At 45.9% G+C, this 71,520-nt stretch overlaps 4 protein-coding genes across 5 annotated transcripts; 1 reads left to right on the top strand and 3 right to left on the bottom strand.

Moving 5' to 3' along the window:
• Positions 1-17,800: 17,800 nt before the first annotated feature.
• Positions 17,801-19,439, bottom strand: LOC123146966 (F-box protein PP2-B11). Its single transcript, XM_044566223.1, has 3 exons — positions 19,096-19,439; positions 18,874-18,997; positions 17,801-18,446 (listed from the first exon to the last, which is right to left on the bottom strand). Exons 1-3 carry the CDS (start codon positions 19,372-19,374, stop codon positions 18,421-18,423), a joined length of 429 nt encoding a protein of 142 aa, XP_044422158.1. The 5' UTR covers positions 19,375-19,439; the 3' UTR covers positions 17,801-18,420.
• Positions 19,440-21,942: 2,503 nt separating this feature from the next.
• LOC123146965 (basic leucine zipper 23-like) lies at positions 21,943-22,908 on the bottom strand. The gene has a single exon (XM_044566222.1). The coding sequence runs from the start codon at positions 22,768-22,770 to the stop codon at positions 22,204-22,206; it is 567 nt and encodes a 188-aa protein (XP_044422157.1). The 5' UTR covers positions 22,771-22,908; the 3' UTR covers positions 21,943-22,203.
• A 32,373-nt stretch (positions 22,909-55,281) lies between these two features.
• LOC123149628 (basic leucine zipper 19) lies at positions 55,282-58,603 on the bottom strand. Of its 2 annotated transcripts, none has more exons than XM_044569321.1 (3): positions 58,365-58,603; positions 57,244-58,056; positions 55,282-55,774 (listed from the first exon to the last, which is right to left on the bottom strand). In XM_044569321.1, exon 2 carries the CDS (start codon positions 58,013-58,015, stop codon positions 57,254-57,256), a length of 762 nt encoding a protein of 253 aa, XP_044425256.1. In that variant the 5' UTR covers positions 58,016-58,056; positions 58,365-58,603; the 3' UTR covers positions 55,282-55,774; positions 57,244-57,253. The 2 variants fall into 2 exon arrangements, with proteins under 2 accessions (XP_044425256.1, XP_044425257.1); XM_044569322.1 differs by having other exon boundaries at positions 57,244-58,059; positions 58,365-58,579.
• A 1,994-nt stretch (positions 58,604-60,597) lies between these two features.
• Positions 60,598-65,659, top strand: LOC123153843 (uncharacterized). The gene is made up of 6 exons (XM_044572767.1): positions 60,598-60,738; positions 60,848-60,917; positions 61,955-62,540; positions 63,125-63,183; positions 63,342-64,207; positions 65,147-65,659. The coding sequence occupies exons 1-5, from the start codon at positions 60,598-60,600 to the stop codon at positions 63,350-63,352; spliced, it is 867 nt and encodes a 288-aa protein (XP_044428702.1). The 3' UTR covers positions 63,353-64,207; positions 65,147-65,659.
• The last annotated feature ends 5,861 nt before the right edge of the window (positions 65,660-71,520 follow it).

Genomic DNA, 71,520 nt, shown 5'->3' with positions numbered 1-71,520 from the left:
GGAGAAAATTTCCACTGGGTGCAAAAGCAGCTGTTTGGAAAACTCATATTATTTCGGTGACAAAGCTTACTGAGTTGCATTTTTGTTTTTCAAAGGATTTCTGAGTTGTATCTGATAGGGTAGAACTACTCATCTTGATTAATATGGACCCTCATTAATATACCATTTGGACATAAAATCCGGAAAATGCTACATTATTTAGTTGTAATCACTCCTCAAAATACAAGGTCTATTATTTTTTTCGAAAGTCAAACATTTCAATGTTTGACCAAGTTTGTAGAAAAGTTAACATATACAATATAAAATAAAAAAATTATGAAAATATATTCCATGATGAATCTAATGGTACTGATGTGGTATCTTCTATATTGACATTTCTCTATATAAACGCAATCAAACATAGAGAAGTTTGACTTTTCGAAAGCTAATGCACCTTATATTTTGGACTGGCAGGAGTATTTGATAGGGGCGAAACCGTAGGCTCAAACACACATAGAAGCGCCTCCATTACTAGCCCACGAACAACTAGGCTGAGCTGGCTATATGATTTATTATGATAAAATACATCGCATATTATGAGCATATATATATGATATGAGGACATTCTTTTCTAAATTAGTTTAAGTATCAATTAAGTATGGTGTTCTTATTGGAACGATTGAGCCAGCAGTCTAATGAGTTAACCAGCGGCTCAACAAATTCACTCAACACTCCACCATTTCCTAATTTGCATCCAAATATCTTTATATTATGATAGGAAAATGGCAATGTGGCAGGATCTCATGATTTTGAAGTCATTCGTGGCATGTTTAGTAATCTGGGGGCAGAAAATGAGGCTCTAGATGAGTATTGGAAAATTGTCCAGATGACCTTTGAAAGTGAAGAAGACTCCTATAACTTCTATAGTGCATACATAAAAAGAAAGGGTTCAGTGTTAGGAAGGATATCGTGAGGTGTGAAAAAAATATGAGAGATTTTCTATAGGAGATTTGTTTGCTCAAAGGAAGGGATTCGTGATCCAGCCACGAGGGACATCAAGGACCGAAAATGAAGGGAAAGAGCCGAGACTCGAGAGTATTGTGGGGCTGAACTGAGCATTGGACTTGATAACTAGCGTGGAATCTGGTTTGTGGACAATTTTGTAGATGGCCATAACCACATATTAACGACTCCAGATGAAACCCAATTTCTTCGTTCCCACAAGAAAATCAAAGCCATCAGAAATCAGAAATGGATCTCTTTCACATAATGGAATTGATGGGCCTCCGTAAGCATCACATAATGGATGTCTTTCAGTGCACGAGTAGTGACAAAGTGGGCGCTGGATTTATCGATAAGGACCTGTACAATTTCTCATCTAGGTATAAGAGGTCTAGAATTGTGGATGGAGATGCAAATGCTACAATATGGGCATTGAAGGCTAGGAAGGATAAGGATCCGGAATTCTTTTTTGAGTACCAAGTTGACAAACAAGGTCATCTGAAGGACCTGTTTTGGTGTGATGGGCCATCCCGGATGGATTACCGGTCATTTGGTTATGTTGTCATGTTCGACAACACATACCGAATGAACAAGTACAAGATGCCTTTTGTTCCATTTGTGGGACTTAACAACCATCTCCAAACCACCATATTTCGATGTGGTATTGTGTCTGATGAGTGTGTTGACTCGTACATTTGGGTGCTTCGTACTTTTTTGAGGGCGATGTGTCAGGTAAAACCAAAGTCGGTAATAACAGATAGTGCAATGCAATGACCAAAGCAATCCGTCGGGTACTTTCAGGAACAAATCATCGTGTATGCTCTTGGCATATCGAGAAGGGAATCAAGAAGCATCTTCACTTTTCATTCCTCGACTTATTTAGGTCATTCATATACGTGGTTTGCTCACCTGATGTCTTTGAGGACAAGTGGAATGCATTTGTTGAGAAGTACCGAACTAGTAGGAACCCAGACTAGTTGAATAGAATCTATAGAAAGAGGAGGTTGTGGGTTGCGGCTTTTTTGTGCGACAAGTATTTCATGTCCTTGAAAACTAACCAACAGAGCGAGAGTCTGAATTTAGTTTTGCAGCTACATCTCAATGGTTACATGTCCTTGTTTGATAATGCTAGAACACCATGAGGTATGTGTATCCAGCATGCGTCGTAGAGAGGCACAATCTGATTTTGTGGCATCACAATCTTGGCCTGTTGCTGTTACGGATAGTCGTGAACTTGAAGAGGCTGCAGCACGTATTTTCACATTTGCTAATTTTCAGCTAGTTCAAGAGCAGCTACAGAAGGTACACATGTTTGATGTTGGTGAGGTAATTCTTGAGGGAAACTATACGAGATAAAATTTAATTTCTAACATCGTACGTGGACGGGCATTCTTAGTTGAGTACACATGTTTTGGGGCTGATTCGACATCAAATGTAGATGCCGAAAGATAGAGCGTGATGGCTTACCTTGCAAGCATATTTCTGTGTGCTAAAGCATGTTGAGATGCCACATATACCCAAGTGTTGTGTGTTGCAGCGGATGTCCAAAAAGATGAAAGGTGGCTTTCCTTCGCTTAGGCATAGTGATTTGAATATTTGGACACAGAAGCAAGCATGATATAATGAATTGAGATCGCTAGGTCTGAGCTGTTTGATATGGTATCCAACAGTGATGATGACTTATTGAAGGTGAAGGACTATCTTCTTAGTCAGTTGCCGAAGAAGAGAAGTTGTTCCAAACCAGTCAATGATGCCCAAGGACATGGCAATAAGAATATTGGAAGTGGAGCTGTTCCCGAGTCTAGAGGTTCAGTCCTAGATCCCTTATGCGTAGTCACCAAGGGCGCACCTAAAGGAAGATTGAAATCATTTGATGAAGGCCCAAAACCAAGACTATGTGGTCAATGTGGCAAACCTGGTCATGATATCTGTATGTGCCCTGATGCAATGCAGCAATGGTAAGTTGTTGGTGCAGGTCAACAATACGAATTTGTATTTTCATTTTGTAATTTCTTTGTTGCGCTAACATTTGTGTAGCCCGAAGTCTCATAACTTGCATATTTCATTTTTTTTGCCTTCTTGAAGGATCACTTGACAAAAATAATTGAACATGTGGAAGGAAGGCCGTCAATGTTTACCGATACCAGAGAATATGTTCTTCTATCCAAGTGATAATTGGTAATGGCATTAGGGACAGCGTTTTTGTAAGTGTTGGGCTCTGACTATGCTATCATTATCTTATGTTTTTGTTTAGATGTTTTGAACAAACATGAATGCACCTATGACTCGACTTTGCTATCGTTATCTTTCTTGTTTAGATGTTGTAAACATGACTACAAGTGTGACCTGGAAGAAATAGAATGGTGGCTTCCCAACCTGGTCTGTTGCTAGCCTAGTAAGAAAGGTAACATTTTTCAGGGCAGGGTTTGGAAATCTTCTTGACCTGACAGATGAGAGAGCGGAGTTGCGTACCATTAGGCTGTGCAGGTGCGGGCATGTGGTATTCGGCGTGCCACCTGGCTACGCCTAACGCGCATAAGGGCTAAGGAACCAGGATGCAACAAGCTAGCTAATAGGATGAATGCTATTTTTTTCTATTCTGGAAGTTAGGCTTGAGCATGTTCAAGCCCGTCCCCGTCTGGTAGATTCATGTTGCCAACATAATTTTTTAAAGTACCAACGTACCATTCTTTTTTCTGGGAGACAAGCACATTCCTTATCCACCACATCACGCTGCCAGCGGAATTTTTTAAAAGTACCACCGTTTTTTACTGGGAGCATGCACACTCCTTATCCACCATATCCCGTTGTTGTTGCTAACTAACTAAGAAATTGAAGATAAATCCACTATCTGAAAATCTATAACATAATTTAGAGGATGTCATATATTGCTACACCCCACGCCATTATCTCATATTTCAAAGGTACGCATGAGTCCTGCCAAGTTTGTGGTTCGGCGAAATCCTCAGCAGAACCTCGGACACCGAGCAGCTTCCCATATATGCACTGTAAGTTGTCTTGAACTACCCTCCCTTTTATCATTTTAATCTCGTCCATCTCGATTCTATCCGATGGAGTACATGTTTGTGACGGACGATAGTAGGAAACTATATGTTAGCGATCGATGTCTATTTGCTAATAGTTAACGGATCGATATCATACTTCTCTTTCAGTCCAATTTCTGATGATACAGAGTTTGCTTGTTCATCGAAATCTCTATGTGAACTCGTAAAAAATTGACCGATTCTCAAATTGAAGTTGTTAAAAATCTAGGTTTTGGATGCATTTTAAAAATTAGAGAAATTAAACTGTGGCCATGTTTGTTGAAGTTTATTATCACTTCGTACAACTCAACAACTTCAACTTTCAAAATTGGGGATGCGGATTTAGGTATAAACAACAATGGTGTTTACTGTATCCTCGGTCTCCCTTTTAATAGAATGGTATTAAATAATATTAAACCACTACCCGCTGATAGTGCTATGGTCGAGAAGTACATGAATAAAAATAATACAAAATAATTATAAAAGATCATGTGAAAGAAATATCTACTACTCCTATAAAAGCACGAGAGGGCGGAGAACCAATTCATCTCATCCATTCAATCGAAAGATCTAACGATCCAAATCATCTGAATGTTTGGCATCAAACACCATGGTTAGCTCAGCCCACTAATCCCACGATCGACCCTCGTCATCCGTCCCCCAGGCTCGAGGAAAAAAACACGAGAGCCCCACGCTCTCCTGTCGGTTGTTCTATCCTCCTCACGCCGTCCCTGACGCCGCCCTCCCCCCTCCCCCTCCCCTCGCCACCAGCCATGGCCTCCCCCTCCCCAATGCTACCCTCCTGCCCCTCCACCGACCGCCACCAATCCTCCTCACCCCACCTCGGCCAGCTCCACCTCCACCTCCACCCCCGCCTTCATAGCCAGAATCCTCCCTCCCGCCTCTCCCTCCTCCGCTCCCTCCCACTCCGCCCCCGCCTTGCCATTCCCCGCCCCCGCCTCCCCACCCTCCTCCCCCTCACCCTCCCCGGCAACAACGGCGACGACGGCGGCGGTGGCAACAACAGCGGCGGCCGCGGCTGCCGCAAAACAGGGGACGGCGGCGGCCAGTGGGGAGGCGCTGTTCGTGCTGGCGCAGGCAGGGAGGAAGCTCTCCAGCCTGCCGGCGGACATCGCTGCGGCCGTGGAGGGAGGCCGCGTCACGGGCGACATCATGCGGCGCTTCGGGGAGATGGAGCGATCGCCGCTGCTCCGCTGGCTGCTGGGCTTTAGAGGGTTCAGCGAGTGCCTCCTCGCCGACGACCTCTTCCTCGCCAAGCTCGCCATGGAGATGGGCGTCGGCATGATCGCCAAGGTCCGTGGGATCGACATGGATGAATCATGAATGCTTTCCAACTTATTCTTAATGAAATCGTGTTTTAATTTGTCTGACCCTTTTTTGTTGTTGCTCTGTTTGTTTCATACCGCTGTCGAGTACGAGAAGAGACGGGAGAACTTCGTCAAATAAATTGGCATCGTCATCACTGATGTGGTACACCTCTTGTCGTCTGCTACTGAAGACGGGCAATCTGGACGTATGTTGATATATAACCCTGACATTTTAAATCACATACAGATGGGGATAGTGTAAACCTCCAACATCCCTGCACCGGCATCGTGTAAACCTCCAACAGAAGATTCCTTCAGCTGGGGATAGTGTTACCCATGATCCGGTGGCACACATACATGTTTCTTCAGTAGGGTCTGTGCAATGTACTGCTTTTAGCAACATAACCAACACACATACAGATGGTATATTCATCCACTTCATATAAGATTATATTGTTGCACCTATTACTACTTGTCTATAAATTCATCTCCTATTTTATTGTAGGGTGTACATCTACAAGCTCCGCGAGTCATCGTCTCGAAGAAGTAAATGGTGGCTGAAAATTAAGAAGTGGCACCAGTTGGTATGCCGACCTATCCAAAGAACAGAGGGCAGAGTGCTTAAATAAGCAACGGATTGCGCGGCTAAAAGGAAAACATGCCTCAAACAAAGATAATGTCGATGTCACCCATAATTCCTCTTTTCCAATTGGTAAGATGAACTCCAAATAGGAGATACAAATGGACCATCTTCATTCTAAAATATGAGTTGGTCTACTATTCTGATGTACAGGTGCAACCTCCATGGCGTCACCCTCCATGAGGTCATCTTTTTCGGCCATGCACAGGTGTCGAGCTAGACCCCGCAGAAAATTTTAGACCATCTGTTTTACTAATAATAGTAGTAGCAGCAGCATAATAATACAGGATTGGCCACAAGGAAATGATTTTGGTCTCATATTTAACCTTTACTTTCCCTGGTATTTTTTCCCCTCAAGGTCTTAAAGAGGCCTTTTGTTTTCTGCCTTCCAGACTAGCTCCGGTGCATTCTGGATCCATTGTTTAGTAGTATGCTGCATTGATCACACATAAGGCTCTATTTCTAGCCTTTTTATTCATTTTGTTAATTATGAAAACACTAATGCAAGGAGCTGTATGAGTATATTGTATGTCATCGGACGTAAATGATGAAAGATTCAAGCCTCGATTCTCACATGGCAATGAAAAACAAAGTCATCTTTGTGGCTTTTTCTTTATATTCAGAATTGAATTCTACTCATTATGCTCGTACACATATCTTTGCTCTTGTTGCTAGGCATGTAGGAATTGTTCCCAAATTATTAGTTTCATATGAGATGACGCAATACTCTGAAATCTTAGGCCTTTGTATTTCAAACTTATTTTTTCCAGTGCATAGTATCTAACCGTATCTTAGGCAGTTCCATGTTAGTTAGGGAGTTGTCCAGCTTCATGTATTTTTGTGTGTCAGAGACATGAACATTCATCGTTTCATGCCATATTAATTTTTCCTATACATCACAAGAGCCGCAACTGTTTCCCAAATGAGACCGTAACATTTGTCGTTTCATGCCATGCAAAATATTCTTATAAATTTTTTATTTGAATAAGTGCCTCTTAACTATGATGAATGAGGAAATATATCTTCCAAGTGTTTATACGTGCGTTGCACGTGCATTTTACTATTCTGTAGAGAACATGTCTGATTATTATCATTTTCCCTACACATATTCTATGGATGTGAAATAGGATAATAGTAGTTAAATGATAATTGCCTTTTTTTGCTTCGTCGTTGTACTACCAGACAAATATCATCATGCAAAATAGTTCCTTTTGCATGTTGCATTGTGTGTTGCTGATAAATATCTTCTTCACCAGAGAATAATTGTGGAAGTAGTATCAAATGTCATTCTATAATTCACAGGCTTCGTGTTGGCTTGACAGGCCTCTCTCATATTCACGTGTTGTTCTCTCCCCCTTAGGGCCTTGGTCCTGTCTTGCTGCCTACAATCTTACATAGTTTTCATATATTTGAAAAATACGCATTCTGTAAGTACATACCCCCATTAAGTTTCTTTTTAGCCATTACATAAAATCTATCAGTTCTTTCTTATTTTCCATTCTTTTTCTGTTCATTACCTTGAAGATTATTCTCATTTTGTATCTTCTAGGTTCTTTCTTATTTCCCATTTTGTGATTTGTTAGTAGAAATTCCAGTTTATACTTCATTTACATTCTTTGCTCTAAATATTAGTGGTAATATAATATTGATCTTTCACTTCAATCGATATTATCCAGGGTTGTCTGTATGCAATTTGTATACAATTAATTTCTCTTTGAAGTTGTTAATCATGTTGCCTTCCATAGTATTTTAATTGAAATACAAGATGCAAACCAAATTGGTTTTGGGGAAGTGCAAAGAATTGTTATTTTTATTTCTATTGCAATGTTTATTTAGCCTGTTCCATATTTGCTGTCAAGAGATAGACTGATAAAGTGCTTTATAGAAGAAACATTCTATTACCGGAGATGTACAAGGAACTTTGTATAGCGTCTGAGTTTCTTGAGTTACCATGGTATGAGAACCTGCAGATTTGCTTTATATATGAGCTATGCATAATCTGAGAACCTGCCAATTTGTGTTTTCCATGAGCTTTTGCATAATCAGAGAACCTGCAACCTGTTCTCTGGATTATTGCATTAGCACGCACAGTTGTTGCATTTGCATCCGAGCGTGTACATATTTGCGAGCGTTTGGTGGATGTTTTCTTGTGTTCAGTCATGATTGAGATGATGGTTGGCAGATCAAGAAGTTGGATTGGGGGAAACAAGAAAAACACATGAAGGAAGGGATAAACATAGAATAATTTTTGTGTTGCCAATCTGCAGTAGTAGTAGTGCTAGAATAAATATATGTAACATGTTATAGATGCACCAACTGATCAAATATGTAGGCCCTGGGAAAGGGCTATGTATCGATGAGGTTTTCATTAGTTAGTGATAGTTGTGATGGGACAAAAAGTTAATTAGTTTTCCCTATTCTGTTTTTCTATAGGAATGGTACAATAATTACTCCCTCCGTTTCTAAATATAAGACTTTAGAGATTTCAATAGGGACTACATACAGATGTATATAGACATATTCTATAGTGTAGATTCACTCATTCTGCTTCATATGTTGTCCCTATTGAAATTTCTAATAAGTCGTATATTTAGAAACGGAGGGAGTAGAATGGAAAGTATGTCCAACAAATAATAGTTGCAAAAGTTCATTAGTGTTTTCTGTTCTGTTTTAGCTACAGTCGCATCTGGTACAATAATAAGAATAGAAACCATGTACGACAAATAATAGTTGCAGTGAAGTTGTTTTACATCCTCGAGGTTTAAAGGATTCTTGTATTGAATGTATATCACCTCAGTTGTTATTAACTCTTGAACCGGGCTATTGGAAGAGTTGACATTCTGAAACATGAATTTCTTCATTCCCAAAATAATTCTGTCCAGCAAAAGGTTGTAGAAGTACTCTACTTTATTGTACCCATAGGAGGCTGCAGCCTTGGAGGATAGAGCTGAAGACTCGGCTAGCTTGATCTCTACAACATGAAGGTATGTAGATTTTTGCTAAAAGATTCGATGTCCGTTCTATATGTTGTGTTCCAATAAGTACTAAAAAAGGTTGTTTTGACATATTTAGTGCTTCATATTATATCCTTGCACCAAGCCATATGAGTTGCCTTAAGTTTAGAATGGATAGTGTGTCTGTTTGGGCATCAAGAAAGTTTGCATCTGTATTATATAGTTGGGTATGGATTCTGCAGGTTGGCAACATATATACCTGCTATTTTTCTTCCTGCAGGTCCTCGATGACTGTTGCATGTTGGGTTATTTTTTCCTTAGGAAGTTAGGAGTATGCTACTCATAACAGGTGTGTGATTTAATTCATTTAAGCCTTGTTTTTTTTCTGCACCATGAAAATAGTTGCTGTTAAAATCCTCCTCTTCATTTCATTATCAAATCAAATGTAATGTTTTACTAAGGATTGTTTTTTGGCTTGAAGATGTTATGCAACTATGTATTACCAGATAGTGTATGTCTGAACCATAGTTGTACTTAAAGAGAAGCTGTTGTGTGAAACTGGGAATAGGGCAAAATTGTCCGAACTACCCGTGGACTCTTCCAGCTCGCTAGCAGTGCCCTCTGTTATTCCATGGACAACCTCTCGGTCATTGCTGAGCCTAAACTTCTGAAGATAACAAGCATCCCAAACCCAAGAGGGGACGGATTCAGATCTTCCAACGACCGTTATTTCTCTCTCTTTGTTCCAAGTTTGTATCTCTTACATGTTCACTTGGACAATGCTTATGTTTATCATAAGTCATATCAAGTTCATAAAAACATTCTGAAATATTCATGACATATTTAATTCCATTTTTGTTATGCACTAAGTTAAATATAATTGTCCTGGATGTGTGACACATACTGTATGATTGTGATTGGTAAATGGTATGCTCGAACTTCACATGCCATCCCCAAATAGGCAAATCGTGGGACAACAAACCAAACTGACTATTGACTGCCATAAGCTGTATGATTGTGATTTCTTCTTGGACTGCATATCTTCTATTTTCCAAAGTAAAAATGGAATAGAAATTCAAAATTAATACTCATGTGTTTAGTAGAGACATGCGTTGCACGTGCACGCTTACTAGTTACACAATAAATGTGCAAACGAGCACTTCATCAGGATGTTCATGTTAGTATTGCTCGAAATAGTTTTGGCACCTACATCACACGAAGAAGTGTCGACGTTGTATTTGAGTCTCCTAGAGAATACAATGAACATAAAACATTAATTGGAACGAGTTCACACTTAAATTTCTGATGGACAACATCACTAGTCTGGCTATTGGAAATGGGAACCCATACCGAACTAAATTAATGGGTTCCCATGTCCGGTAGCCAATGGGTTCCCATGTCCAGTAGCCAACTATTGATGTTGTCTTCCCATGTCCAGTAGCCAACTATTGATGTTGTCCATCCGAAATCTAAGTGTGAACTCATTCCAGTTAATGTTTTTTATGTTCCTTGTATTTTCTAGGAGACTCAAATACACGTTGGCACTTCTTCGTGGGATGTAGGTGCCAAAACTGTTCCAGCAATACTAACATGAACATCCTGATGAAGTGCTCGTCTGCACATTTATTGTCTAATATTTCTTCCACCAGATCTTTTATCATTATTTTTTATCTTTTTATTCATGTACTTCTCGACCATAGCACTATCAGCGGGTAGTGGTTTAATATTGTTTACTACCGTTCCAACAAAAGGGAGACCTAGGATACAGTAAACATCATTGTTGTTTATTTCGAAACTCGCATCCTCAATTTTGAAAGTTCAAGTTGCTGGGTTGTACGAAGTGATAATAAGCTTCAACAAACATGGTCGTAGTTTAATTTCTCTAATTTTTAAAATGCATCCAAAACCTAAATTTTTAACAACTTTAATTTGAGAATCGGTCAATTTTTTGATGAGTTCATAGAGAGATTTCGATGAACAAACAAACTCCGTATCATCAGAAATTGGACTGAAAGAGAAGCATGACATCAATCCATTAACTATTAGCAAAGACACATCGATCGCTAACATACTTTCCTACTCTCGTCCGTCACAAACATGTACTCCATCGGATAGAAGGAGATGGACGAGGTGAAAATGATAAAAGGGAGGGAAGTTCAAGACAACTTACAGTGCATATATGGGAAGCTGCTCCGTGTCCGAGGTTCTGCTGAGGGTTTCACCGAACCACAAAGTTGATAGGACTCATAAATGCCCTGAAACATGAGATAATGGCATGGGGTGTAGCAATATATAACAGCCTCCAAATTCTGTTATAGATTTTCGGATAGTGGATTTATCTTGAATTTGTTGGTTAGTCAACAACGGGATGTGGTGGATAAGGACCGTTCTTGCTCGTAGTAAAAAATGGTGGTACGATGGTACTTTAAAAAATTCTCTTGGCAATGTGATGTGGTGGATATGGACGGTGATTTGCTCACAGAAAATAAAGGGTTGTACGTTTGTACTTTAAAAATTTATGTTGTGGTACGGTGGTACTTTAAATTTTTTTACTAGCAACGTGAATCTACTGGATGGGGACATGCTTGAACAGGCTCAAACCTACCTCCCAGAATTGAAAAAAATAGTGTTCATTAGGTGTATCCAGCCGTTCCAGCCGGCACGCCGAATGCCGCGCGTCCGCACCTGCACAACACATTGCCATGTTTGTTTGCACAGCCTAATGGTACGCAACTCTGTTGTCTCATCCGCCAGGTCAAGCAAACCTTGTCCTAAAAAAAACCAAATTGCGAGGCCCACATCTGCATTATTACCAAAGATCAAAAGGGAGACATCTTGCTACAAAAGTACATTTCTTACTAGTCTATCAAGAGCCCAGATTGGGAAGCCACCATTCTGTTTCTTCCAGGTCACACATGCAGTCATGTTTACAACATCTAAACAAGACAGATAACGATAGCAAAGTCAAAGTCACAGGTGCATTCATGTTCAAAACATCTAAAGAAAAACAGAAGATAATGATAGCATAGTCAGAGCCCAGCACTTACAGAAACGTTGTTCCTAATGCCATTACCAATTACCGCTTGGACAGAATGAACATATTCTGCGGTATTGGTAAATAATGATGGCCTTTCTCCCACATGTTTAGTAATTTTTATCAAGTGATCCTTCAAGAAGGCATAAAAATGAAATATGCAAGTTATGAGACTTCAGGCTACACAATGTTTGCGCAACAAATAAATTTAAAAAATGCAAATACAAATTTGTACCTGATATAACTCAATCTGCAGCAACAACTTACCGTTGCTACATTGCATCAGGGCACGTACGGATATCATGCTAGGTTTGCGACATCGACTGCATAGTCTTGGTTTTGGGCCTTCATCAAATCATTTTATTCTTCCTTTAGGTGTGCCCTTGGTGACTACACATAAGGGATCTAGGACCAAACCTTCAGGCTCGGGACAACCCCACTTCCAGTATTCTTATTGCCATGTGCTCGGGCATCATTGACTGGTTTGGAACAGCTTTTCTTCTTCGGCAACTGACTAAGATACTCCTTCACCTCCACAAAGTCATCATCACTGTTGGATACCATGTCAAACAACTCAGACCCTAGTGATCTCATCAACTCATTATACCGTACTTGCTTCTGTGTCCAAATATGCAAATCACTATGCTTAAGCCAAGGAAGGCCACCTTTCCCCTTTTTGGACATCCGCTCCAACACACAACACTTAGGTATATGTGGCATCCCAACATGCTTTAGCACATGGAAAATATGCTTGCAAGGTAAGTCATCATGATCTATCCTTCAGCAGCTGCATTTGATGTCGGAATCATCCCCAAGACATGTGTACTCAACTGAGAATGTCCATCCATGTACGATGTTAGAAATAAATTTATATCTCGTATAGTTTCCCTCAAGAATTACCTCACCAACATCAAACATGTGTACCATCCGTAGTTGTTCCTGAAATAGCTAAAAATTAGCAAATGTGAAAATACGTGATGCAGCCTCTTCAAGTGCACAACTATCCGTAACAGCAACAGGCCAAGATTGTGATGCAACAAAATCAGATTGTGCCTCTGTATGACGCATGTTCGAAACACATGCCTTATAGAGTTCTGGCATATAATAAGGACATGTAACCATTGAGATGTAGATGCAAACCGAATTCAGACTCTCGCTCTGTTGGTTAGTTTTCATGGACATGACATACTTGTCGCACAAAAGGTCGCAGCCCACAACCTCGTCTTTCTATACATTCTATTCAACCAGTATTTGTTCCTCGAAGTACCTGACGGATCGCTTTGATCATTGCATTGTCACTGTTTGTTATTATCGACTTTGGTTTTACCCGACATATCGCCCTCAAAAAAGTACGATGCTCCCAAATGTACGAGTCAGGACACTCATCAGACACAAATATCCAAATATGGTGGTTTGGCGATGGTGGTTAAGTCCCACAAATGTAACAAAAGGCATCTTGTACCTATTCATCCGGTATGTACTGTCGAACACAACAACATCAACAAATGACCGGTAATCCACTCGGGACTGCCCGTCACACCAAAACAGGTCCTTCAGACGGCCTTCTTTGTCAACTCGGAACTCAAGAAAGAACTCTGGATCCTTATCCTTCCTAGCCTTCAATGCTCGTATTGTAGCATTTGCATCTCCATCCACAATACCCAACCTCTTGCACCTAGATGAGAAATTTTACAGGTCCTTATCGATAAATCCAGCGCCCGCTCTGTCACTACTCATGCACTGAAAGACATCCATTATGTGATGCTTACGAAGGCCCATCGATTCCATCATTACTATTTATGATTTCTGATGGTCTTTGATTTTCCCATGGGAACGAAGAAATCGGGTTTCATCTGGACTTGTTAATATGTGGTTGTGGTCATCTACAAAATTGTCCACAAACTAGATTCCACGCTGCTTATCAAGTCTAATGCTCAGCACAATACTCTCGAGTCTCAGCTCTTTACCTTCTTTTTCGGTCCTTGATGTCCCTCATGGCTGGATCACGAATCCCTTTCTTTGAGCAAACAAATCTCGTATAGAAAACCTCTCCTATTTTTTCCTCATGCCTCATGATATCATTCCTAATGTTGAACCGTTTGTTTTTAGCGTATGCATTATAGAAGTTATAGGAGTCTTCTTCACTTTCAAAGGTCATCTTGACAATTTTCCAATACTCATCTAGAGCCTCATTTTCTGCCCCCAAATTACAAAACATACCATGAATGGCTTCAGACTCATGAGATCCTATCACATTGTTATTTTCCTATCATAAAATATAAGCAGGTTACCTATCAGTTCAGTTCATAATGATTTCTATCCCTATCACACATAAACTTCAACATAAGTAAACCAATTATAACATAACAATCTGACCTCCAAATCAGTTTACCTATCAGTTCAGTTCATAATGTTGCGGTTGTCAGACGTATTGTATCCAAATAAATCACCACGCAAATCACCCATCCCATCTTCACTGCTAGTAGCAAAAATGAAAATATGAAAAAACAACAAAGAACTACATATTGCAAAGGATGTATAGCTCATAGAAAGGGTACACTCAAATCTGATGTGCAATGACATCAAGGTTTCGAAAGTTCGTTCATTTCCCAACATGAAATTTTATTTCCATTAGTTGTTTCCATCAGCTTTTATAATTGTCAAATTTTGCACCTGATGTAATTGTAAAGTTGTAACAATCCCTACCAAGTGTTATTTTATGATTTGCAAAACGCTTGTATACAGAGGAAAGATTAAGCCTTCAGTGTGCAAATTATTAACAACTTTTCACCGGAATTCTTATCAAGAGAGCCTGATGTGTAACTTATTCAAGCTCTTGTAAACCCAGTACCACACACCTTCTGGTGGCCGAGCATCAATCTAGGCTATTTAATTTCAAGTCTTAACCACTTGCTGATTTTGTGAGCCATACAAAATTGCTCATGGAAAAAATACAGTAATAGTCAGAGAATAGACTGATGGAAACAACTAATGTTGCTGTTTATTCTGGTGAACGAATTCTAATCAAGTAGCTACATCTACTTTCACTACAGGGTTGTTTATCCTACAAGAGAGGAAAACACTCTTTCTCTATTACAGAGTATCTCTGGAAGCTCTTACCAAATGCAGAAATTCTAAATGAGAGAAGAAACGCACCTGCCAGAGTCCATGGAAGACCGGCGACGGGGCCAGCAGCTCGAAAGTCGAAGGCGCACCAGCAGCGGCCTCCGAGGAAGAGAACGTCCGGCAGCGTCAGATGAGGAGGCTGCAGGAGGACCCCGGGCTGCCGGCGAGGAGAGACCGGCCGGAGGCGTGCGAGCTGGAGACCACGGAAGGGGCTGCAGTAGGATCCGGGGCTGCCGGCAAGGAAGCGACGTGGAGGGGGGTCGCGGTGAGGAAACTTGGTTACGGTTGCGTCGGCGGCGGAGGTCTGCGGCTCCAGGGAGTAACAAGGAGGCGCGAGCGGAAGGAAGAGGATGGGAGGCGCGAGCGGAAGGAGGGGGTTGTGGGAGTACCCTGGGCTGCCGGAGACGCGGAGGGGATCGCGGCGAGGAACATGAGGGGTCGAGGAGAGATCGTGGCTTCGCTTTTTTTCTCTCTCTCCCTTTTAGGTCGTGGCTTCGCTGGAAACTGAAGGGGACACTGATTCTTCAACGCAAAGGATTCGATCCCCCCCTCCCTCGCGTCGCCCCTCTCGGGCGGCTCGAGGGCGACAACCCTAGATCTCGCCGCCTCCCCCCTTCCTCCCCTCCCTCCTCGCCGCCACCAGAGGCATCCGCCGGGCAATCCTGGGACGTCGCCAAGGAAGGTGGCGGCGGGGCCTCTGCTGCTCCGTTTCTCCAGGGGGGGGGGGGCGTCGGAATCCGGGGCGGCGGCCTCGTTCGGTGAGGTGCCACCGTCTCCTCGGCTGGTGGTGGCGCGGGTGTGGTCCGGTGGGCTTGGCTGCGCGGGCAGCAAGCTCCCCGGCGGACGAGATCCGCGGCGCCGGCGGTGGGGCTTCTGGCCTCTTCGGCTCCGGATCTGGCCGCCCCTTCCCCCTTCTACTGCCCTGCGTGCTCCACCCCTTCAGATCTGGTCCGGGTCGACTTGGTTCTCCGGTGCCTGGAGCTGGATGTGGTGTTGGTGGTGTGGACCCTTGACCGGGAGAAATCCATGGCGGCGACGTCCATGGACGCCGCTCCCCTTCTTGGAGGCGCCATTCAGGTCTTTTGCTCCACCCTCCCCTTCCCCTAGCCTCCCGGGTGAAAGCTCGAACTTTGTTGGGCGGCGACGGTGCTCTTGGCTCCGTTTGCTTCTTGAAGTCGTCGCCTTGGATGCTTTTTGGATTGTGGGCACTACGGTGTGGTGGTTGTCGGGCGGCGGCGACTGTGTGCCCCAAGTGGCGGCGGCGGCAGCTTGGCAGGTCCGGCAGTGTTCGGGTTTCTTCTGGTGCTCTCTGTGCAACTGGTGACAGCTTGGTCCGGCGGCCTCTGGCCAGGAGGGGATCGGGTTCCCCTCCTCCGGCGGTTACAGTAGTGCAAGTTGTGAGTGCCGGAGCGTCATTCCTCGGCCTTGGCCCTGCCTCCTAGTTGCTCCGTCCTCCCTGGACACCCTGTTGTTGTCTGACCGACATCTTTCTCCTCTCCAAAGGATCGTCAGTGGGCAGCGATGATGCGGTGTTTCTGGTGAAGTTTCTTAGTCATGTAGGGTGTGCTATGTTCCTACTCCTTCTAGTTGCATCCTTCCATCCATGTTCTTGGGTGAGCAATCCATATGTCGACGGTTCGGCACCTTTCGAGCCAGGCGAGGAGGCAGGGGCCTCTTTCGACAGTGGGAATGGATGGTGATGTTGTTCTAGGGCTTTGGTGTTTGGTGCCGTCATAGCCTATCCTCGACAGCGGGCGCTTCCCGGAGCCCCATTTCTCCTTCCCTGGTGAGCCTTGGGTGGACGAGGGCCGCTGCGTGCTTCAGCTCATGCTTATCATGTGCTATCTCCTAGCTGTAGTGTGTGAGGTTTTGAGAGTTGCCTTCCAGCACCCTTGTATCTTGCCGTGTTTTGTTTTTTTGTTTGTTCGAGTTTGTATTGCAGTGGTTGTAATCCTGGCTGGTTGATGGCTTTGTTAATTCAAAGCCGGGCTCTCCTTGAGCCTTCGTTCTAAAAAACTGAAGGGGACACTTTTTGGAACTAAATATTGATTGATAGGGACAAAAGGACGAAACTACCCTTTGCTAGCACTAAGCTGGTTGTTTAAAACCTCTAGTAATCAGAGCCATTGATACGCTTTAATCTTCCTGGAAAAAACTTCCCGAAAGCATAGAAGCAGACCTCGTGTTTCATTTCTAGATAAATTAATTAATTAGGAATGTATCACAAAATTAACACAACACCATAGTTGCAAATTGCAATATCCCCGTAAACAGACCTAACCATACGGTGAATTTGTATCTAAATAATACATTTAGACATGGTTTCAACTTTCCATTCCTCTCGGCCTTATCTCGATCCTTTGCTGGGTGTAATCGGTATCTTCGCGATATTAATATATTCCCTTTTTTGAAAAGAAAATCTCGATCTCTTCTATGTTAATCTGGCATACCTACATGGCCTTCTGAACCCTCTAAACACAACATTTTTTCTCCTTCCTCTCCAGACAATTCTCGTCCAGCTCTATGTTAATATCTTGCTCTATCCATCATCCATCGCTCCTCACGCTCGCCCCATCAGGTTTCAGCTGCTGCTTCAAACTTTGATTCTTCTCCAATGTGTCCACGAACATAGATGATCATTATCATCCATCAAGTTCCCAACCCAGTCACATAACAGAGATCACAAGTGCTTATGAGGCATGAGATGGTTGCAATCATGTTGCAAATGGCAGCGAAGCAGGACCCCTACAGCTTTTTGGTTTTGGTTCTGAGATGTGTCTGTACAAATGTATACCACCAATGCACCCTATATACAAGATAGGCTACATAGCCTCTATCGAAGCTGAGAGGTTCTTGGTGTTCATGATGACGTCCACGTCACCCACAACATCTATGAGTGAGCCGCCACCTCGCGGAATCTACAGGACGAAATAGTAAGGCTCAATGTCTAGAAAAGAGGATGGCGCCCGGCTTTAAAAAATGAAGCCCTTACAAGCAACGATACAATTCAACACAACACTGAAAGACACAAGAAAAACAAAGAGAAAACTCTAGCATTATATAATGGAGCTCAGGAGCAGCAACAATGTCCAAAAAGCAAAGACAACTAGACACTGCAGCCCTCAAACATCATTGAAGGACCAACACCGCGAAGGAGGCCACCTCGCAAGGGATGCCAGCCGTCTTTGGAAGCTATGTCATCGCCATCGCTTGCACGTCTGGCGCACCAGCGCCATCCAGTTCCATCACCGAAAGGTGGCCCCTGCTCGTCGCCCTCGCTAGAAGGGCGCCGCAACGTCGGACGATGGAATGCTCACCTCCCTAGAGCGCAGCTGCACACTGATGCCAAGAACCCAAAGGGGGTCAGTTGAACTGTGTTGTGGTGTGTTGCGCTTATAAATAATATGTTTTGTAGAATTAGCCACACAAGTAGGCAAAAGGAAGTCGAATAAGCACTACAATAAGCAAATATATATGTTTGGCAAACAAAAATCACATAAATCTTAACTCACCACAATGCTAAACGCAGCCTAAATTATTCCCTAGATCATATCTCAAATCTAAACAAAAGAGAAGGTAAAAGTAAACTCGTCGACGAAGAAGCTAAGTTATAATGTCGGTTTGCTAACATTAAGTTCGGAGAAACTTTTGTAGATCTCAATCACCTAATTTCGCGTTTGGTGGCGAAGAAAAAGATTACAAGGCTTATAGAAATGACTGGATTTTAGCCGTAAAATTATGCCAGATGGGAGCACGAAAGCAAAACCTGGAGTGAAGGTGAAAGTGTGACTGGACGAGTCCTCCAATCCGTAGTACTGGTAGCCACCAAACCCGTGCCACAGAGCTATCATGTACTTCTTGGCGCCGCTATGCCTCTCCAGCGAGAAGCTCTTCTTGCCCGGCCGGTCGATGCCAATGTCAGAAGAGATATATTTTGATGCGCACATACACTTTCGAACGGTAAAAGTTGTGCAACAAAATAAATTACCAGCTTGCCGCCGTCGAGAAAGACGGGGCAGTCGCAGAGTCGGGAGAAGAGCTCCTTATTCGTTTCTCCTTCCCGGCGGCGCTCATCACCGGCAGCACTACACCGCGCGAGGATGTCGGTGCAGTCCGCCGGGAGGAAGCTCCCCCAGACCTGGTCGGAGTCGGCAGCCGCCCGGAGCGCGATGGCGGTGGCCGCCAGCCTGCACGCGTCCCCGGGGGAGGTCAGGGACGCGACCAGCGCCAGGCAGTCCGCCGGGAGGTCGCAGATGCCTGTCACCATGGATTAGTTTTGCTATCGTCCATCCTGGAGGGATGATAAAGCGACATGTAATACGCTTCGCTGGTATAACAACACATGGTGTTGCCAAGATGACAACATCGCCTGCTCTGATCTGCGACTGAGCTATGGCTGTGGCTGGCAATGGCCACATAGTGACGACATATATTCCTGACGCCAATTTGGTTAGCACCTGACGACACAGTGGACTAGTGTGATACGTGTACTCTTCTATTTTCTTATTGGCCAAGCATAATTTTTAGCCTCGTGGGTCATGGAAGAGAAAGAAAAAGAGACAAAATTTGCAACTGCTTGAAAGAAAAATAAAATTGTTGGGTTGTGGCCTGTACACCAAAAACTTAAAATGAAGATGCATAATGTATCACAAATTAAGATGTAAATTACAACAATATACTACTCCCTCCTATTCATATTACTTGTCGCTAGTATAGTACAAAGTTATACTAGAGTGCAAAGTTGCACAAACATGGTGTTAAACTAGTAATTTTAAAAAAAAAATCATCTGAGATTGATTCCTCAACGTTTACAAGGCAAAAAAAACAGCACAACGTCAGGTTGAGAAATCGTTTGAGATTGCAAACAAAAAAAGGAGAGAAAGTTTTTCACTCAGAGCAATTGTTTGAAAAATGTTATTGTTTCAGTGGCAGCAACGACGGGGCCAAGGGGAGGGATTTGTAGCACGCAGGAGCGGGGCACGCAACCCCTTTTTCTTTTAGCTTTCGGTTTCATTCTTTCATATCCTTTGAACCAAAAGTTTAAATCAAGTTTGGTTTGCATATTCGTGTTACTGGTGACGAGGGCCTTCAAATGAGATCCATTTTGGATATGTTTTGCCGAGTTTTTGAAACTTCGTTAGGTTTCTACCGCTGAGACTTCGTACGAGTGACCAACAAAATCATAAGTTTCAGAAATTGCAACCAAAAAAATCTTATGTTTTAGAACAAATGACCAAGAAAATCGTAAGTTTACGAAACTAGAGCTAAAACTTGTCATGAACTCGTGCAAGAACCAACGACTTTGCAGATCGTGAGGCAATCGGGCGGCCGACACATCGGGGCAGGTGTGTGCCCCTGTGAGTTCTGCAAGACCAAGCAAGGATAGCCGCCATGCACGAACAGGTGTGCCTCCTCCAGAGAGAAAAAAAACAGGTGCAACTAGAGTTCCTCCTTAGGGCTTTCCACCGCCAGTTCCCTCGCTTCCAGGTGCCTTCTCGCATCGGTGAGGTGGTGTGAACCCGGTATGCGGTGTGTGCGTAGTCTCTGATCGCCCAACTTTAATTAGGGACTTAGGGTAAAGACTAGGTGTCTAGATGGTGGTGGTGAGGCAATGGTGCCATTAGCGGCGTCGAATAAGACCTCCCCGTCCCCTCCTCGTTCCAAGGATGTTGTTTGGCATCGGAGGTGGGCATGTGGAGCTTTAGTACATTTTTTCGATAAAGGGAGCTTTAGTACATGCCTCATTTTATCTTTACCTTGTCAATGTGACTGACGATGTCCTATGGAGGCGATGATGTCATTATGTTATTTTGTTCTCCAGTGGCTTTTCCACCCGATGAAGCTAAGATAGATGTTCCTTGGTCGGGGAACTCACGAGGATTGAGTCACTCTCCTCTGTCCGGCCGGATTTGAGATTATCTACTGGCTCTCCTTGGTGTCAGCTTCTCCAAGACTGTGATCTGTCAAATGTGGTTGTTGGCGTCTCTGAATTGTAACCTTCTTGATGACTTATAATCATAATTTGATGACTTTCATGGTGTTAGCTTCTCCAAGATTTGACAGATCACAATCTTAGAGAAGCTGACACCAAGGAGAGCCAGATAGATGCGCCTCGGTCGAGGAACTCATGAGGATCGAGTCCCCTCCCCTTTTCTGCCGGATTTGAGATCATCTTCTGGCTCTCCTTGGTGTCAGCTTCTCCAAGATTTGAGATTATATTCTGGCTTATAGTCGTAATTGTAATCTCCTTGATGGTACTGCAACTTGATGACTTCGATGGTGCTACTCAAGCATCAGGTCGAGAGCTCTGGGGTGAAAGTCTTGGTCTGACCCGAGCTGGTTATACCTGGCAATGGCGATGTTTTTATATAGTTACATTGTTGAAGGCATTGCTCAGATATGCTCAAATTGATTCTTCGGGGTGAAAACCTAGATCCTAGCCTTTGGTGGTTGGATCCGGTGACAATGATGCTTGAATGCCGCTTCCTTCTTGAAGGTGTTGCTGTTAAAAAAAATTGTCGTCTGTGTGGTGTGATGAGATGGATGGTGTGGATATGGTCATTGTTTTAGTTTGCCGATTATGGATCTGATCTCTTTGGACTTTTTTACTTTTCCTCGCTTACGCATAGCCTTGGTCTAATATGACTTTGCTATTGTTGTCGTGTTTTTTGTGTGCGTGTGTTGGTGTTAGATGTGTGCATTCTATCTATGCAGAGGCCGGGTGTGAGCTCTTAGGGTATGTATTCTCTTGATGCTCCTTTTTGAGCCAATAAAATTCACCCTTTGTTGAAAAAATTGTACTTCACAAGATTTTTTTTCTACAAAGTTGGCCAAACTTAACAAAGTTTGATTTCAGAATTTCTTTTATATGAGGAGTAAAAAGAACCAGAGGGAGTACACACTCACAATACATCTACCGAGCACTAAACCATGTGGGACGTCAAATCCAAAGTTTTGATCAACTTGCGCTTTCTTCAACCTACCGACGACTGTCGCCACCGTCCTCCCTCCTTCCATGTCAACCGCTCTTCAGCACTAGCCCACTAGGCCACTACCTCAGGAATAATATTCTCCATTGCATAGATCTGATCTGATATCAAAGAAAACACGTATGAGGTTGTTCACAGGTTGCTATGAAATCACATGAGCTCATAACCTGGGCACCGCCCTGACCGGCGCCCTTGGCCGGCCGGCGCTGGTAAGGGAAGGCGCCGATCTCCCCTTCGATCCTGCCCCGGACGTCGACGAGCAGGCAGCGGAGCCTGGCCGCCTCGGCCTCGAGCGCGGCGTGGTCCTGGACCTTCTTGGTGAGCTGCTCGTTCATAGCCCTCAGACGGGCTGCCTCCTCCTGCAGCACCGCCGTGTGCTCCTTCTTCTTCTCGCGGTACTTGCGCACGGCTGCCCGGTTGCCCAAGGGGCGGCGCTTCTTGCTCCGGGAGGTGGCGTGGGCGTCCTCGAACTCGGCCGGGGTCTCGGCGCCGGCGTCAGAGGAGGCGGAGGCGGCGAACTTGGAGTGGACGTGGAGGCAGGTGTGGGTGTGGGGGAGGTGGTGGGCGGGCGGGTTGCAGGTGTGGGTGTGGGTGCAGGCGACCTGCTCCGTGTCCATGAGGATGTCGTCGAAGTAGCTGCCCATGGAGGAGCAGTCGAGGTTCCCGTCGTCCATGGCCGCGATTAGCAGCAGCTTGGCTTGGAGATGCTAAATTAAGCTGTACTCACGTGCTGCTTGCGTGCAATTCTCGTTTTATTTTTGAGAAAGGTGTCGACATGATGAGAAATACTGCAACATGGACCAGAAGAATCCCTCAAATAATTTTAAAAAATGGACCAGAAGTAGCAACCGACTTTCATCTATATATTCGCCTTTTTTCAGAGGAAAAAGAGCCGGTAGGGAATATTACTGAGAGGGAGGTGACGAATGCCTGCCATGGCCCCGCCCCCACCGTGCCTTTGCCACCGACGTGGTCACACCACCTGAACCAATGCAGCCGCGCACCCGAGAGCATTGCCGCCACACGGTGGCGCCAGGACCTCGCCATACGCCACCCATCTCCCATGCTCCTCCGTGAACCATCGCCGCTGTGAACGTGATCATATCGGCACATAGTGGCTAAGCTTGAGCGCCATTCTTTGAGGGGAGATGGGTCGGGGGAGATCAAAACAAGATTTTGGCCAATTTTCATTGGTTATCTGGGGTAGTCCAACAAAAATTTCCTAGACTAGAGGGCCGAGTATGTTGGTAAAAATCTTTTAGATGGTTTGCTGGATATTTGCAAACTGGAGGAGGAATCATGAAGAACACACCTAGAAGCTCCGATGTTAGAATCACAAATCATAGAATATTAACTATTAGGACCGTAGAAATGTAGATTCTATGAACTAAAATCATAAAACTGGATGGGTTAGTTTGGATCATAAAGTCATAGGATCGCATAAAGGAATCGTGATTCTGACAACCTTGGACACAAGTAGCATTCACTCAAGAGGCATAAGAGCCTCAAGCCAACCATACATCTCACGAATAAAGTTTATTCGACCGGTCCAATCGATCCAACAACTCGCATGGGAGAAAGGTGACAATGAAGGATAATCCATTCCCAAATCCTAAGAGATGAAGTTCTTGAGCTCCACAGAGCCTTAGGGGTCTTGAATTTCATAGGAGTCCTCTACACAAGAGGAATGCTTGATCCCACTACAGGATGCATGAGCAAAACTCGTTCGAGTTCTTAATTTATGCTTTGATAATTCTCACTAGTAGAAAAAAGGGTCAAACGTGAAGCACATTAGTGCCGGTTTGAATTTGAGCCGGCACTAAAGTGTGCATTAGTGTCGGTTCCAACGGCCAGCCGGCCGCTCTCATTAGTACCGGTTCGTGGCGAACCTTTAGCACCGGTTCGTGCCACAAACCGGTACTAAAGTGAGTGGTGGCAGGATGTTGTCAGTCCGGGGCCCCTCCAGCATCTTTAGTACCGGGTCGTATCATGAATCGGTACTAAAGGTCGTCCTACATAGACCCTTCGTCCACCCGAGCTCGCTCTGTTCTTCCCCTTTCCCCTCTCCTCTCTGTTCTTTTCCCTCTTCCTCTCAAGCTCATCACACATTTTGCCCAAAATTTGTCAAGATTTGAAGGCCCCCATCCATTCAAATGATCACAAAGGTTAGCAACTTTGTCCTTTCATCTCTCATTGCTAGATTAGCTCGTGCAATGCTTTATATAGTGATTGATTTTTGAGTTTAGTAATTTGGGAGGAATTATATATATGTGCTAGTATTTGATTTATATGCAATTTGAGGTCAAAAATAACACTTAGTTTGCACATGTAGGTGTGGTTTACTTAGTACCTTCTAAATCTCCATCGTAACCACCGTCGATCGCTCGCAACGTCCCGTCGCCGGGCACCACCTTGTGGTGAGCCTCTTGTTCATGAAGTTTTATATAAAAAATTGATGTTTGTGTGATTGGATATATAGTTACTCATATAATTATCTTACCCATACGTTGTTTGTTATACATAGTGCCATGGTTTTGATATCCGTCCCCGTCGGCCCTCGTCCGGGTTATGATTCGGATGTGGTATATTCTCTTTTAAAACTATTCATTGCATTTCGTGTTTATGACAAATTATGCCCATCAAGTTGACATAGATATTTGTATGTAGGAGGTAGTTGAACCGGAAATTCCAACCGACCCTATTGTCGAGAAGTTAAATTTAGTTGAAAGAGAAAACGAGGATTTGAAGGAAAAATTGAAAAGAATTGAGGGGGGGAAGATGGAATTGGAGTTGCATGTTGCCGATGTCGTCGATGATCACAAGATTAAGATGGAGGAAATGCGCTTGAAGATTAGAAAGATGAGAAAGATTAGAAAATATGTCATTCATAGTGAGGCTTGGTATCATTATGCTGTTGGACCAATCGTTACTTTAGTTGCGATCTTGATCGCATTTGTTGTTGCATTTAAATTCTTTAGCTAGAGAGTTATTTGTTTGTTGCATTTAAGTGTTGTATGAACTTTATGTATTGTATTAATTTGGTGTTTTCGGTGCTGTGTATTGAAGATGAGCCGGCAATGGATGTACGATGACCGATGCCCTCCCAAGTTCATTAATGGCGTGCGTACTTTTCTGCTTGCGGCTGAGGCAAACAAGCGGACGGATGGTTTTATGCCTTGTCCATGTGCTGGCTGTAAGAATGGTCACAATTACTCTACGTCAAGAACCATTCACGTCCACCTGTTTGAGTCCGGTTTCATGCCCCACTATAATGTTTGGACCAAGCATGGAGAAAGAGGGGTTATGATGGAAGACAATGAAGAAGAAGAGGACGACGACAGCTATCTTGGCCATGGGTTCCCTGAATACGATGATACAACAATGAGGGAAGAAGCTGAGCCGGTAATGCAGGAAGAAGCTGAGCCAGCAATGCGGGAAGAAGCTAAAGAAGAGGCATCGGATGAGCCCGTTGATGATCTAGGTCAGGCCATTGCCGATGCAAAGAGAAACTGTGCAAGTGATTTGGAGAAGAAGAAGTTGCAGCGCATGTTAGAGGATCACAAAAAATTGTTGTACCCGAATTGCGTAGGTGACAAGAAAAAGCTGGGCACCACACTGGAATTGCTACAATGGAAGGTAGAGAATGGTGTATCTGACAAGGGATTTGGAAAGTTGCTGGTAATGATAAAGAATATGCTTCCAAAGGACAACGAATTTCCCGAGAGTACGTACGAAGCAAAGAAGGATGCCTGCCCTCTAGGGTTAGAGGTGCAGAAGATACATGCATGCCCTAATGATTGCATCCTCTACCGCGGTGAGTACGAGGATTTGAACGCTTGCCCAGCATGCGGTGCATTGCGCTATAAGATCAGCCGCGATGACCCTGGTGATGTCGAGGGCGAGCGTCCCAGGAAGAAGATTCCTGCCAAGGTGATGTGGTATGCTCCTATAATACCACGGTTGAAACGTTTGTTCCAAAACAAAGAGCATGCCAAGGTGATGCAATGGCACAGAGAAGACCGTAAGAAAGACGAAAAGTTGAGAGTACCCGCTGACGGGTCGCAGTGGAGAAAAATCAAAAGAAAGTACGGGAAGGAATTTGCAGATGACGCAAGGAACGTATGGTTTGGTCTAAGCGCAGATGGCATTAATCCTTTTGGGGAGCAGAGCAGCAACCATAGCACCTGGCCTGTGACTCTATGTTTGTATAACCTTCCTCCTTGGTTGTGCATGAAGCGGAAGTTCATTATGATGCCAGTGCTCATCCAAGGCCCTAAGCAACCCGGCAACGACATTGATGTGTACCTAAGGCCATTAGTTGAAGAACTCTTACAACTGTGGAATGGAACAGGTGTACGTGCGTGGGATGAGCACATGGGGGAAGAATTTGACCTAAAGGCATTGCTGTTCGTGACCATCAATGATTGGCCTGCTCTCAGTAACCTTTCAGGACAGACAAACAAGGGATACCGCGCATGCACGCACTGTTTGGACGATACCGACAGTATATATTTGGCTAATTGTAAGAAGAATGTGTACCTGGGACATCGTCGATTTCTTCCGAGCAGGCATCCCGTAAGAAAGAAAGGCAAGCATTTCAAAGGTGAGGCGGATCACCGGACGAAGCCTCGCCACCGTACTGGTGCTGATGTACATGATATGGTCAAGGATTTGAAGGTGGTCTTTGGAAAGGGTCCTGGTGGACAACCTGTTCCGAATGACGCTGACGGACGCGCACCCATGTGGAAGAAGAAATCTATATTTTGGGACCTGCCCTATTGGAAAGACCTAGAGGTCCGCTCCGCAATCGACGTGATGCACGTGACGAAGAATCTTTGTGTGACCCTGCTTGGCTTCTTGGGCGTGTATGGGAAGACAAAAGATACACCTGAGGCACGGGAGGACCAGCAACGTATGCACGGAAAAGACGGCATACATCAGGGTCATGCAAGCTACGCTCTTACCAAAGAAGAGAAGGAAATCTTCTTTGAATGCCTGCTCAGTATTAAGGTACCGTCTGGCTTCTCGTCGAATATAAAGGGAATAATAAACATGGCAGAGAAAAAGTTCCAGAACCTAAAGTCTCATGACTGCCACGTGATTATGACGCAACTGCTTCCGGTTGCATTGAGGGGGCTTCTACCGGAAAACGTTCGATTAGCCATTGTGAAGCTATGTGCATTCCTCAATGCAATCTCTCAGAAGGTAATCGATCCAGAATCATACCAAGGTTAGAGAATGATTTGGTGCAATGTCTTGTCAGTTTCGAGTTGGTGTTCCCACCATCCTTCTTCAACATCATGACGCACGTCCTAGTTCACCTATGTGAAGAGATTAACGTTTTGGGTCTTGTATTTCTACACAATATGTTCCTCTTTGAGAGGTTCATGGGAGTCTTAAAGAAATATGTTCATAACCGTGCTACGTCAGAAGGAAGCATCTCCAAGGGCCATGAAAATGAGGAGGTCATTGAGTTTTGTATTCACTTTATTCCTGACCTTAAGCCGATTGGTGTTCCTGAATCGCGGCATAAGGGCAGACTGGATGGAAAAGGCACGCTAGGAGGGGAACAAATAATATGTATGGACGGACATTCTCTCACTGAAGCACACTACACAGTTCTACAGAATTCCGCCTTGGTGGCTCCGTATATGGATGAACACAAGAATTTGCTACGCTCCAAACACCCGGAGCGGTCTGATGACTAGATTACATGTGAACAAACCAGGAGTTTCGCCAGCTAGTTGCAGACACGTACCATGCATGACGCCTCTATTGAAGATGACATGTACTTGCTGTCCCAGTTACTATCTTCGAATATAATGACTTTCAAAGGGTGTGAGATAAATGGTAACACATTTTACACGATCGCCCAAGATAAGAAGGGCACCAACCAAAACAGTAGTGTTCGCTTTGATCCGGAAACCAAGACGGGAAAGGAAACATATTATGGTTATATACAGGACATATGGGAACTTGACTATCGACGTGGTTTGAAGGTCCCTTTGTTTCGGTGCAAATGGGTCAATATGACACGAGGCGGGGTAACGGAAGACCCGCAGTACGGAATGACAACGGTAGATCTCAAAAATCTTGCGTATGCGGACGAATCATTCGTCCTAGCCAATGGTGTGGCACAGGTTTTCTATGTGAAGGACATGTCTACCAAGCCGAGAAAAAGAAAAGATAAGGAAGCGAATGCATCGTACGATGAGCCAAAGCGGCACATAATTCTTTCTGGGAAGAGAAACATCGTGGGAGTGGATGACAAGACAGACATGTGTGAAGATTATGAAAAGTTCGATGAAATTGCTCCATTCACAGTGAATATTGACCTGAGCATCCCGTTAAATGATGAAGATTTTCCATGATTACGGCGCAAAGAGACATACGCGAAGAAAAAGTTTCACACCCAAAGATCTGGGATGTGATCGGCTTTACTATCATCACTTTCTTCTGTGTTTCACACCCAGGAGGGAATCTCTGTAATAGTTCGGGTAGTTATGTGTTTTGGCATTTGAAACGCGAAGAAATTTTATGTGCAAACAAATTCTTTCATGCCTTTACTGATTTTTTCAGCTAAATGACCCTGAAATTGAAAAGCATTTCAAATGAACTCAGAAAAGAATGAAAGTTGGCATGGTATCATAATTTCACCCACATAGCATGTGCAAAAAAGTAGAGAGGGTTACCGCAAAAACTGGATGCACTTCGTGTACAAAATGGACAATCTCTTTCGAAGTATCAGGGTTTCGGACAAAAACTCATCCGTTACAAAGGCATTTCATTTTTTAAATAACCTAAGCATTACCAAATTGAATATAATGATAAAACACACTAATATTAAACATAAGAAAAAAGAATCACTAAAAAATATATTTTCATAGTTAAGTTATTCACAAACTAGTGATTCACACAAATTTCAAATAATTCAAAATTTAAACTATTCAAATTTGTAAACTACCGGTACTAACAGAAAGTTTGTAATTTTTTGTACCTAAAGCAAAAATATTCACAAAGAAACTCTAAATACAGCAAAAAATAACTCAAAAATAAATAAAACAAAAATAAATAAAGCAAAAAAATAAGAAAAAAAGCCCACCTACTAGGCCACAGCGGCCTGCATACGACTAGAAACCCAAATTCTAGTTGGGCCAGGATGCAGGCCCGCTAGCCCAGTAGGCCCAACAGGGCATCGCAGCAGAGGTAGGCCCAGAAGGCCTGCTTAAGAGAGGAGCTCGAGACAGCAGCGACGGCGGGGCTTATAAGCAGGTGCGAGTGCCCCTCGGCTAGCGAGGTGGGACTAAACTTCTGCGCCCCTCGCCTGGCAGCGCACACCCTTTAGTACCGGGTCGCCTTTAGTACCGGTTGGTGCCACGACCCGGTACTAAAGGGGGTGCGGTTCCCGCCGCTTGGCCTGGCCAAAACAGACCTTTAGTACCGGTTGGTGGCTCCAACGGTACTAAAGGTGTCCCCTATATAACAAACACTTCGAAAAATTTCAGTTTCTCATCTCACTTTTCTCTGCCGCCGCCCCTGTCGCACCGTCCCCGTCGACTCTGCGACACCCGCGTCCTCGTCGCATCGTCCCCGTCGACTCCGCGGCGCCCCCATCGCCGTCCCCTCGCCTCGCCGACGTCGCCTTGGATCGCGACCTCGCCTCGCCGTCGCCGTCGCCTCGACCTTGCCCGCGCGCGCTATGAGCCCCTCCCCCGGCCCCTCTCCTCCTTCCAATCGATCAAAGCCACTGTGCGCCGACGCAGGCCGTAGCGCACACACGCGCGCGCGCGCACACACACACACACATTTTTTCTGTTTTTAGTTTTTAGTTTTTTCTGTTTTTCTGTTTTTCATACAAAGTTTTAGATGAATTAATTAATTAGATTAGATTAATGTCAAATAGTATATAGAAATGTTAGTTATAATATATATAATGTCAAAGGTTTTTTCTGTTTTTTATACAAATGTTATAGAAATGTTGGTTATATAGAAATGTTAGAAATTTTGGAAATGTTAGTTTTAGCTAGATGAATTAGATTAATTTCAAATTGTTAGACGATGATCGATGTTTTTTAGTTTCTTATATTTTTAGTTATAAAATTTAGAATTTGCATATATGAAATCACAATACATCATTTAAAAAATGTTACTTTACTTTTGCGGCATATAGTATTTGTTGTCGACGATGCCCGGCCCGCATCCTCGCTGTCGACCCGTTCACGACGACGTCCTGCTTCAGAGGACCCATGTCCGGGACTGGGCTCCGCCGGGTTGGCACTGGGAGGTGCTACCTTCAAGGGCACGACGCTTGGTGAGGAACCCGGCCCCGGGTCCCGTCATCGACCCTCATCTCCTTTGGTGGCGTTCGTGTGGGCCACTTTCGGTGCGGAGGGAGCCGGCCCCGCCGGAGGTGGTACGTCGCCGTGTCAGGGAGGAGGACGAGCACGTCCATCGCTACATGGCTGCTATGGACGTCAGGTTCTCCAATACCTGGCAGGTTCTTTTGGGAGATCACCCTAGCTATGATCCAGTGATGGTTCCTTCTCTTTGGGTGTCCACCGCCCACACCTCAGGAACCGCGAGTGGCATAGATTACTCTGTAGTATTCGATCTTTATTAGCTTGCTAGCTAGCTAGCTAGTGATGTATTCGATATTATATCTATTATTCGAGACGATGTATTCGAGATTATATCTATTATTCGAGACGATGTATTCGAGATTATATCTATTATTCGAGACGACGTATTCGAGATTATATTCGATGATGCTTATTATGTACTATGATTGATTCAGTTTTTCCTTATTAATTGATTGCATCCATGCATTGTAATTTGAATATATTTCTTTTGGATTAGTTAAATAAAACCTATGGCGGACAATACCGGCAGAGAGGGAGAAGAGGCCCTGTTCAATATCATACGCAATCCTCGCGGGCCAGATGATGATCAGAATGAAGGAGATTATGACGGCTCCGAATATCTAAACAACACCGGGGAGGGTGATATGATATTCGATCGCGACGACCGAATTGATGAAGTCATGAAATATGAACATGACGAAGAAAATGTTGATCTTGAAACAACAAAGACCGGCGAGGTATATATATTTATATAAGCAGGCATCTGGTGATCATCACATGTTTTAAATGACTTGAAGATATATTAACGAATCGATCTTTCTTCTTTCAGCCATCCGGATCGAGCAAATCTTCAGGCAACAGGAAACGAGGCCCGAACAAAAAGTTGAAGGAGGGCGTAAAGTACAATATCGAGGCCACCAGACCTAATGGCGAACCATTAGCGCCTAAGAAGATTATGGACAAGTTCGTTGGTCAGTGCGGAGTTCTTGTGAAGGACCTACTCCCGATCTCCCTTCAAGAATGGAGACAGCCAGCAAAGCCACGTCCAGGAGTTACTTTTGTTGACGACGGACAAAAACTTCTGCTTTGGGAAACGCTCATGGAACATTTCACCCTACCAGATCATTTCACAGATGCAGATGTGGAGAAAGTCAAGGACGCTGCTCTTAGGAAGATGGCGGTTGCATTCAAAAACCACAAGAATCGTGAATGGACCAAGTACGTCAAGGAAGGAAGGAAGACTCCAGTATTCGAGGGAACACTAGAGAAGCAAAGTGCTCATTGGGACGATTTCATCAAATTCAAGGATTCGGAATTATCTAAGAAATGGTCGAGAATAAACAAGGCCAATGCCGCAAAAAAGGATAAGTTCCATAAGCTGGGGCCAGGCGGCTATGCGGTGGGAATGCCTAAGTGGGATAAGTCTGAGAAAGAGATGTTGGATGCAGGTGTCACTCCAGAAACATTGAGCTGGCCCCCCAGGTGCAGGACTTGGTTCTATGCGCATGGGGGAGTTGGACCCGAAGACAGGCAAAGTTTCGAAGAAGGCATGTCTGGACGGAGCCGAAGATAAGCTACTTGTTGTAATAGAAGAGGCTCGATCGGGGGTGTTCGAGCCCAACAGAGAGAACGACGAGCTTACGTGTGCCCTGGGAAATCCTGAACACCCGGGAAGAACACGAGGCATGGGCGCTATTCCGTGGTATCAGGGGTTTTCGATTTGGAACGCCGACTACAGAACCCGTGCGATAAAGAAGATTGCGGAGGAGAAGAAGAGGAATATGGAGGAGGAGCAGAGGAAGCTAGACTATGAACGCCTTCATGGCCTAGAATTATGGCACGCGGACTTGGCAGTCAAATTCCAACGGCAGCAGGAGTAGATCAACTCACTTAGCTAGCAAAGGGGGTCTCAGCAGCTAGCAGATGATCCACCATTGGATAGCACCGTCCCATCCATGCCGAGAAGCAGCGTGGGTTCCGCCCCGGGCGACGCATTGCTGGATAGCTACCCAGTGGATGACATCATGGAGAACACTAACTGCGAGCTACACTTCAAAATGAAGAACATATCCATGAAGGTGGTGGACGCCCTTGCTTTTACAAATCCCCCCGAGGCAACCTTCCATTGCAACCCGATTCCAGCGGGCTATGCTCGTGTCTTGGTTGATGAGGTGGTGGACCAATATTCGGGGCTAGAGCTTGACATTCCTGAAGGTGACGATGAGCACACACTGGGAGAGGCCAACCATCGTATCATCCTATGGAGAAAGGATTGCATCATCTTTCGAAGGCCACCGACACCGCGTCATCCGACTCCTCGTCGAAGTCCGCCACCGAGTCAGCAGACTCCCACTCCTCCAAGTCCACCAACGCGTCAGGCCACTCCTCCTCCAAGTCCGGCATAGCTTCAGGCCACTCCTCCTCCTCCTCCAAGTCCGGCAAAGCGTCAGGCTACTCCTCCTCAAAGTCCGGCACAACTTTAGGCCACTCCTCCTCCTCCAACTCAGCCACATCAGCCGTCTTCGCCGTCTCAGCAATCACGGAAGAGAGCCGCCTCAGCTATGGTGTGTAGCGGTACAAGTCGAGGTAGTACTGGAGGTACAGGCAGAGGCAAGCGATTTCAATATGGTCCAAGCCTCGCGCCTCTTCCGCAGAGGCCTTACGACAAATCCGAGGAGGAAAACATAGCCATATCGAAGGCCGAGGTGGAAGCCCATTTTGCACCGAAACCGCCATCGCCGCCAAGGGAGAAAGTGCCTGTGGAGAAGATTGACCACTTCAATCGTATGGCTAGAGCACCAGCTCCCAAGCCTGTTGACACAGACTATGAGCGCCACATCAAGAAGTTAAATCGAGCACGTCTACAGAAAGAGGCGAGCTTGAGCTCGAGCAAATCAGCTAGCAAAAGGAGCGGTAAAACCGTTCCCCAGCTGGGAGAACAGGCAGCGCAATCAATCCCCCCGCTTGTTGTGCCAACAACACATGAGAGTAGGCGCGCCCAATATTATTGTGGGCAAACCGTTAACGTTCCCAGGGTGGGCGATGTGGTAATAACCGAGGAGCATATTGCGCAGGCTGAAACGATCGGGATCACTGTTGGACAACTCGTCGATATCGAGCCCATGTCTCCGACTAGAGAAGAGGAAATAAAACGGAAATATGTTCAGGGCCAACCTTTGGTCGAGCCAGACGAGGTCAAGAACCTCCCAACGAGAATGTATGAATTGCATCGATGGTGCATGGACATTACCAAGATTTCCAATCGAGAGTCCCTCATGGTGAATGTCAAGGAGGAGCATTACTACCATGAGAAAGCTCTGGTCGTTGAGTATTCAGAACTGTTTCAGTTATACAATCAAGACGCACTCGACAAATCTATCGTCAGTTGCTATTATCTGTAAGTGATTTCTTTCTGTAATTTAAGTCTCAAGCTAGCTGTAGTGATCATCTTGATCAATCATTACCTGTAATTATCCTCACTATATTCTTTTATGTGGTATTATGCAGGATGAAGATTTATAAAATGAAAAAAGATGGACGCTATGGCATTGGGTTCGTTGACCCAAATATCATTAATGAATACACATGGAAACTAGATCCATATTACGAAAAAAGTGTAGATGAAAGCATGCTAGAGTTCTTCAAGCGCCTCAAATACAGTGAAGATATACTACTTCCTTACAACTTCGAGTGAGTCACACTGTCTTGTACTACAAATTCTGTTTTTGCCTACTAGCTAGCTACATGTTTTTGCTTACATATGCCCGCTTAATTAAGACATGCAAACGTGTGTGCATGCAGATTTCACTGGATCTTGTTAATCATTAAAGTTGATGAAGGAACAGTTGAAGTACTAGACTCACTACTTAAGAAAGCAAGTGACTACACCATCGTGAAGGGGATAGTCAACAGGTAATTTCAATCATTATTAACTATATCTCGGTCTAGTTAATTAGTTCGTCATTTCCTGATAACAACTATTTAATAACCCATTTATTCATTTTCTTTGTCGGCGGGCAGGGCTTGGGCAAAGTTCATCAGGGTCACTCCAGGCCCATGAAAACAAAATCTGAAATGGTATCGACCCCAGGTAAGTAATTAAGTAGTACTAGCTAGCTGCCATCTCTTTAATTATCATGCTTGATTAATTATTACCTGATAAAATTCCATTCTCGTAAAGGCCCTGAAGCAGGCGCCGGAGAATAATCTGTGTGCATACTACGTTTGCGAGAACATTCGCATGATGGCGTCCGAAAGGAGCAAATCTCAAAGACAGGAGTGGGTACGTTTGTCAGAACACTATTCACAATTTTTACACCATTATCGATATCTAGTCACACAACTAATACACATGCATATTGATCTCCTTCTTAACAGTTCAAAGGGGTGCGGGAGCAGCTCCTACCAACGGAGCGCATACAAGCAATTCAAGAGGAAATAGCGGGATTTTTGCTCGACCAGGTCATAGATCCCAAAGGAGAATACTATTACCCGCTACCGCCCCCATGAACCACTTCCAATTGTTATCGTGCTCCGAAGGCACCAATTAGGCTAATGCCACCGGCTCCGAAGGAACCAATTAGGAGAAATTGTATATATATATATATATATTATGATCGGTTCTACTAGAAATTCTATTTATATATATGCATAACGTGTACAATATGTAGTATCGTAAAATACCAGCAAACAAAAAAGAATTAAATGGAAAACACAAAATTAAATGAAAAAGAAATCATAAACCCAAAACCCCCCAACCTTTTAATACCGGTTGGTGACACCAACCGGTACTAAAGGGCTCCCTGCCCCCGAAGCTGGCTCGTGCCACATGGTTGCCCTTTAGCACCGGTTCGTGTTGAACCGGTACTAAAGGGGGGAGCCTTTAGTGCCTACACTTTAGCACCGGTTACGAAACCGGCACTAAAGGGCCTTACGGACCGGTGCTATTGCCCAGTTCTGCACTAGTGTCTAGATCTGGCCCTAGGTATGACTGGTATAGTTTGAGGCAAAGGGATAGGTAGAGGGTGGATATACACGGACTTTGGCCTGGTTCCTGTGTGCAAGTAGGCGCCTAAACAATCCAGGTGAATCTGCCAGGACGGTCCAAGTGTTGGGGTCTGCGCGGGTTGACTTTGCGGTTGGCGGCATCAACATGAGGGCCCCAACAGTCCAGGATGATTTCTAAAATGCTTGTCACTTTCTAAGTGCATGTCACTTTCTAGGTAATTTTTTAGATCATTTGCTTGGAAATATTTTCACAGTCCAGGTAATTTTATAGATCATTTACGACCTCTCCATGAAAAGGATCACACTCTAAGGCATCATATGGTTGAATCACTTGTGAGAGAATTCATGGAAATGATGAGGCCGGTGGACCTTTGGATTGCACTATGAGGCCATTTTGGTGTTGGGGAACGCAGTATTTCAAAAAAAATTCTACGATCACGCAAGATCTATCTAGGAAATGCATAGCAACGAGAGGGGAGAGTGTGTCTACGTACCCTCGTAGACCGAAAGCGGAAGTGTTAAGCAACGCGGTTGATGTAGTCGAACGTCTTGGCGATCCAACCGATCAAGTACCGAACGTACGGCACCTCCGCAATCTGCACGCGTTCAGCTCGGTGGCGTCCCTCGAACTCTTGATCCAGCTGAGGCCGAGGGAGAGTTCCGTCAGCACGACGGCGTGGTGACGGTGATGATGAAGTTACTGGCGCAGGGCTTCGCCTAAGCACTGCAACGATATGACTGAGGTGTGTTTCTTTGAAGGGGGGCACCGCACACGGCTAAGAGAAACTTTGGTGTTCCTTCGGGGTGCCCCCCTCCCACGTATATAAAGGGGGGAGGGAGGAGGAGGCCGGCCAAGGGGAGGAGGCGCGCCATGGGGGGGGGGGCAATCCTACTCCATGTAGGATTCGACCCCCCCCCCCTTTCCTATTCCAACAAGGAGAAGGGGGAAGGTGAGGGAGAAGAGAAGGAAAGCCCCCCCCCCCAGTACAATTCGGTTTGGGCTAGGGGGGCGCAAGCCCTGCCTTGGCCTGCCTCCTCTCTTCCACCAATAGGCCCATGAGGCCCAATAACCCCCCGGGGGGTTCCGGTAACCCCCCGGTACTTCGGAAAATACCCGATACACCTCGGAACTGTTCCGGTGTCCGAATATAGTCTTCCAATATATCAATCTTTATGTCTCGACCATTTCGAGACTCCTCGTCATGTCCGTGATCTCATCCGGGACTCCAAACTACCTTCGGTACATCAAAACACATAAACTCATAATACCGATCGTCATCGAACGTTAAGCATGCGGACCCTACGGGTTCGAGAACTATGTAGACATGACCAAGACTCATCTCCGGTCAATAACCAATAGCGGAACCTGGATGCTGATATTGGTTCCCACATATTCTGCGAAGATCTTTATCGGTCAAACCGCATAATAACATACGTTGTTCATCGGTATGTTACTTGCCTGAGATTCGATCGTCGGTATCATCATACCTAGTTCAATCTCGTTATCGGCAAGTCTCTTTACTTGTTCCGTAATGCATCATCCCGCAACTAACTCTTTAGTCACATTGCTTGCAAGGCTCATAGTGATGTGCATTACTGAGAGGGGCCAAAGATACCTCTGTGATACACGGAGTGACAAATCCTAATCTTGATCTATGCCAACTCAACGAACACCATTGGAGGCACCTATGGAGCATCTTTATAATCACCTAGTTAAGTTGTGACGTTTAATAGCACACAAGGTGTTCCTCTGGTATTTGTGAGTTGCATAATCTCATAGTCATAGGAACATGTATAAGTCATGAAGAAAGCAATAGCAATAAACTAAACAATCATAGTGCTAAGCTAATGGATGGGTCTAGTCCATCACATCATTCTCTAATGATGTGACACCGTTCATCAAATGACAACACATGTCTATGGCTAGGAAACTTAACCATCTTTGATTAACGAGCTAGTCTAGTAGAGGCATACTAGGGACACTTTGTTTGTCTATGTATTCACACATGTACTAAGTTTCCAGTTAATGCAATTCTAGCATGAATAATAAATATTTATCATGATATAAGGAAATATAAATAACAACTTTATTATTGTCTCTAGGGCATATTTCCTTCATTTGGCGTGTTGGTCAATGTTCTATGCCGCCAACAAGCAAGCGAGAAGCCTACACTAGATATGACAAAAAGAAATGAAGTGGGACCCGAAAAGAGGAAAGCACGCAATGCATGCCTTGATAAATTATATGATAAACAAAATCAATCCCGTCATAAGTGTCAAGTGTGGGCAATAGGGAGATTGGTCAAGTTGCACCATTGCCCATAGCGATTTGAGAAGAGGAGTAGAACTAGATAGAGGAAAGCTTAACGAAGTTGTTTAACATATGTGAGAATGTGCCCTTGTTGAGGAACCAATCTCAACACTAGCGTGGGAGTTGATGGACATTGTTCGGACCTAGAGAAGTATCAGGTCACAATGGTCAGCTAGCAGGGGTGGAAAATACTGCGACATGGCAGCGGGCGTCGACATGGGTATCATCGAGTGCGGCTGGCCGCAGACACTTGAGTGGCCAGCATTGACTGGGCCATGGGGTGCTAAAACACATGAAAATGGACAGATTTGACTGTTTTCTGCAACTTCAGCACAGAAGCGGATCTGAAACTATTTCATGGAATGACCGTTGTTCATGACCCCTAGGCTTGGGGCTCCATGCTAGCTGGCATGATGCCTTGGCCTGGGGCGCCATGCTAGATGGCATGACATGATGTCTACTACACAACCTTCTTCTTGTAGACGTTGTTGGGCCTCCAAGTGCAGAGGTTTGTAGGACAGTAGCAAATTTCCCTCAAGTGGATGACCTAAGGTTTATCAATCCGTAGGAGGCATAGGATGAAGATGGTCTCTCTCAAGCAACCCTACAACCAAATAACAAAGAGTCTCTTGTGTCCCCAACACACCCAATACAATGGTAAATTGTATAGGTGCACTAGTTCGGCGAAGAGATGGTGATACAAGTGCAATGTGGATGGTAGATAATAGTTTTTGTAATCTGAAAAGATAAAAACAGCAAGGTAACTAATGATAAAAGTGAGCACAAACGGTATTGGAATGCGTTGAAACAAGGTCTAGGGTTCATACTTTCACTAGTGCAAGTCCTCGCAACAATAATAACATAATTGGATCACATAACTATCCCTCAACATGCAACAAAGAGTCAAAGTCACTAATAGTGGAGGACAAACGAAGAGATTATGGTAGGGTACGAAACCACCTCAAAGTTATTCTTTCCAATCAATCCGTTGGGCTATTCCTACAAGTGTCACAAACAGCCCTAGAGTTTGTACTAGAATAACACCTTAAGACACAAATCAACCAAAACCCTAATGTCACCTAGATACTCCAATGTCACCTCAAGTATCCGTGGGTATGATTATACGATATGCATCACACAATCTCAGATTCATCTATTCAACCAATACATAGAACCTCAAAGAGTGCCCCAAAGTTTCTACCGAAGAATCACGACGAAAACGTGTGACAACCCCTATGCATAGGTTCATGGGCGGAACCCGCAAGTTGATCACCAAAACATACATCAAGTGAATCATGTGATATCCCATTGTCACCACAGATACGCACGGCAAGACATACATCAAGTGTTCTCAAATCTTTAAAGACTCAATCCGATAAGAAAACTTCAAAGGGGAAACTCAATCCATTACAAGAGAGTAGAGGGGGGAGAAAACATCATAAGATCCAACTATAATAGCAAAGCTCGTGATACATCAAGATCGTGCCACCTCAAGAACACGAGAGAGAGAGAGAGAGAGAGATCAAACACATAGCTACTGGTACATACCCTCAGCCCCGAGGGAGAACTACTCCCTTCTCGTCATGGAGAGCGCCGGGATGATGAAAATGGCCACCGGAGAAGGATTGCCCCCTCCGGCAGGGTGCCAGAACGGGTCTAGATTGGTTTTCGGTGGCTACGGAGGCTTCTGGCGGCGGAACTCCCGATCTATTGTGCTCCCCGATAGTTTTAGGGTATATGGATATATATATAGGAGGAAGAAGTACGTCGGGGGAGCCACGAGGGGCCCACGAGGGTGGAGGGCGCGCCCAGGAGGGGGGGCGTGCCCCCCTGCTATCGTGGTTCTAAGTCTGACAGTAGAGTGGGGGGTAGGTATGGAGAGGCAAGGTTCTAGCTATGGAGAGGTTGTAAGAACAAGGGATGTACGAGTTCAGGCCCTTCTCGGAGGAAGTAAAAGCCCTACGTCTCGGAGCCCGGAGGCGGTCGAGTGGATTATGTGTATATGAGTTACAGGATGCCGAACCCTTCTGCCTGTGGAGGGGGGTGGCTTATATAGAGTGCGCCAGGACCCCAGCCAGCCCACGTAATGAAGGGTTTAAGGTGTATTAAGTCCGGGGCGTTACAGGTAACGCCCCACATAAAGTGTCTTAACTATCATAAAGACTACTTAACTACAGACCGTTGCAGTGCAGAGTGCTTCTTGATCTTCTGGTGGTCGAGTGAGTCTTCGTGGTCGAGTCCCTCAAGTCAGTCGAGTGAGTCCCTCGTAGGTCGACTGGAAGGTGATCTCTTCTAAGGGTGTCATCGGGCAGGGTACTTAGATCAGGTCTGTAACCCTACCCTAGGTACATGACTCCATCATTAGCCCCCGAATGGATTGAGGCTTGAGTGATGAAGGAGTTGGTGTTGTTTCCGATTAGCCTTCGCGTACTGGTCGTGCGTTGCTTTGAACTAAAAAATCTCTTTGTTGATAGTGAGCAACTTTTCTTCAGTCGACTCGATCCATTCTTTTCTTTCGTCGAATGAACCTTTGGACTTCGCTGATTTCCGAGCGACGGATCGTATGAAATCCCGCGTCTGGCAGACTGATCTGCCGTTCGCGGATTCCGCGGGATACGGAATTTGGGGGAGCGCGCGAAGCGGAGCGGACCGCGGCGCTCAGATGGGACGGAGCATAGCGCCTCGATTCCCGTGCCGCTTTTTTCGCCACGTATCACGCCTGCGCAACTGTTACAGGATATGATTAGACCGACCGGGCCCACCTGTCATCCACTCGGAAGGGATCTTATAAATGCGCCCGGCGAGGGTTTTTTGAACAGTGCCTCAGCATTCTCCCTCTGCTCCCTTCGCCTCCGCCCAACGCGCTTGCTCTCGCCTCCGCACAACTTCTCCTCACACGCCTCGCCGGTAGCCATGGTCAAGGAGAAGACGGCGGCGCTGGAGCGCGCGAAGAAGGCGTCGGCGACGGAGAAGGCGAAGGGGAGATCCACCAGCCGCGGCGGGTCTTCGTCTAGATCTCGCCTGACGAAAGGCTGGGTCCAGGGAGATTGGATCCAGTCGACCATCACGGAGGAGGATCTCCTCGACATGGCCAACGAGGGCCTAATCCCTCATGGAGCTGCGAGGCTTCCGGGGAAAGAATGGCAGCCCCAGCCGGAGGAGGGTGAGTGCGTGCTTCTGGCTACCCATGTCGACCGCGGATTTTCTTTGCCGCCGAGCACTTTCTTCCGTGGTTTCTTGAACTTCTTTGGAGCGCAACTCCACCACTTTACCCCGAACTCCATCGCCTATCTTGCCACGTTTGTGTCCATGTGTGAGAGTTTTCTGGGCCGTCGACCGCATTGGGGCTTGTTCAAGCACATATTCACGTGCCGCTCTCAAACCGTGAAGAAGGCGAGCCCAGGCGACGAAAGGACCCGAGTTGTCTAGATGTGTGGGGGTCTGGGGATCCAGGTGAGGAACAAGAGCACCTTCCCAGCCATGACATTTCCCGAGTCGGTCAGAGGCTGGCAGTCGACCTGGTTCTACTGCCAGGATCAGTCGACACCGGGGCAGTCGAGTGGACTCCCTCAATTTACCATGGACCGAGTGAACAAGCCCTCCTCTCTGAAGTTGATTCCGGAGGAGAAAGCTGACGTGAAGATGCTGATGGAGCGCGTAGTTCAGTTGGTTCGGGAGGGAGTGACAGGTATGGATCTCCTGGAGGTTTTCCTTAGGCGTCGTATCCAGCCTCTTCAGTTCCGGAGCCATTGCATGTGGTTGTACTGCGGGACTGAGGATGTGACTCGGGTCAACCCAGAAACAGTCGACGATGCCACCCTGGAAAGGTGGATGGCCGCTGTTACTGGGAACAAGGATAACCCTCGCGGAGCCAGAAGGATTCCTCCACTCGACTGCCACAGTGACCCAAACAAGGTATGTTTGCTCCACTTCCCATTGTATTCTCGTCATATTTATTTCTATTTTCTCTGCCAATCGGTCGACTGATCTTTGTCTTGATGTCTATCAGGCCCTCACTGAACTGTACTCGATGCCCAACGGAGCACAGGCTCCGACTGAGGAGGGAGAAGCGAGCGGGGGCGAGAGCCAGGAGGAGGAGTGGGACTCAGACGCCGCTGAGGCTGATGATGATGACGATGACGATGACGATGATGACGATGAGGACGAGGAAGAGGAGGAGGAGGAGGTCGCACCACCGCGCTCGGAAAGGCGGTCGAAACTTGTCCATGACCCTGCGACCGAACGCGGCGAGGGGGTTGCGACTGTTACACAGTCGACCAAGCGCCCTCGGACCACCTCTCCGGCACCGACTGAAAAGGCGTCGAAGCAGTCCAGGGCGGCCCCGTCGAAGCCGACCAAGCACCTGCCGAAGATGAAGGTGTCCATCCCCACCATATCAGGGTAATCATGTTGCTTAAGTCTTCTTGTTTTCTGTGAACTTTCTCTCTGGTTGGCGCTGGAGTTAGTCGACTGACTCTTTGGAGTTGTAGTGCTGCTACTTCTGAGACCTCGGCTCGGGCTGACGACCATGAGATGGAGAACGCAGCAACCTCAAAACCTGGTACTATACTTTTGACACCGTCTTTAGTCGACTGACTCATGATCTAATCTTGATTCCTTTCTGTAGCTCCATCCAATGTTGTTATCACTCTCCCTGATGATGATGAAGATGAGGAACCGCTGAAGCACAGAAGGAGTAGGAAAGCGTCTGCCAGCAGGGTGACCCAGGATGTGACGATGCCTGAGACTCTGGTCGCGGAGGAGGAGAACACCACTCGACACACCGTGTCCTTCGTAGATCCACTGACGAGTGCTCCACAGCCCTCCCTCTTCACGACGCACCACGTCCCAGAGGACCAAGCTGGCGCAGCGAAGGAGGCGATACGCCAGGCAGGGATCATGATGGAGCAGTTGAAGACCATCCGGGATGCGAGCCAGGAAGCTTACGACGCCAGTTCCGCCCTCCAAAGCAATGTTCAGGTTAGTCGACCACCGTTTGTTCTGTTAGGATATGCTATCAAAAACTTTTCTTTCCAGAATTTATAGTAGTCACCCAGTGGGTGTGTCGAGTTAAACTCCGTGTTAGCGGGGGCACGCTGAGTGCACCCGCTGGGTGTAGTCCCCAAGGCTAAGGTCGACTGCTGGCAGTCGGCCTTAGGCTTTATAAGTTCAGTCTTTCCGTCATTCGACTATGTCGAATGGATTTCGCAAACCGGTGGGGGCACACTGAGTGCACCCACTGGGTGTAGTCCCCAAGGCTAAGGTCGACTGCTGGCAGTCGGCCTTAGGCTTTATAAGTTCAGTCTTTCCGTCATTCGACTATGTCGAATGGATTTCGCAAACCGGTGGGGGCACACTGAGTGCACCCACTGGGTGTAGTCCCCAAGGCTAAGGTCGACTGTTGGCAGTCGGCCTTAGGCTTTATAAGTTCAGTCTTTCCATCATTTGACTATGTCGAATGGATTTTTTTTTGAGGTCGACTGGTCGACTCTATCTTCAATAGGATTAGTGGGGGCACGCTGAGTGCACCCACTGGGTGTAGTCCCCAAGGCTAAGGTCGACTGCTGGCAGTCGGCCTTAGGCTTTATAAGTTTAATCTTTCTGTCATTCGACTATGCCGAATGGATTTTTTTTTGAGGTCGACTGGTCGACTCTATCTTCAATAGGATTAGTGGGGGCACGCTGAGTGCACCCACTGGGTGTAGTCCCCGAGACTACGGTCGAATGCTTGTACTCGGCTGTAGTCTTAGAAAACGCGTGATTTTTCCTTTTTCACTCGGAAGTGAATTATATTTGACATTTAGTCGATTGGTTCTTCGCAGAACTCCTATGATCTTGTGGCTCGCTACTCTGAGCTGGAAAACAAGCACATTCAGCTCGAGCTGAATTTGAAGCTGGTTCAGGAGAATCTGACGAAGGCAAAGGAGGAGACCGAAGGTATGTTTGGTGAGACCTTGACGACTGCTTTTTCCCTTCATTTGTTTCAAAATCTGATCTTGCTGTAACTTGCAGGTAAGGTGAGGGAAGCCCAACGGAAGAAAGACCTTGAACTAGCTGAGAAGATCAAGCTTGTTGACGAGAAGTTAGCTTCAGTCGCCAAGCTTGAGCAAGAAAATACCAATCTGAAAGCTGCTCTTGGGAAGAAAAAGGATCTGGAGGCCTTCCTGAATGGTCTTGCCAAGAAGCTGTTTCTTATGCTTGAAGGTAAATCTCTATGCTCGGCAATCATTTCCAACCGTGGTTTTTCCATTCGCCCATTGCCTTGACTCGGTGATCGTCCTTGCAGAATTTTGTCAAAACTTTGAAGAAGAAACTAGCCGGCTGGAACCAAACCTTGACCCCGTCAATTCTCCGGTGAACGACGAAGTTGCCATGAATGTTTTCCGACTGGAGTCCCGTGTTGCAGCTGTCGTGTACTATCTTGCAAGGCTGAAGGTCGCCACATCTCGCATCGACTCGACGCTCTGGCCCAGGGAGACACTCCAGAATGACCTCGAGTCGCTTATGGCTCGCTTGAACACGGTCCCTGGTCGAGTGCAGGAGTGGAAAAAGTCCTCGGCTCGGTGCGGTGCAGATGTTGCTCTGTGTCTGGCCCGAGTCCACTGCAAAGATGCGCGAGAAGACAAGCTGGCGGCCCTCCGGGTGGCCAACACCAAGAAACACGACTTCAGGTCCTTTATGGAAACTTTCCTTGCTGCTGCCACTCGGATCGCAGATGGAATTGATCTTGATGAGTTTGTTGCACCTTCCAGCCCTCCACAGGAGGGGTAAAAAACTTCTTCTAAGCTCGACGCTTTAAATTTGCCTCGGTATGCCGAGTGGAGTTGTAACCGATAAACTTTAACAGGCTTAGTGCCTGAGCACTTTCGGTTCCTTTTGGTATCGATCCCAACTTGAATTTGGTGTTTGAATATGATTGCCTTTGGCTCGAAATGTCTTTTGCAGGCTTAAAGCAAGACGCTCACTGCAGTCGACTTATCCCTTACTCCACTTAGGCGAGCACTGGGCCGCAGCTAAGCCCTCGAGTGAGAGGTTTGCTCTTCACTCGGTATGATTTTCATAACTTAGGCGAGTACTTGGACTGCAGCTAAGCCCCCGAGTGAGAGGTTTGCTCTTCACTCGGTAGGATTTCTATATCTTAGGCGAGCACTGGGCTGCAGCTAAGCCCCCGAGTGAGAGGTTTGCTCTTCACTCGGTAGGATTTTCATAACTTAGGTGAGTACTTGGACTGCAGCTAAGCCCCCGAGTGAGAGGTTTGCTCTTCACTCGGTAGGATTTTCATAACTTAGGCGAGTACTTGGACTGCAGCTAAGCCCCCGAGTGAGAGGTTTGCTCTTCACTCGGTAGGATTTTCATAACTTAGACGAGTACTTGGACTGCAGCTAAGCCCCCGAGTGAGAGGTTTGCTCTTCACTCGGTAGGATTTTGATAACTTAGGCGAGCGCTGGGCTGCAGCTAAGCCCCCGAGTGGAAGTCTGGCTTACCACTCGGTAGGATTTTTATTTAATCTTAGGCGAAACGGATTCGCAGCTAAGCCTCCGAGTGGGAGTCTGGCTCACCACTTGGTAAGGATTTTTACAAACTTAGGCGAAACGGATTCGCGGCTAAGTCACCCACTGAGGGGAAAATCTTATTGGACAAAATAAAAAGTGACAAAAATTATGGAGGAACTATGACACTATTATTTTGAGATCCATGAACTACAGAAGTACTTTATTGCAACTCATCCGAGTGATTAGACTTAAGTGTAAAATGGGCGGAGTAGATCCGCGTTCCAAGCTCGGGGCTCGTCGATATTATGTTCGACGTTGTAAAGACAGTACGCCCCATTGTGGAGAACTTTGGTGACGATGAAGGGTCCTTCCCAAGAAGGAGCAAGCTTGTGTTGTTTCTTCTGATCCACTCGGAGAACTAAATCTCCTTCCTGGAAGGCTCGACCCCTCAGACTTCTGGCGTGGAAACGACGCAAATCTTGTTGGTAGATGGTCGACCGGATCAGAGCCATCTCCCTTTCTTCCTCTAAAAGGTCGACTGCGTCCTGCCGCGCTTGTTCAGCTTCTGCTTCGTTGTAGATTTCAACTCGAGGGGCATTGTGGAGAAGATCACTCGGCAAGACTGCTTCAGCTCCGTAGACCAAGAAGAATGGAGTTCTTCCGGTCGACCGATTAGGTGTGGTCCGCAGTCACCAAAGCACCGAGGGAACTTCGTCGACCCAAGCTCCAGCTGCATGCTTGAGATCACGCATCAGTCGGGGTTTCAATCCCTTGAGAATCAGGCCATTGGCTCGCTCTGCTTGTCCATTCGACTGCGGATGGGCGACTGAAGCGTAGTCGACTCGTGTGCCTTGAGAGTTGCAGAAATCTCTGAATTCCTCCGAGTCAAAGTTCGACCCATTATCCGTAATGATGCTGTGCGGGACTCCATATCTGAATATCAGTTCCCTGATGAAGCTAACAGCAGCACCGGCGTCGAGGTTCTTGATTGGTTTAGCCTCAATCCACTTGGTGAACTTGTCGACTGCCACCAGTACATGCGTGAAGCCACTTCGCCCTGTTCTCAAAGGACCGACCATGTCCAACCCCCATACTGCGAAAGGCCAGACGAGTGGAATGGTCTTCAGAGCCGATGCAGGCTTGTGCGACATATTCGAGTAGAACTGACATCCCTCGCACTTATCCACTATTTCCTTTGCCATCTCATTCGCCTTTGGCCAGTAAAATCCGGCTCGGTATGCTTTGGCCACGATGGTCCGAGAGGACGCATGATGACCACAGGTCCCCGAGTGGATATCATTGAGGATGATTCGACCTTCTTCTGGTGTTATGCACTTCTGACCAACTCCAGTCACGCTTTCTCTGTATAACTGTCCTTTGATTACGGTAAAGGCTTTAGATCGACGGACGATCTGTCGAACCTCTTCCTCATCCTCCGGAAGCTCTTTTCTCAGGATATACGCGATATATGGAACTGTCCAGTCGGGAATGACCACCAAGACCTCCATGACCAAGTCGACCACTGCTGGGACTTCAACCTCAGTCGGATCTGTGGCACTCTTGGGCTGTGGAGCTTCTTCGGTGAAAGGATCTTCTTTGACTGAATGAATGTGTATATGCTCCAAGAACACACCACTCGGAATGGATTCTCTCTTGGAACCTATCCTTGCTAGATCATCAGCTGCTTGATTTTTCAGTCGGGGTATATGATGGAGCTCCAACCCCTCGAACTTCTTTTCCAACTTCCTCACTGCACTGCAGTATCCAGTCATGGCTGGGCTTCTCACGTCCCACTCCTTCATCACTTGGTTGACCACTAGATCAGAATCGCCATAGACCATCAGGCGACGGACGCCGAGTGAAATGGCCATGCGCAATCCGTATAGAAGGGCCTCATACTCTGCCTCATTGTTGGAGGAATCAAAGTGAATCTGGAGCACATATCTGAGCTTATCTCCTCTGGGGGAAACCAGGACAACCCCAGCACCGGAACCATTCAACATCTTAGAGCCATCAAAGAACATGGTCCAATGCTCCGAGTAAACTTCAGTCGGCTGCTGCTGTTCAATCCACTCGGCGAGGAAATCTGCTATTGCCTGGGACTTAATGGCTTTCTTTGCCTCAAACTTGATATCAAGGGGAAGAAGTTCAATCGCCCATTTAGCCACTCGACCAGTTGCATCTCTGTTGTGCAAAATCTCTCATAGTGGAGCGTCGCTGACGACTGTGATGGAATGATCAGAGAAATAATGAGCAACCTTCTTTGTGGTCATGTATATTCCATACACAAGCTTCTGATAATGAGGATATCTTTGCTTGGATGGAGTCAAGACTTCAGACAAATAATACACTGGGCGCTGAACTTTGAAAGCTTTTCCTTCTTCTTCCCGCTCGACCGTAAGCATAGTACTGACGACTTGTCCTGTGGCTGCGATATAAAGCAACAGAGGCTCTTTGTTGATTGGAGCAGCAAGCACCGGCTGGGTGGAGAGCAGAGCTTTTAGCTCGGCAAACGCTGCATCAGCTTCTGGAGTCCACTCGAACTTGTCTGCCTTCTTCATCAGTCGGTAAAGAGGCAATGCCTTTTCACCGAGTCGTGAGATGAATCGACTTAATGCGGCCAAGCATCCAGTAAGCTTCTGGACATCGTGCACTCGCACAGGGCGTTTCATTCGGAGAATAGTGCCGATCTTCTCTGGATTAGCGTCGATCCCTCGCTCGGAAACGAGAAAACCGAGTAACTTGCCACCAGGAACTCCGAATGTGCACTTTGATGGATTGAGCTTGATATCATACCTTCTGAGGTTGGCAAATGTTTCGGCGAGGTCAGCGAGCAGGTCGGAACCTTTTCGTGACTTGACGACGATATCATCCATATACGCTTCCACATTCCGACTGATTTGAGTGAGTAGACACTTCTGAATCATTCGCATAAATGTGGCTCCGGCATTCTTGAGGCCGAATGGCATGGTGATATAGCAGAAGCACCCGAATGGAGTGATGAAAGCTGTTTTTACCTCGTCGGGTCCGTACAGACGGATCTGGTGGTACCCGGAGTAGGCGTCTAGAAAAGACAATCTCTCGCATCCCGCGGTCGAGTCAACAATTTGATCTATGCGAGGGAGAGGAAAATGATCTTTCGGGCAGGCCCGGTTGATGTGCTTAAAATCAATGCACATTCGGAGTGATTTGTCCTTCTTAGGAACCATGACGACATTAGCGAGCCACTCGGAGTGGTATATCTCTCGGATAAATCCTGCCGCAACAGTCGAGCCACTTCTTCACCAATGGCTTTTCTCTTCTGGACGGCGGACCGCCGAAGATGCTCTTTGACTGGTTTTGCTGATGAGTTGACTCTTAGGCGATGCTCAGCCAGTCCCCTGGGAACACCTGGCATGTCAGCGGGCTTCCATGCAAAAATGTCCCAGTTCTCACGGAGGAACTGGATGAGCGCTTCTTCCTATTTCGGGTCGAGTGTTGTGGAGATGTGGGTCGGAGCTGCACCGGGGTCGGTCGGGTGAATGTGAACAGGCTTCGTCTCACCGGACGACTGAAATGCAGATTCTGTGGCGGGTTTCTTGGATCGCAGCAAATCACTTGGATCTGCATTTTGCTTGTATTCTTCGAATTCGACCGCTGTCACCTGGGAATCGGCAATCTTTGAGCCCTTCTGAAAGCACTCTTCTGCCTTTTTCCGATCACCGGTGACAGTGATCACTTCTTTGGGGCCGGGCATTTTCAATTTGAGGTACACGTAACATGGTCGAGCCATGAACCGTGCATAAGCTGGTCTCCCCAAAATGGCATGATATGCACTCTGAAAATCCACGACCTCAAACGTCAACTTCTCTTTGCGAAAACGTTTCGAATCACCAAACACCACGTCCAGAGCTATTTGGCCGAGTGACTCGGCTTTCTTCCCTGGTATAAATCCATGAAAGCTCATGTTACTGGTGCTCAGTCGGGACATCGGAATGCCCATTCCTTTCAGTGTGTCTGCATACAACAAATTCAGCCCGCTACCACCGTCCATCAGCACTTTTGTCAGTCGAGTGCCTTCAACAACTGGATCGACCACCAAGGCTTGCCTCCCAGGGGTGGCAATATGAGTCGGGTGATCAGATTGGTCGAACGTGATGGGTGTTTGGGACCATTTCAGATAATTTGCTTTTGCTGGGGTAACCATGTTCACCTCACGGTTAATGACTTTCAATCGACTCTTGCTTTCCACATCTGCAAAGATCATCAGAGTGGAGTTGACATGCGGATATCCTTCCTCACTGTCCTCCTTTTCCTTGTCTTCGGCCTTGTCCGACTCCTTTTCCTTGTCTTTAGACTGTTTTCCCTGAAACTGCTGGATCAGGAGTCGACATTGGCGAGTGGTATGCTTCGGGTAAATGATATTCCCCTCTTCGTCTTTCTTCGTGTTGATGTGACACGGCATGTCCATCACGTTGTTCCCTTCTTTATCCTTTACCTTCTTAGGGTTCCAGGATCCTTTTGGCTTCCCTTTAAACTTTCCCTGAGTCACGGCCAGAGCCTCTCCAGGAGCTGCCGGTTCAGCCTTCCGTTTCTGTTTCCGACTGGTGTTTCCCTTCTCCGACTGACTCGGCTTGTGCTTGCCGCTTCAGAGTCGGTCTTCTTCTTCGCCGTTGGCGTACTTGGTAGCAATTTCCATCATCCGACTCAAGGTCATGTCTCCGGTTCGACCAAATTTCAAACTCAATTCTCTGTTCTTGACACCATCCTTGAAGGCGCAAACTGCCTGATGATCAGACACATTCTCCACTGTATGGTGCAAAGTGATCCATCTCTGAATATACTCCCTGAGAGTCTCGTTGGTCTTCTGCACGCAGACTTGCAACTCCGTCAATCCAGCCGGTCGCTTGCAAGTTCCTTCAAACGTTCTGACGAACACTCGGGATAGATCTTCCCAAGTGTAAATGCTGCTAGGAGGTAACTGAGTCAACCATGCTCTGGCAGAACCTTCCAACATGAGGGGCAGATGTTTCATGGCCACCTCGTCATTCTCACCACCAATCTGAACTGCCACTCGGTAGTCCTCAAGCCAAGTTTCAGGCTTAGACTCACCAGTGAACTTGCTGACTCCTGTTGCCAACCTGAAATTGGGAGGGATCGCTGCGGCTCTGATAGCTCTGCTGAAACATTCCGGACCAGAAACATGCACTCGACTGCTCGTGGGCGCATCTCTGTCGAGTCCACCTCGATGGGCTCTGTTCCGGTCGACCAAGCCTTGCACGATAATGGATCGCGCGTCGAAGCCTGGTTCTCTGGGGTCGACTGGAACTCTTCGCCCCACACTGAACTGACGTCTGTCATCTTGCTGCCGAGGAGCGTAAGACCCACCCCTCGGAGGGGAATTGGGCACTCGACGCCTATCATCTCGGTCGTGTCGGTCTCCATATTGGTCTCGCCGATTCTCGCGCCCTTCACGCCGCGGGGGCGATCTGGGGCTGTGAGCCGACTGAACCGTATTCGCAGTGACGGATCGACTGTGAATTCTGTTGTGCGACTGTGACACGGCCGAATTCTGATCTCCTGCTGCCCGGAGCAGATCCCTGATCTGCATCAAGCCTCTGCCAGCTTCCGACTGAGAGGGCTGGATGGACTCTGCAATACGGGTCGCAGCTGCTAAATTCTGGACTGGGGTTCGATATACCTGAGTCGGCGGAAAGAGTTGACGTCGACTGGTGTCGGGAACTCGTTGCCGCGCGCGCTCGTCGAGTGCTCGCTGAAGATTCTCCAGGCGAGTGCGTTCGGCCAAATTGGCCAAACGTGCCTCCTCCAAGGCGCGAGCCTCGGGGGTTTCTCCTGCGATGGGAGTATGCAGGGCATCCACGTTCCTGCGGCGAAGTTCCTCTCTTTGTAGAGAGTCGAGTGGCTCGGGCTGGTACTCTTCGTGGTCTCGTGCGGGGTCGCCTCTGTCGCCTGCCCCACCATCATGGGCGAAGCCAGGGGGACTGCGGGGCCCGTCGACCATCAGGATTTCCGCCGCTGGATCACTGCTATCGCACTCGGATGCAGTCTCTACGGAGCCAGTCGACAGATCGAACAGGCCATAGAGAGATTCGTCGGGCTCGATTGCCGCAACTTGGGTGGTGGCCGTCTGGCGAACCACCGCATGCCTCACCCACCGCTGAAGCCTCGACCGGCCCGAGCGCTTGCGCTGGCGGGAGACCGGGAGGGTAGCCGATGGAGGAGTCGACCGATACGGGGTCGACGGTTGCCGCAGCAGAACACCGCGGACACATGCGCGAAAATGTGTCGCACCGCGGGCGGGGAGCGCATCGACATCGAGTGGAGCCTCCTGGAGCCAGGCGGAGTCGTCGGCGACGAAGGTGAGAGAACCGAGACGGATCTCTCGACCCTCGACCAAAACTCCAGCAGCCACCATGATGAAAGTACTCGGAAGAATCGCAACTTCTCCACAAAATCGCTAAAACACCTACCCCACGGTGGGCGCCAACTGTCGTGGTTCTAAGTCTGACAGTAGAGTGGGGGTAGGTATGGAGAGGCAAGGTTCTAGCTATGAAGAGGTTGTAAGAACAAGGGATGTACGAGTTCAGGCCCTTCTCGGAGGAAGTAAAAGCCCTACGTCTCGGAGCCCGGAGGCGGTCGAGTGGATTATGTGTATATGAGTTACAAGATGCCGAACCCTTCTGCCTGTGGAGGGGGGTGGCTTATATAGAGTGCGCCAGGACCCCAGCCAGCCCACGTAATGAAGGGTTTAAGGTGTATTAAGTCCGGGGCGTTACAGGTAACGCCCCACATAAAGTGTCTTAACTATCATAAAGACTACTTAACTACAGACCGTTGCAGTGCAGAGTGCTTCTTGATCTTCTGGTGGTCGAGTGAGTCTTCGTGGTCGAGTCCCTCAAGTCAGTCGAGTGAGTCCCTCGTAGGTCGACTGGAAGGTGATCTCTTCTAAGGGTGTCCTCGGGCAGGGTACTTAGATCAGGTCTGTAACCCTACCCTAGGTACATGACTCCATCACCTGCCTCGTGGCTTCCTCATTGCTTCCCTTACGTGGACTCCAAGTCTCCCGGGTTGCTTTCCTTCCAAAAATAAGTTCCGTGAAGTTTCAGGTCAATTGGACTCCGTTTGATTTTCCTTTTCTGCGATACTCTAAAACAAGGAAAAAAAACAGAAACTGGCACTGGGCTCTAGGTTAATAGGTTAGTCCCAAAAATCATATAAAATAGCATATAAATGCATATAAAACATCCAAGGTTGATAATATAATAGCATAAAACAATCAAAAATTATAGATACGTTGGAGACGTATCATGACACCCTTGGTAGAGGCAGATGTCACGTCATCAGTGCAGGGCTTCATGCTATCTAGCATGGTGCACCAGCCTAGGGCGTCATGAAAAAAGGGTTACTTTTTGAAATATTTTCATATTCAAATCATTTTATGTTGAAGTTTCACATGCTATGATGACAAAGCACAAGGGAAGTGCCACAAAACTCCTTGCTCTTTCCCTTTACTTTTCTTGGACAAGCTATCGCAATCAGGAGGAGTGAACGAGTCATAGAGTGTAGGCATGGACAGGGGCGTGCCAGGAGAAGGCGACATGATGACTATTGCATGACCAGCGCAGACTGCATCGATAACTCGGCGGAGTAGGTGAGTCGTGACACTTTACAGAAGATAAAGGAGCACAACTTGAGGAACGATTGTTGTACTTAAGTGTGCATGAGGTGCAAGATCGAATATTGAAGATCTTTGCGCTAATTGTCCAAAATCATGTTTATGATTTCGTTGTGCATCACCAGCATAAGGAGATCGCGGCGTTTGTTGGCGAGAGACTTCATCTGCGAACATAATCCATAATGGAAGACATGTGAATCAGGGCTGACTGAAGGCAGGTGTCCACGACGATTGGGAGGAGAGAGCGAGGGTGGTGGTGAGCTAAGCAGTGAATCAGGGAGGAAGTCTCGAAGTTGGAGATGCTCATAGCGATCAGGTTACATTCATCAGTATAGAATACCAAATCAATAATGATAGATTCATTGTGGGAAGCATGGCTAGCATTTCATGATGAACCCCAATTCCCTCTGCGCCAGAGTTCTCAAAGGGGCGATACTTTCTAGACACCGAGTTCCAACTAGCCACTGTACCCAAAACTGCATCGGCCACTTGGCGAACCATAGTGGCAGGAAGGGTGGCACTTGATACTGGACTGATCAAACAAGTGGGTTCAGGGTCAACCATCTCGGTCTGGAATGATCGATGGATCCCAACCACCATTTCTATGACTCCCATGTTCATGCCTGAAAATACTAATGTCGAGTTTGTCAGTGATCTGATTGATGTTGGTAATTGGACATGGAAAATGGAGTTACTTCGTGACCTGTTGATCCCTCCTGAAGCCGATGCAATCCTCAACGTTCCACTGTCTCTTTGCTCGGGCTCATGAAAAATCCGGCACATACACTGTCAAGTCGGTGTACCATTCTCTTATGAATCAAAAAGAGCGTTTGTCTCGAGATGAAGGGGCAAGTACCGGTACCTCCATTGATGAACAGCAGCTGTGCTGTGCTCTTTGGAAATTGAATGTTATCCAAAAGGTGAGGAAAAAAGAATATTATCGAAAAGGTGAGGGTCTTTTGTGGCGTGTTCTGAAAGGCATTTTACCTGACGAATGCACCTTGAGAAATCGGCATATCCAAAATCTGGGTCAATGAAGAGTTTGCGTGTCAATGGATGACGACCTGTATCATGCACTACTCCAATGTTCACATGCAAAAAAATTCTGGGTTGAAGCTCAATCGTCATTTGACTTTCGGCTGCCTCGGCTCCACCCAGACACTTGGTCTAAGTATATCATATGTGACAAACAATTCACAGAGCAACAACGGGCGATTATTGTCACTGTCATGTGGTTAATTTGGCACTCGCGGAACCGTATCAATCATGAATAGGAATCAATCAGCCCGGCTCACTCAGTGAGGCTTACAAAAGAAGCCCTTGCGCTTCTTGATGTTCCTCGGGAGCACCTGTCTATTCATTTGGACACAGGCACTGGTGGTGCGGGTGGAGTAGCCTGATCCATGTCCACTTTTTCGGGAGCATGGAGTAAACCCCTGTTGGGTGTTACAGTCTTAGGCCTTGTACAATAGAAGATGCTTAGAGGGGTGCTTAGAAAAATAAATTGAGATTTTCTGAAGCACCGGTGCCTATTTCTACAGGAGAGACGCTTAGTTAAGCATCTACCCTGTACAAATAAGCACCGGTGCTTAAGGAAAGTCTGGTTTATTTCTCTAAGCACTTCCCCTAAGCACCTCCTATTGTACAAGACCTTACAGGTCCTCTTATAGCCGAGACCATGGCGGTACGTGAAGGCGTGCGTTTCACAAATCTTAGAGGCTTCCAAAACGTGATCATCAAAACAGACTGTCTGGAGACAGAACTCTACGAAAATCGCCACAACTCCGTTTCGGTTGTGGCCCCGCTTCTTTCAGAAATTAGAGAGCTAGTTTGTAATTTTTCTACTTTGTTACTCAGCATGTAATCCGGCCAGCTAACTATCCAGCTCATCTTTATGCTAAGCATACTTACACATGGACTGTGACAGAAAGCTGTTGGAAGTTACTCCCAGCTTCCTGGTAAGCAGCCTATTGGCTGACTACCCGGAGAATGCCCTTATATAAATATAAAGCTCTGAAAGTTCTCTGCAAAAAAAAATGCATTTCGTTTATTTTGTATTACAGGTGTTATTATCATTTTCTCTATAAACTACTCCCTCTGTAAACAAATGTAAGAGGAAGTAGCTCATACTGAAAAAAAGTTAAACTTATGAAGAAAAAATACACCATTTTGGTAAAAAGGGACCACGACTTTTCTGTGAATATTGAACCACATAGCCAAACTGGGCGGCAATACGACCGTCCAAAACCAACCCCACTTCTGCAGAATTTTGTACAAATACTATATCATGGCACACAATATTCCCTTAATAAGAATAAAATAACAAAACACCGAAGCAATGATGAAATGATGAAATCCATGCGATTGCTTTGATCATAGGCACGGTGTAGAAAACAAACACAACGGGCATACATACCAACGAAAGAATTCATGCAGCTCACATCCAACTTGAGGTCTACCCAAAACTGAACATGTAATCTTCCCACAAAACCTGGATGCCGAAATCTAAATTATTGAAGATACCTTCGAACGCAGTCTGTTCTACAGTACTAATTATCAGCGAGCATCTAGGACTAGGAGCAAAGGCTGTCAAACTCCAAGAACATTACCGAGGCTGGAACTAAGCAACAATAAAGGGATGTCCTGATAGCATCCGAGCTAACGAACTTGCAGCGCCCCAGGCATCATAGAAGGCATCATGGGCAACAGAGCCACAAACATGACAGTTTAAACCAAATTGGGCCCTCTGGTAGAAGCCAGCAATTTATACAGTCTTCCTTGTACGGGGAAGCCAATAGTCTCTCGCAAGGAGAAGATAAGCACCTCATGGTCCTGAAAAAGAAGCAGCAGAATGTGTTACTCAGTCCTGAAACAATCGTTAGCATCGACTTTAAGAAACTTCAAAAAACAGAACGATAAAGACAAATAAATTGCAATGACAGTTGACAGAAGAGGCGTTGGCACATGGTACCTGACCTAGATAAAAGCCACACACTATGTGGATAGCAACTCGAAGTACTGGATACACCTAATAAGAACTATTGGTACAACATGGCATTATTGCAGAGACATTGGATGACTTTTTAGTTTCAAGACTAGGGATGCACAAAAGTTGCATCCAGTGGCAGAATCATGGAGGCACTCCTCCACTATATGCTGTTATCAGCATATCACAGCTTTGATCAATATGTGCACCTGATTCTCCACTTGTTAATAGTGCAGCACTGTCCACTATCGAACAACCTAGGGTAAATAAAAAGTATGGAAAGGCTGGTGCATTAAAACGCACTAGTTTCCAGTTACAAACCAAATTTTAGTCCCCGCCCATCTAAAATGATCAACTCTGAGAAAAGATTGTCCTACAGTCCACGAAGACTAGTGGTGCTAATATTAAGCACCTGGAAGAACTCTTCATAATAACACATAACTTTGGAGGTGGTGAGAAACTGTTTTTAGTTTGTCCAAAAACCTTGAATCACAGGAATTATGATTTTTGGAAATGCGCTACACACCGAAAACAGTGCACAGGTGCCAGTTGAAATGTTTGTGACAGAAATAGTATTGTACTCCCTCCGTTCACAAATATAAAATGTTTCGGTATGGACTACATACAGACTGAAATGAGTGAACAAACACACTAGAACGTGTCCATATACATCCCATTCAGGAAAAAGCTATAGAACATCTTATATTTCTGAACGGAGGGAGTAGCTGGAAGCATTTAGCAACCTAAACGAACAACCACTGGTGCTGATTTTATAAACACAAACTAGTGCAGATTATTGTTATGAACAATCTAAACTATGTGCGTGTAGTTTCGGACTTTGAATATCAATTGACACCAAAGATGACTACGATCAGAAAAATAGATGGAAATGCATAATTATTGTTTGTCCCAATCGGTCTGTGATAACTGAAAAGTTATGCAAGCAGCCAAGCACAATTTGCACACAAACTGCACTGCTAATTCATTTCTAATAAAACCACATGATTTTAATTAAAAAGAATGTTGTGCGAACCAGATGAAACAGTTGTTTAGATAGATCTAGTATCAATCAAATCTACAGTGGCCTTAAAAAAAGCAGTAGAAGACATCCAGCCAGAGACATAACCCTGACTTTAGGCAGATAACATAAGGGCCAGGATCCTATAGTTAAGCCAAAACAACTAGGACACCAAGTCACCAAATCAAAATCTACCCATTTGCACACTTGTTCAGAGTTTGAACATACTAAAACACATAGAAAGTAAATTGATGTTGCTGGATGCAAAAAAAATGGCAAAAGAGAAGCATAACTAACCTCGACCTGTTTACAGCATTTGGCCCCCGCGGCAGCCTGGGGGGTTTAAAGAACCTGGTTTTACACAGCCCATAGAGTCACCGGCACCTTGCCCCAAAACCTGGCCACTCATAACACCATCGTCTTCCATAGTTCTGGCCTGCTGTATTCCTGGGTTGCAGTACAACTGATCGTTGCATCTGAAATCGCAGGAATTCATGACCTGGGCACCACCGAGGAAGCTCCCCTGATCGACAAAATCGTTGCTTTTCACCGTCCGCTGGTAAGGGAAAGTGCCAATCTCCCCTTCGATCCTCCCTCTGATGTCAACAAGCAGGCAGCGGAGCCTGGCGACCTCGGCCTCGAGCGCGGAGTGACTCTGGAGCTTCTTGACGAGCTGCTGGTTGACGGCCTTGAGGTGAGCCACCTCCTCCTCGAGCAGCGCCGTGTGGGCCTTCTTCTTCTCGCGGTACTTCCTGACGGCCGCGCGGTTACCGGAGGGGCGCTGCTTCTTGGTGGCGCCGCCCTCCGGCAGCGACTCGGAGGTCTCGGCGGCGTCGTCGGAGGCAGAGAGGATCTTGGTGTGGACGTGCACGCAGGTGTGGGTGTGGTGCGCGAGGTCGTGGACTGGCGGGTTGCAGGTGTGGGTGTGCGTGCAGGCGAGGTGGTCGGCGTCGCTGTTGAGGATGTCGTCGAAGTAGCTCCCCATGGAACAGCTGGCCGGCGGGTCGTTGCCCATGGCCTCGCACAGGAACGTCTGCGGGTTGGAGAAGTCGATGTCCCCGTCGTCCATCGCTGGCCTAGCCGCAGGGGCCTTGCACCTGCTACGAAGACCTGCTAACAGAGCAGAGCAGAACAGAGCAGCCGCCTCAGATGCTCATTTCGGCACCGAAAATTCTGAGCTTTTTCTAAGAAAAACAAAATTCAGAGCAAATTGGTACTCCTAATTAACAAGCTGCTTCGCCTACAATTGCTCCTCGTCCGTTGACCGACTGGGGGTTGGGGGCGATGGACGCCGCGGCGGAAGCTAGCTAGACGGCGCGGGCGTCCGGGCCGCGCGCCGCCGGCGACCGGCCGATCCGATCTCGGCGGGGAAGGGGCGGGGAGGGGGGAAACGGAAGCGGAGAAAGAGGAGGGCTTACCGTCCGTGGAGTAGCCGCGTTCCGGGGCCGGCGGTCCGGCGGCGGGGGGAGGACTCTGGCCGGGGCGGACGCGGAGGAGAGGGAGGGGGAGAGAGGGAGGCGGCGGTGGCGGAGGGAATTTATCTGGTGAGGCGACGGGAGTGGGACGGGGTGCGGAATCTCAGCCACCTGCCCGACGGACGGTCGCCAATAATCAGAGACTCCGCTCGTAGGATCTGGGTCCCCTCCCCTGTCTGGATCGTGCGGGGAGATTGCTTCACTGCTCCCACGAATTTACCGCCTCGGCAAGATCAGGATTCAGGCATCTTTTTTTATCCCAAAAAGTTCTGGTCTATTATAAAAGTTCACCGAACATACAAAGTATGTCGAACATAATAAGAAATACATCAAAATTCTGGGACTACAGAACGAGCACCGCCGACGCCTCGTTGTCGCCGCTCCGCCGGCTTGACCTTCGTTAATGACAGCGGGGAAGTCATGAGCCGGCTTGACATTCGTTGATGACAGCGGGGAAGTCTCTATGCACTTGTCCCTAAAGACTAGCGCCCTTGGGCCACAATCATCGTCGTTTAAATCCTTGCATAGGTCTGAAGCACGTGACATCAAATGTCGTCATATGACAAGAAAATTTAACCTCACCGCCGCTAGGAGACGACATGAATCTATGTTAGAACTCCGTTGACTATGTCCAAACGGATGAACTCGAGGGGCATCAAAGCCGGAAAACAAACTCGAAGACGAAGCATCGCCATCCGTCTGATCGTCGCACCTGCGAGGCCTAAAAAACCATAACGTAAACCATTAGCTGGAGCGAAAACATCAGTGTGTTGCTCGGCAAACACCGAGGATCACGCTCAATAAGGGCAATTCCAACAAACCCTGTAAAAACCTTTTTCTATGGTTCATGGTGGTATAATTAACGAAAAGTTATCACACAACTACTTTTCTAAGTTTTATTTCCCTTATTTGTTTTCTATTTCGCATTAAAAGTCGTTAGGGTCCGCAAGTTAATGACACAATGTTGTGAGGTGTAGCGATGGCGGCGCGGCAGGGCAGTACAGACGGGTGCCCTGGTGGGGGGTGGTCAGTGCGGTGTGGCGGAGCTTTGGCGGCGTAGGGCGCGAGTCGGTGAACTATCAGGCGGTTTTGATGCCAAATTATATTGGAAGGGGTATCTTCTTGTATAGTTGCTTAAATAATTTTTGAAACTAAAATATCATTTCAAATTTCTTTGAAATAACTGTGTACTTCTTTTCATGGGATAACTGTGTACTCCTTGAGAGGTCCCTTGCTGTCAAGTGACTTGCGCCTGCATTCCGACGAGCTAATTTCATATAAAAAAAAGACAAGCTAGGAGCATCTACAGCCGGATATCTTAAATCTGACTAAAACACTCGGGCGGGTGGACCGGTCACTAACCAGTCACAAAAAACGACCCATCCAGACGCCTCAAACACCCTGGCTGCCAGCGCCCCTCATATCCAGCCGAAATATAGGGCGGATATTGGGGTGTGCCCGGGTGCATTCGGCACATCAGGCTGGCCCACTATCGCCCCCACGGCTATCCCACAAAATACCTCAGTTCGTCCCCTCTTCGAACCCTGGCTCACTCAATCTCCTCTCTCGCTCCGTCCCCTCCTCTCCCCTCTCCAATTTTGATCCAATCCGACGACATGTCGAGCTCCAGCAGCCACTCCAGCTCCGACCTCGATGTCGAGGAGGAGCTAGCCCTCTGCATTGCGTTGGAGCAGTCGAAGGTGGACACCAGGGCAGCTTCGAATATGCACCGTCGCCGCACCCGTGCCGGCGCAACGCGGAGTCCGGAGCTGGCCCCTCCAGGCCCCCGCGTAACTCCGTCAGGGTAGCGCAGTCCACTCTGCCCCCGCATTGTCCCCTTCCCACATCGGTGGGTGCTAGTGCCCGCTCCTCCGGCCTGCACGAGCACTTCGGAATTGGAGGCTCGTGCCGCCCGCCGCGAGAGGCAATGGGAAAGGGACAGAGCAGAGCAGTCCGTGTGCCGCCGTCGTGCGTTGTCGGCAGAGCTCGACAAGGACGAGCGGCTGTCCACTTGGGTCTACCGCCGGTTGCTGAGGGCGGCGAAGACGGACGCTCGCCGCCTATGGTGAAAGAACACGAAGGTGCTCTGGCTTGCCACTGAGCAGTCGAAGCACAAGGCGGCGGAGGCGGCTTGGGTGGCCAAGTTGAAGCGGCAACAGGATAGGTCCATCGCTGAATGAAGGGGTTGATTGTCCTCTCTGACTCCTCGGGCGACGGCGGCGACAACCACAGCTCCACCTTCTACAACGACGACCAAGATCCTACGCAAGCGGCGGACGCCTACAACTGTGCCGGCGACTTGAAGGGCGAAGGCCCAGTGAGAGAGTGGTGAAAACGCTCCTCCTCGGTTTATTATCGTTTTTTAGTTGTTTAAATTAAGAACTTGTCTAGCGATGAATTATAATGATGTTTTGCATGATGTACAGTGGGTCTATGTGCATTTGGTTGTCCCAGGCAGCAGCCAAACGGACGGACGCTACGGTGGCGACGGGAGCGGTCTGTAGCAGTGCAGCACTGGTTCAAAACGAGTCTATTCCACCTTTTCTTTTCGACCGTGCGCCGTCGTTGGCCCCACCCCACTGCCCAAGAAAGGATGGTGCGGCGAGCTCGGCCGGTACACCACAGGCGGTCGTGATCGGACAAACAAACAAGGCACGTCGCGGCGGCAGCAAGTAATCCACGGAAATGAAAGACGGTGGGTGTACTCGGGAGTTGCTACTCCTCCACCTCCTCCCCCTCCTGGTGTCGTCTCTTGTTTCAGGGACTAGTACTAGTATACTATGGTATGCCATGACGAGGAGATACATAACAATACGAAGAAGATTCCCTGGCTGGCCGCGAGGCCGCGACGCCGCTCTGCCCGCCCCAAAAGGCAGGCAAGCTGACGACGACGAAGCCGGACGCGCGCGCGGGCCCGTCGTCGTCGGAGGGCAAGGGGAGCCATCCGTCGCGCCGTCGCCGTCCCGGACAGGACAATGGTGCGGCTGTATTCTATGTACAGCTGCGCAGCTGTTCGCCTGCTCGCGGCCGCACCCGGCAACCGAGCGGCCAATAATACTACACGTACAGGATGATCGTACAAAGTTTTACAGGATGACAACGTGGCCTAATCTAATTGCTCCCCCTCTAATTTTCAGGGTGGGGCCGTCCCCCTTAATCATATTCCAACCAATCACAGTCAACGAGCCTGTAAATCCCCCGTACAACGCCCGTACTTCTAGCATTGCTCCCGAGCGGACGGACGCGTGGTGGACAGCGTGCCGGGCCACCAGTACTACTGCTGAGAGTACTACTCCCTTCGTTCCATAATATAGTTTTAAAAATATTTTTATATCTATATCTATACCTATATATATATATATATATATATATATATACTAATAAACCAGTTATTGCTTCTGGTCGTACGTCGTCGTTGTTTTGCAAGAAAGTTCCTCGGTTCACAGGAAATCAACCCGCCGTCCCTGTATTAGTGGCACCCAGAAAAAACGTTTCACGTTTACAAAAACAACCCTATAAGAATTTCAATTCAGTCCACAGTCCTTTCCTTCCTCTTATCCACTATGCGCCGGCGACTACGCCCATTCGGTCGTGCGCTGGCGCCCAATCCCCGTCGCCGGCGACCACAAGCAACGACCGTTGCACCTCTCCGCGCGCCACCCCGAGGCGCCGCGCCGCCATCCTCCGCAACCCCGACCTTCTCCTCGACCTCGCCTCTCCGTGCGAACAAACGGCGTCGCCGCCGGCGGCCACGACCACCGTGCTTGAACTGACGGGCGCCGACGGCACGGGGCTCATCTTCGAGGTGTTCGCCATGCTGGCCGACATATTCTCCGGCGGGGTCTCTCCATGGCAACGGCGGCGCTGCACCTGTGAGAAAGACAGAGGTAAGGGAAGATATAAAGGAGGAGAGGCAGGGAGAAGGAGAGGGCGCGAGGAGGTCCCGTCTCCCGCGTGGGGTGGGGGGGCGAGGTGCACGGCGGCTGCACTGCGTGCGGCCAGAGAGAGAGCCGGGAGGAATAAGCGAAGGAAGAGGTGGCGGGATCCTGCGGGGCTGGATTGGAGCCCCGGTGGTGCTACTGCTGCCGTTGGACGCCGGCCGAAGGGACAAGTCCCTAGGTAAGGAAACAACATGTGTTGCATCGGCACATTTGATGCAGAGTAGCTACTGTAAGTTCCTCTCCCTTCTCTAATAAGCATTGCGACCTCTCCCTTCTCTAATTGGTATTGAGATTCAATTGCTATTCGATGGAGAGCAGCCACAAAAAGTTCCTCAATTGATGCACAGCGGCCACCGAAAACAGATCTTGCTTTCAATCTCTAATTGATTCTCAGCTACAGAGTGGCATGTATCTATAGACTTGCTAATGTGATAGCTAATGCATGTGTATTAATTCATGAATTAGCAAAATATTTCCCGTGAGATGTGCTAATATATAAATTTGATGTTCACAGTGCCCTCCACTTTTTTTTTGTTATGCCTATAAGAGATGACTTTTTTTCAATTTTTAAATAGAAAAGCACAGTATGGTTGCTCTTATATACAGCTTATAAAAAGGAATTGCAAAATAAGAAGAGTGACCTGTTCTACTCAAAACAAAATTGCTGAAATTCACATGCATGGTGGCGCCATACAGCGAGCGCATGGTGGCAGAGTTCACAAGCTAGATCTTTGACTGGCGTTATGGCTTGTCCTGATGCAGAGAAGGACGGGGTTCAAGTTGTTGGGCCGGTGGCAGGGGCAGCATGATGTTTTCGTCAGGTAACAACCTAGGCATCGACTCAAGATTTAACTGAACCAATTCCTTTAATTCAGGCTCCAAATCGTTGTTATTTGATTCACCAATTGGTTGCTGGCAACAACTAATTGGACATATAATTGTTGATTTCTGTACAAACAATATCTTCAGTTGTTTTCAGATCTTCAATAAGGATCATCAAGCCCTCTGTTTTTTATATGAAGAATAGATATTGTAATTGTGCCTCCATTACGTCTAAAAGTCAGGTATCGGAAAACTGTCATTGGCATATCTCTGTCATGATGGAAGATTGGTTAGACAGAAAAAGGACCTCTGGTTATGTATGACATGATGCGAGGCACATATCTCTGAATGAAGCGCAACAAGAATTGACATCCTCTAATGCTAACTGTTGACCATTCTTCTCTGAAGTATCAGGTCAGTATCCCATGTGCCCCCTATTCATCTGTCATCGCTGCATAAAAATTTAATGCAGTTTTTAAGCCTATGTTTAAGGATAGCTAAATCTCTATGGACCAACCATATTATCTTTTTGAGATAATAAATCAACCTTCATCATGTACTTATGTTGTAACTTCTCCCATCTTTTGTGCTATTATCTAAAAGAGGTGTGGATTGGAATCAGTTTTTTTTGCTGCACCCCCATTCCGACGAGGTCACGCACACATACCACCGGGAATCCCACGAACCCTATGTTCGAGCGCGAGCGACGGCAATAGCATCTGCAAGTACTTGACCAACACGCTACCCGGGTGTGGTATCCACTATTGAGGCCAAGCAACCTAGCTCGGTCATCCTTAAGTGTGCTTGTGTCCACCACCTGATGAAGAACGGGAGAAGATTGCTGACTTTGTGCCTAATGATGGTTGCCTGAACTTCGTAGAGCAAATTGACGAGGTGTTGATTGCTGAGTTTGGTCTTAAGAGGCACGTCGTGGGAGATATCCCTTATGGCAGGTTCAAAGTTGTGATGGTATCTGGTGTCTCCCAGCGAGATTTGTTCCTTCTCTTAACAGTTACTATTAAGGTATAACAGTGATGTGCTACTCTGCTGGTCCTTTAGATGTCAAAAAGATTATGTGTTGTGCTAGCTAGCGACTTTTATCTCCCCATGGATGCAGATTTCAGAATATGTTTAGTTACGACGTACCACAAAGCTGATCTTTTTAACATTTGATTGTCGTGCTTAATACCACAGTTAGGTAGTTTGACTTTTAGACACTGGTCTTTTTAATATCAGACTTAAACAACTACAGTTCTAAATAGCAGTAGTTCTTCTGAATTTCTACCTATTTATTTCACTATTGTGGTTTCAAAATCCAATAGCCTTGCTGTTAGTTAATGCTCTATTTATATTGTTTGCCAACAGAACAAATTTATGTTTCCAGCAAAAAAGTTGGCCGGCCCCAGCAAAAAAAAAAGAACAGTTCCAGCAAAAAAAGATTGTCGCCGTGGTCACAGGCACTAAATGGTTCCACTGTACATCTCTGTAGTTATTTGGTTGAAGGTGCGCATTAGTGGTTAGCTGTGATAATACAAATAGTAAACATGTTATACCAGGTAGCAGAACTTCACGAAAATTTGCTGAAGGAGCTGCATCATCCTTGATCAAATATTATTTTTATTATTCCTTGTTGGTTTTAGACAATAACATTAGAGAATCTAAATCCTTTTACCGCGCATCAGTACATGTAATAGAGCAACTCTTGGTGCAACTAGCTGCAGCAAAGACCAACTTGACTTGATGGTATTTTTGATCTGTTCACCTACCCTCCCTCGCTCAATTTTCTTGGGCAAAAACACCCGCCCCACGAAGCCATCTCCGTGTCGCATACCTATTTCCACAACCAACTAAGCTAGCCCAGTGTTTTTTGTGGAAAAGATGGTTGTTCCTTCTATTAAATAGTCCCACCTCGCCCCTTTACACCCAATCCTCTTAATTTCCTTATGCCTTTGAATTTCCTAGGTGTCAACAAGCAGTCTTCGGAATCATCAATAAGCCAACAGCGAGAAATAAGTTTAAGAATTGAGTTCCCTTAACAGGGAAATAAGGAAGGGAAGAAACAAATAGGGAACAATCAGATGAAGCATCAAGAAAAATGGATTGAACAATCAGATGAAGCATCCAGCTCGAGGAGAAGCATGGTCTGCAAGGAGACCAATCATCTTGAGGTGGTTCTTTCAGCTACTGCATGTTCCATTACGGAGAAGGGTACTTAGTCGATCTTAGGAGCCAGACTCTGCTCTTCTTGCAGGGAGAATTTCAACAAATGGTACTATTACTCTCCCAACAATTCTTTTATCACTACAAAATGTGTAGGAACTTTATTTTTCCCTGAGATACTGTAATTGAGGAACCGAGAGCCGCGACGGAACATTGTATTTTGCACTACATCCTGTATTTGCTTTGTGGGAAGCTGGCTTGAGGACAAATATGTCAGCTCCATTTTCGCTGTGAGTGATTCTTCATATGACGGTAGTGTTGCTTGTGTTCATAATCAGTCTCTATGTAATGTTTCGGCAGAGAGAGTTGTAACGCCTCGGTCTTCTTGCCGAGTTGCAGAATGCTGTTGTTCACTCTGCAATAGGATGGATGAACATGGTTTTCTTTATTTTACAGCGTATGTGTTGTGGTCGGATACATGATTGCAACAAGATTCCCAACTAGAAGAGGAGTCACCCAGAAGAGTTTTGCAAGTTATCATCACTTGCAAGCCTCCAACTTGATCCATGATTTATATGATCAGCAGAAAACATTGTACAATTTAAAATTGTCAAAGCCCATGTATTCTGTGATGCCCAATAGAAATAGCATTGATTATTTGGTATGAAGATGCTTGGACAGCCATGTTTAGCCCAAAATCAAATAATCAAGATGACTGCTAAAATAATTTCATTTAAGTTTTCTACATACAATTCTAACTGATTAGTATTTTTTTTTCTCCCGTTGCAACGCACGGGCATATGTGCTAGTTATGAGACAGAGGGAATAGTACACAGCTCCCACGGCCGGCGCTTGTGCAGTTTTATTTTTAAACGGAACACGCGTTTCATTCCTCTTCCATGTCATTGCTGTGCAGGCCGCCGGCTACAGAGTTCAGTGCAAATTCTTCTGGGAATTGCCCCAGCCAAGTTTTTTTGTTTTGTTTTCAGGAACAGACCCAGCCAAGTAACACACGCATCAGACTTCAGACCAGGGCTGGCCCATAGTCTGGGCAAAAGGGGCCCAACTACAAATTACTTTCAATCTATTTATCTTCAATCTATTTATCTTTCAGCCAAGTAGCCAGGATTCGAACTGGGGACCTCCTGGTTGATCCTCGATGCGCTAACCACCCTAGTGACTACAACTTATGTGCTCAATAGAAACTTCTTTCCTCTTTTTTTTCTTACACCTTTTTATTGTTTTCTCTTTCTTTTCTTTTTTATTTGGAATGTTTTTGTTCGGTTTTTTCTTAATGCTCATAGAATGAACCTTTTATTGCAAATTGATGAGATTTTTTCAAAATCATTGAACTTTTTTCAAAATCGATGCCTTTTTTTCAAATTGAACGAACTTCTTCAAAATTGAATGATTTTTCTTAAAATTTGATGAACTTTTCTCAAATTAGATGTACTTTTTTTTAAAACCGATGAACTTTTCTCAAATTCGATGTACTTTTTTTCAAGTCGAGGAATTTTTTTTTCAGATTTGATGAACTTTTTTTCAGATTTAGTGAACTTTTTTTTTCAAAATCGATGAAGTTTGTCAAATCCGATTGTTTTTAACGGTCGATGAACTTTTTTCAAAAATGGATGAACTTTCTTTAAAGAGATGAGCTTTTTAAAGACGTCACTGCGGTCAACTAAACTGATCAACGTTGTTAACTAAATCTATCAAGCGAGTTTTTTTTTGTCGAGCGTTGGAATAAAGCGATGGAAGGAAGGATCGATCGAGCGCCACTGTGATCGAATGAAAGGGCGATAGAATGAATGGGCCGTCCAAGTGCAAAGCAGTGGACTGTGAATCCACCATGCGCGGGTTCAATTCACATCGTTCGCCCCTTGAGCTGCACGTGAGCGCTACCTGGAAAAAGTGGCGCATAAGGCGCCAACGAAGAAGACTCAGTACAATGAGGGCGCCCCTATTTCCCTCTTTCTGCGAGAGTGAGGGAATGCTCGCTGAAGGAGAGAGCAAATTGGGCCGGCCCAGGCGCGAGAGAGGCCACATCCTCATTTTCTTCTTCTTGTTTAACTTTTCTAATTGCATTTTTGCTTTATTTTTGTCCTTGTTTATACTTTAAAATATTATTTGAAACATGTTGAAAAAGTATTTGAAAAATATTGAATAAATATTTTAAAATGTTGAACAAGTATTTGAAAAATGTTGAACAAGTATTTCAAAAAATGTTGATCATGTATATAAAAATGTTAATCAAGCATTCAAAATAAAAATGTTGAACGAGTATTTGAAAAATGTTGAACATGTATTTGAAAATTTTGCATAGGTATTAAAAAGTTTGAACAAGTGTTTGAAAAATGTTGAGTAAGTATTAGAAAAATGTTGAATGAGTGTATGAAACATGTTGAATATGTATCATAAATGTTGAACAGGTACTTAAAAAATGTGGAACCAGTATCTGAAAATGGTAAATAAGTATTACAAAATGTTGAACATGTATTTGAAAAATGTTGACTAAGTATTAAAAAATGATGAACGACTATTTGAAAAATGTTGAACAAGTATTTGAGAATGTTGAATAAGTATTAAAGATTTTGAACAAGTATTTGAAAATTGTTGAGTAAGTATTAAAAAAATGTTGAACGAGTATTTGGAAAATGTTGAACAAGTATTTGAAAATGTTTAATGTGTGTCATAAGTGTTGAATGAGTATCTGAAAAATGTTCAACAAGTATTTGAAAATGTTGAATAAGTATTAAAAAATTTCGAACAAGTATTTGGAAAATATTGACTAAGTATTTTTTTACCATGATTAATTATTAAAAATGTTGAATGAGTATTTGAAATTTATTGAACAAATATTTGAAAATGTTGAAAAAATATTAAAAATGTTGAGTAAGAATTTTAAAATATTGAACGAGTATTTTAAAAAGTTGATCAAGTATTTAAAGTTTTTATAAATACGTATTAAATTGTTGAATAATTATTTGAAAATGTTGAATAAGCGTTCGAACAATGTTGAACATGTATACAAAAAAGGTTGATCACTTATTAAAAAATGTTTTTGATATATACGAAAATGTAGAGTGAAAATAGAGGGGAAAAAATCAGAGAATAAGAAAAAGAAAACAAAAAACATGGAAAAACATAGAGGAAATAGTGGAAACCCAGCTCGATTCGAGTTAAGTTGGTCCGACCTACTAGTTTTGCACCAACGTGATTCTAGCCCAGCGGCAAGCAGCTAGTGCAATCAACCGGTAGACCAAGGTTCGAATCTCACCAGCGCGAGAGTAACCTCTTGTCTCGATTAATGCGAGAATAGATGCCGCGGTACAATGAACACCAAAAATAATAGAAATTACATCTAGATTCGTAGAGCAGCGAGCCGAAGGCGCCGCCCCGTCATCATCGCCCCTCCCTCACGGAGCCCCACACCACTTTACCGAACCCAACTTGCAAGTCACATTTCCTATGCCATAGAAGTTTTTATGAATAAGGTTGCCTAGAAAACACTGTTAAATAATTTGTTAGTGTCTATATGATTTAGAAATATTTATCATGTTATTCAATAATATTAGAAGATATATGTGTTTGTGTGTAGAATATATAATTTATGCAATACTAGAAAATTAATTCCAAATAGTTTTTAATAAGAAAGAGATTGTTTGGTACATCACACAATTTAAATCTTACAAAATAAAAAATTTCAATGATATACATTACAATAATTGTACAACAATGAATAATATAGCTATTATTTGAAAATAGTGTTACGTGGATAAGTAATACAAAAGGTATATTAATTTTTTAATATGTTACACTTAATTTAAAATAAGTATAAAAGTTTAGTATGAAAAACAATTAATTTTTTTGATTATTTATTAAGAAAACAAAGAGAGTTCTTATAAAATCCACCATAAAATCGAAAAGAAGCATACAATAATTAGACCCGACTCCTTTAATGATGCCTTTATCCGCTATTATGATATATAAATTCTATGTAAGTGAAATCGTATAAGCGATTTTTTTTGTATTTTCTTAGACTTAGACCAATACTTATAGGACTTGCCTCTGCTGATATTAGTCATGCGACAAGAACTCTGTGGGAAGAGAACATATATCAATTCCAAACAACCCTTTCACAACGTTTGGCTTCGACTCTACCCCGACGGTGATGACCCTGTGTACCAGGTGTACCGAGAGTGACTTGACGACACCGTGTACGAGTACCATGCGGAGGACATTCTGCACACCATTTCCATGGTGGGCACCTACACCTGTTCCTCCAAGGGAGGGGTTGCTTCTACTCCTGACCAGGCTATCCAGTTCACTACACTCGGGGCTCTCACCGATTTGCGATACAACGAGATTCAGATGCAAACGCACCCAAATTTCCATTTCTACCGGTCCCTGTTTGCACAAACAGGGCAAGCCGGCTTTCCATACATTGATCCGGAGTGTGACCGTTCAGCCAACCACATGTCTCGTTATGTAACGGTCGGGTACTTATTGATCCACAACTTGACTCAGGAGTTAAGATGCACTCGAGACGCACTCACTGCCGCTCGAGCTGCACTTACTCCTACTTCTTCTATTACACCTCTCGTCCCTCCAGTTACCCCACCCCACCTACCTAGATATATCCAGACCCTCCTAGGCGAACTCGGATGTCTCGACCTTAACCCCTCACGAGTCTCCAGCCGAGTGGGCTTCTCTTCTTGCTACTCCAACTGCTTGTATGCTGAGGAGCCGTCCTTCCCCATACTATGAGGGAGAGCCACCCCGTTAGCGTCGTCGTGTTTCCTTCGCCCAGGAGGTCTCTGTTAGCATCATCAGTTCCGATTCAGACTCCAAGATAGAAGAGACACCAGCGGAGTCTTCAGCTTGCTAGTGTGAGTTTTGTAGCCGCGATTAGATGAGGTCAACGCCAATATATGATAGTGGTGGTAGAACGTATGCATGTACCTGAGTAGTACCATCCATGATGTTTTTATTTCCATGTATGATGTGTGCCTTTATGTATAATTATTTTTTTGCTTTGGCTTTTCTTTCGCCTTATTTGGGTTGTTGCCTCGCCTCCCTTTTTCCTTTATGGATGTTGCTCATCTCAATACTTCTTTCGGATCAAATATAGGATGACAAGGTGTGGCAGCAGCAGTCATGCCGGCGACGACATCCTAGTTCGTCGATCCGCCAGACAAGCAGGGTATTCTCCAGAACAATTTCAACCACCTCCTCCTCCACCAACGCAGGCACCAACAACAGATCATATAATGCGAATATTTGAGGAAAAGAGAAATCAGGATCTGATATAGTTTTTAAGAAGCATGCAAACTCTGTTTGGGCAGAATCAGAGTAATAATAATGGTACACACTCCAAGCTATCTGATTTTCAAAGGACCAAACCGCCAAACTTCTGTCAAGCCATAGATCCCATGGAAGTTGATGACTGATTGATGACCATCAAAAAGAAGCTAGAAATTGCACGTACTGAAGAAGCTGACAAGGTATCCTATGCCACTCAGTATCCGGAAGGGCCAACTGCTATTTGGTGGGACAATGCCAAACTAATGTGGCCTGCTGATGGGAGAATTTAAAGATAATTTCCGCAAGTATCATATTCCTCCCGGCATCATGAAAGTCAAGCAGCGAGAATTCCTTACCCTTATTCAAGGAAACTCAACTGTAAGTGAGTATTTGAACAAGTTCAAACATTTTGCATGTTATTCCACTCATGATGTGGCCACCGAAGAACAGAAGATAGATTGGTTTTTCAGAGGACTCAATCAAGGCAACACCAAGACTAGAATCAAGTCAAAACCATCATCACACACCCAGTAAAGGAAGATTGCCAGCGTAATAATGCATGTTACACTTGTGGACAAACTGGACACTATGCCAGACAGTGCCCCAAGAACGAAAAGCCACCGACGAACCTCGAGCCTCGAGCCTCAATTTAACAATGTGGAACATCACCCCAAATGGGGGTATATTCAAGGCCAAGTTCATCATATCTCCGCAAAAGAATTCCACGAAGCACCAGATGTTGGCCTTGGTATGTTCCCTTTTAATAACGTACCTACAACGATTTTTTTTCGATTCCGGGGCTAACCACTCCTTTATTTTGTGGAGTTTTGTTGCCCAACATCACCTTTCGTACACTCTTTTGGACAAAATTA

Source organism: Triticum aestivum, chromosome 7A, assembly GCF_018294505.1.
Source record: "Triticum aestivum cultivar Chinese Spring chromosome 7A, IWGSC CS RefSeq v2.1, whole genome shotgun sequence".
NCBI lineage: Eukaryota > Viridiplantae > Streptophyta > Magnoliopsida > Poales > Poaceae > Triticum > Triticum aestivum.
The sequence above is the reverse complement of the archived record's forward strand: the minus strand, read 5'-3'. Positions and strand labels throughout refer to the sequence as shown.

Bases quoted from the DNA above. Each gene is read 5' to 3' on its own strand.
- LOC123146965 (XM_044566222.1), bottom strand. From the start codon at position 22,770: ATGGACGACGGGAACCTCGACTGCTCCTCCATGGGCAGCTACTTCGAC.
- LOC123153843 (XM_044572767.1), top strand. From the start codon at position 60,598: ATGAAGGGGTTGATTGTCCTCTCTGACTCCTCGGGCGACGGCGGCGAC. The intron at 60,739-60,847 runs GTGAGAGAGTGG...CATGATGTACAG, and splicing joins ACTTGAAGGGCGAAGGCCCA to TGGGTCTATGTGCATTTGGT. The intron at 60,918-61,954 runs GTCTGTAGCAGT...ATTTCAATTCAG, and splicing joins CTACGGTGGCGACGGGAGCG to TCCACAGTCCTTTCCTTCCT.
- LOC123149628 (XM_044569321.1), bottom strand. From the start codon at position 58,015: ATGGACGACGGGGACATCGACTTCTCCAACCCGCAGACGTTCCTGTGC.
- LOC123146966 (XM_044566223.1), bottom strand. From the start codon at position 19,374: ATGGTGACAGGCATCTGCGACCTCCCGGCGGACTGCCTGGCGCTGGTC. The intron at 18,998-19,095 runs GTAATTTATTTT...CCGGGCAAGAAG, and splicing joins TTCTCGACGGCGGCAAGCTG to AGCTTCTCGCTGGAGAGGCA. The intron at 18,447-18,873 runs GTTTTGCTTTCG...TCTTGGCATCAG, and splicing joins CACTTTCACCTTCACTCCAG to TGTGCAGCTGCGCTCTAGGG.